The sequence below is a fragment of the Pongo pygmaeus genome, chromosome 23 (genome assembly GCF_028885625.2).
Source record: "Pongo pygmaeus isolate AG05252 chromosome 23, NHGRI_mPonPyg2-v2.0_pri, whole genome shotgun sequence".
Lineage (NCBI taxonomy): Eukaryota > Metazoa > Chordata > Mammalia > Primates > Hominidae > Pongo > Pongo pygmaeus.
Window position 1 is genome coordinate 51878184 of NC_085931.1, and position 53942 is coordinate 51932125.

At 47.4% G+C, this 53942-nt stretch overlaps 1 protein-coding gene across 2 annotated transcripts; it reads left to right on the forward strand.

Annotated features, from left to right (window-relative positions):
* The first annotated feature begins 1002 nt into the window (after positions 1 to 1002).
* On the forward strand, positions 1003 to 23498 carry RBX1 (ring-box 1). 2 transcript variants are annotated; one of them, XM_054469608.2, is made up of 5 exons: positions 1003 to 2568; positions 4666 to 4744; positions 14927 to 14997; positions 18672 to 18757; positions 23310 to 23498. In XM_054469608.2, the coding sequence occupies exons 1-5, from the start codon at positions 2491 to 2493 to the stop codon at positions 23320 to 23322; spliced, it is 327 nt and encodes a 108-aa protein (XP_054325583.1). In that variant the 5' UTR covers positions 1003 to 2490; the 3' UTR covers positions 23323 to 23498. The 2 variants fall into 2 exon arrangements, with proteins under 2 accessions (XP_054325583.1, XP_054325584.1); XM_054469609.1 differs by lacking the exon at positions 14927 to 14997 and having other exon boundaries at positions 2413 to 2568.
* Positions 23499 to 53942: the final 30444 nt, after the last annotated feature.

Genomic DNA, 53942 nt, shown 5'->3' on the forward strand with positions numbered 1-53942 from the left:
TGTTGCCCAGGCTGGAGTGCAGTGGCGTGATCTCGGCTCACTGCAACCTCCACCTCCCGGGTTCAGTCCATTCTCCTGCCTCAGCCTCCCGAGTAGCTGGGACTACAGGTGCCCGCCACCACGCCCGGCTAATTTTTTTGTATTTTTAGTAGAGATGGGGTTTCACCATGTTGGCCAGGCTGGTCTCTAACTCCTGACCTCAGGTGATCTGCCCACCTCGGCCTCCCAAAGTGCTGGGATTACAGGCTAGAGCCAGCTCCACTGGCCCTGAGACTTCTTGATGTATTTATTTCTTGACTTGTGTATTATTCCCTAACTAGGGGTTTATTTGACTCTGTTATTATGTCTCTTCTGTTTAAAATAGAACCTGGTAAATATCAATACTTTTATTGAATGATGGATAAATATGTCTTCAAGACCTTAATTTACAATGGGTTTCTAGTATTCCTGTCAGGGCCTGTAGGCACACAATAAATTAACAACAGAAATTTTAACATAAAGTCATTAAAACTTTGGCTAAGAAAAACTTTGTAGGGTTCTTGTAGCCCTTTGAGGTCTCATACAATATTTCTTTCCAAGTCTGGATAAAGCTGTGGTGGTGTTTTCCCGGATCTGTTGTTGCTGTTTATCACTAACAAACAAATCGCAATTCTTTCTCTTTTATTATTTTTTTTTTTTGGGAACAGAGTCTTGCTCTGTCACCCAGGCTGGAGTGCAGTGGCTAGATCTCGGCTCACCGCCACCTCCGCCTCCCGGGTTCAAGAGATTCTCCTGCCTCAGCCTCCCCAGTAGCTGGGACTACAGGCGCGTGCCACCACACCCAGCTAATTTTTGTATTTTTAGTAGAGACAGGGTTTCGTCATGTTGGCCAGGCTGGTCTCAAACTCCTGACCTCAGGTGATCCACCCGCCTCAGCCTCCCAAAGTGGCTCCCAGGCGTGAGCCACCGCGCCCAGCCTATTCTTTCTCTTTAGCAATAGAGTCAGCACACACCATTACTCGCCAGTTATCTTTTAAGAGAAAATACAAGGCTTCAAATACACCTGTACGAGATCTAAGAGTGCTCTGGCAGAGTCACACCTCTGCAAGTTTAGAGATGTCAAAGGGAGTCCTGGTCTAGCCAGAAATGGGAGAGTGACACAAAGTACAGGTGCTTGGGTTGGGCGCGATGGCTCACTCCTGTGATCCCAGCACTTTGGGAGGCCGAAGTGGGAGGATCGCTTGGGCCCAGGAGTTCGAGACCAGTCTAGGCAACATAGTGAGACCTTGTCTCTATTTAAAAAAAAAAAAAAAAAGCGGCTCTAGCACTTTGGGAGGCCGAGGCAGGCGGATCACCTGAGGTCAGGAGTTCGAGACCATCCTGGCTAACATGGTGAAACCCCGTTTCTACTAAAAATACAAAAAATTAGCCAGACGTGGTGGCAGGCTAATCCCAGCTACTCGGGAGGCTGAGGCAGGAGAATCGCTTAAACCAGGGAGGCGGAGGTTGCAGTGAGCCGAAATCGCGCCATTACACTCCAGCCTGGGCAACAAGAGTTAAACTCCGTCTCAAAAAAAAAAAAAAAAAAAAGAATGCCTCACAAAAATTCAAGAAATACAGCGACTGCAGATGGGTCGGTTTCACTACAGCACAAGCAGCGGAAAAAGGACCCAGATCGGGGAGAAATCACCCCACAAAGATGACAACTGAGGAATGAGGAGTGGGGACTGACACACGCTACGGTGAAACCTTGCACCACGACCAAAGGCGGTCCTAGGACTGCGACTATGCGGGCGCAGAGGCCACCCCCCAGGCTTGGCGGGTGGGTAAAGTCAGGGCTGGGGGCCTGCTCAGTGTGGCCTTAGGGAGGAACTTCGGGGGCCTCCTCTCTCCCCATCGAACCCCTGAGCAGTTCCCGAACAGAAATCAGAGACCAGACGGCGCCTGGGCCCCAGCCCTCCCACGGGGACTGCACCTTGGGCCTGGCTCGGAGGCGGGTCAGAGTCTGCGAAAGACCAGCGAGGACTCTCGGGTTTCGGGGCGGGCGGCGGGCGCCCACCCCCGCCAGCACCGGGAGCCGCGCGGCGACCGGCGAGCCCGGCAGGCAGGACAGGACTGCGGCGCAGGTCTGGCTCAGGCGGAGGAAGCAGCCGCCGCCCCAGCTGACGGAGTGCGGTCGGGGGCTTCCCAGAGGAGGCGGCAACATCGAGCCCTTTCGAACGTTTCCACCCGGCTAGCTCACGTAGCCTCGGCACGGCCCGGCCCCGCCCCACCCACTCCGGCCACCGCCCCACCCACTCCGGCCACCGCCCCCTCCCCGGCCTACACTTCGCGGGTGGGGCGACCTGCGACAGCCCCTTTAAGAGGCGTGGTCACGTGCTCCGCCCCCACCTCCCCCTCGCGCGCCAGTAAGGGGTGGGGTGCAGGAGGAGGTACCGGGGAGGTGGGGGGAGCGAAGTGTGCGCTGCTGCGCAGACGCGGTGGTCGGACGACAGACCGTGTGTTTCCAAAATGGCGGCAGCGATGGATGTGGATACCCCGAGCGGCACCAACAGCGGCGCGGGCAAGAAGCGCTTTGAAGTGAAAAAGGTTGGGTCTCGCCAGCGCCTTCCTCAGGGAAGCTAGAGAGGCGCGGATCTGGCTGGCAGGCCCGAGGATGGTCGAGGCGCGGAGTAAAGGATTTCATTTCAGGGCGTTCCTGGGACCGGGTACCACGAAAGGAAGCCGGGGGGCGGGTCTTAGAGTTGATCGGCGTGACGGCGGCCCACTGTTGGGGGAAGTGTTGGTTTCGCTCTGAGGCTAAGGGGCCAATCACAGAGCTGCTTATTGAGATACGCGGGGTTGTGACTTGGCGGCGGGAGCCAAGCGCTTGAGCTGTCACTGGAGTGGTTGAGAGGTGGGGGAAGGCCAGGGTGGGGTGGGGTGGGGTGGGGCGGGTGGAATGGGGAGTCCAAGCGAATGCCGCGGTGGAGGATGGGGCAGTGCGGCGAAAGCCTGGAACCTGAGGTCCTACCGCATTGGAGGCCTCTGAGGAGCCCCCTTGGTGATCTTGCTCCGCCCCTTTTTGAAGCTTGGGGTCCTCACTTGGAGGGATCCAGACTTGGTCCTCGCTGAACCGAGGCCTCCATTAACCCCATCTCTGGGCCTCACACCGCCTGGTTAGAGTCTGGAGTGTAATGCTTGGCTCTTCTGAGACGTCTGTTGGCTTTTCACACAACCACCCCACTCTTGGGTTCTCGGTCACGTCCAGAATCTCCCCCTTCCAAAATAATAATAAAAAGCATGGTGGAACCTATTAAGAAAATCCGAGCCCAAATCTTATGGCATTTAGGGAGGGTTGAGTACTAGTCGCGAATGACTTGGTAAGCGTGGGAAAGCAAAAATGGAACGTGTCTTTTTGCATGAAATGCCTTTTAGTGGTTTGCCACAGTTTGGGAGAACAGTGTGGATTCCCACCTAACATGAAAGCTGTTGAAAATGGAGATTCTGAAATAGGGAAGATATTCCTAGAAAATCTGGCTAAACCCTGACAATATCCCTCGTGCTTTTTGGTGTCTCATTGTGGCCACTGCTGCTCAGTTACGGCCAGCAGCCATATTGAGGAATAATAGAAGTAAGGGCTTTTCCTCCAAGTTGAAGCTGTGATGTGAAAAGTGGTGAAGAAGTTACTAGGCACTGAGAATGGGGTTTGAAAGCGATGAAGGTTTGGGAGTATTTGTAATTGAGGAAGCCAGAGTTGAATCAATGAAATGCCACTTTTAGTTAAACTCTTACTGGAATTATTATCTTAATAGAAGAGTCTAAACATATAAAAGTTGCGAATATCAGTTTATTTTATGGTAAGAATCAAAATTCTAGTGAATTGTAGAATTTTTTATGAAGTAATCTAAGATTTAAGTGATGACCTTGTTCTGTGTACTGACACAGGTAGTTAATTATCCAGCTTATCCCACGATTACCCATTTTATGATCCAGTCATTATCTTAGTTCATTCTGTTCCCTAGCTTTCACTTCATTGCTCATGCTTCCAGAGCTGCCTGGTAGAGCAGATACTTATTCAGATTTTGAGCTCTTCTGCAACTGCCACCAAAACCTGCACAGAAATTCAAGTTTGTGCTTTTTTTTTTTTTTTTTTTTTGAGATGGAGTCTTACTCCGTCGCCCAGGCTGGAGTGCAGTGGCACGATCTCGGCTCACTGCAACCTCCATCCCCCAGATTCAAGCGATTCTCCTGCCACAGCTTCCCAAATAGCTGGTATTATAGACACTCGCCACCAGGCCTGGCTAATTTTTGTATTTTTAGTAAAGATGGGGTTTCGCCATGTTGGCCAGGCTGGTCTCGAACTCCTGACCTCAGGTGATCCACCCGCCTCGGCCTCCCAAAATGCTAGGACTATAGGCGTGAGCCACTGCGCCGGCCAGACTAAATTATTTTAAACTATAAGAAACAAATTAAAAGATGACATTAATTTTTGTGTTCATATACTCAGCCTTTTGGAGGAATAGGAGAACATATGTGTAGTCTACTGTTGTCTTTGGTATAATAAGATTAACGTAATATCCAAAAACTTTTGTTTGGTGGTTCCCTGTGGCCAAAGAGATGATAACTGCAGCTGCAGCCTGAAGTCCTAAAGAGTGTGTGTGTGTTATAAGGAGAATGCATTGTTCCCTCTTTTTGTCTTTGCAGTGGAATGCAGTAGCCCTCTGGGCCTGGGATATTGTGGTTGATAACTGTGCCATCTGCAGGAACCACATTATGGATCTTTGTAAGTAATTGGAGGAGGATGGGAGGAAGTTGAGAAGGTTGCAGAGATTGTGGCTATCTTGATGTGACTGATTTTCTTCTTCACAAGGAGATAACAAGCCTACTCTGAGCACTCGGTCTTCTGTATCTAGTCTGTTGGTGTGTTTGAAATAGAGTAGTTTTTTTATGATGTCCTGGAGGCATACGCAGCTCTCAGAATAAATCTACTCAATCTAAAGATGGCAGGGACACATTTAGAATTAATTGTGGACAACAGGCACTGTTGATTTTTCCTGCGTATCTTCCATCTTGTATCTAGACTCAAAGGTAGAAATAGTGAAAGAAGGAAAATAAACTTTGAGCTAAAATATTCTGAGGCCAGGTACAATGGCTCATGCTTGTAATCCCAGCACTTTGGGAGGCCAAGGCGGGCGGATCACTTGAGGCCAGGAGTTGACCAACCTGGCCAACATGGTGAAACCCTGTCTCTACTAAAAATACAAAAATTAGCTGGGCGTACTGGTGCATGTCTGTAATCCCAGCTACTTGGCAGGCTGAGGCAGGAGAATTGCTTGAACCTGGGAGGCGGACGTGGCAGTGAGCCGAGATCACACCACTGCACTACAACCTGGGCAACACAGCAAGACTCAAAGTCTCAAAAAAAAAAAAAAAAAAAAGTCTATCTGAGCTAATTTTTGCTGGTCATTGTTTACGAAGGAAAGAAGCCTAAGGAGTGAGGATTTTGTATGTTAGGCCCAAACATAATAAAAAGGAAATCATTGCCAACATCTAAATAAATAACTAATTGCACTAAAGAAATTTCATTTAAATCTCCACATATTTTATTACATGTAGTGGTCAGCACAGTGATCCGATTATAGTCTTTGATGGACTGATTTCCTGTCCTTGTAGTAGAAGGGACAAGAATGTTGATCACACCAGGAACAGTTGAGGATACTTTTTCATCTGGGAACTAAAATGATTTGTTACTGAGGCCAGAAATGGAGGAAAGAAACTTCAAGTTTCTAGAATTGGAATTATAGGAACTTATTTTTTAGATCACCCACCTGCCTTTACAACTTCGTCTTGAATCACTCCTGCTCACTCTGTTAGTTTATCTGGATACTTTTTTTTTTTTAAACTGACCGCGGTGGCCAAAGCAGCCATGGCCCCTGGCCGGTTTTCCATTTTTTTTCCTTATTCTGAGATGGAGTCGCCCAGGTTGGAGTGCAGTGGCGTGATCTCAGCTCACTGCAACCTCCGCCTCCCGAGTTCAAGTGATTCTCCTGCCTCAGCCTCCTCAATAGCTGGGATTACAGGCGCCTGCCACCACACCCAGCTAATTTTTGTATTTTTAGTAGAGACATGGTTTCACCGTGTTGGCCAGGCTGGTCTCAAACTCCTGACCTCAGGTGATCTGCGCACCTCTGCCTCCCAAAGTGCTGGGATTACAAGCGTGAGCCACCACGCCCGGCCTGCTTTTCCATTCTTAAGTGTCCATGCTCTATTTTAGAGCCCTTACATGGCCTAGTCTTTTTTGCCTAGAATATTCTTCACCTCTTCTCTTCCTTGGTTTTGTCGCACTGTCCAATCTGAATGTAAGCCAATACAAACACATATATAATTTTAAATTTTCTTTTTCCTTTTTTTTTTTTTTGTTTTTTTCAGAGACGGGATCTCGCTTTGTTGCCCAGGCTGGTCTCGAACTGGCTTCAAGTGATCCTCCCACTTTGGCCTTCCAAAATGTTGCAATTATAGGCATGAGCCACTGTGGCTGGCCTGAAATTTTCTAGTACCCACATTCATAAAGTAAAAAGAAAATAAAAAGGTGAAATTAATCCATTTTATTTAACCTTTTATAGCCAAAATAGTTTTATTTCAACATGTAATTGATGTAAAAAAAATGAGATATTTTACATTCTGTCTTTGTACTATCTTTGAAATTCAGTGTGTATTTTAAACTTACAGCACATCTGGATTCAGACTAGCCACATTTCAAGTGCTCAGTAGTCACGTGCTTAATAACTACTTTATTGTGCAATGTAAGACTAACCCGTAGTTGAGCTTTAGATCTTATCTTAAACTTGCTCAGATGTTTTCAACTTGGAAAGCACGAATCAAATATTTTCTGTTGGAAAGCAGTCATGGCTTATACTGGTCATGTATTGCCCTTGGCTTCTTTGAGCTTTGATGCTGTTTATCTCTTTACACTACAGCCAAGGGAGATCAGCACCTACCATAATGTTTAATATAGATGACGTGAACCCATCACAGAAAAACATATGCATGGTTTCAAATGTGTTTGGGTGGGGTCTTTGATTACATGCTTGCCAGTTTCTCGGCCTTGCATTTTCACAAGGAGTTACACCCAGAGAAAATTTTACTTTCTTGGGGCTCTGTTTTGAAAATAGTTAATGATTTTTAATGATTTTATATAACCCTGATTTTTTTTCTCTGTATTTTAAGTCAGTGTATATGTGTCTCTGGATATGAGAGAATGTACTTCTTAAAAGGACCACAGAAGACAGAGGCGATCCATATTCTGTCTTCTCTTAGAGTGAAATGCTTGAGACATCATATTAGGCTTTCAGTGGGATACCTGTTTTGTTTCATAATATATTTTAAATGTCAGATGAAGTAGGATATTGAAATCCTATAACAAAAACTTATGAAAGTATTTTCTAAGTCCTGTCTTTTATTTATCCAATGAATATATCCTGAGCATCCTGGTAGGCACCAGGATAAAACAATGACTGAGATCGGGCAGATCTTTACCTTTTTTTTTTTTTTTTTTTAAGACAGAGTCTCTTGTTTGTCGCTCAGGCTGGAGTTCAAGTGATTCTCCTGCGTCAGCCTCCCGAGTAGCTGGGACTACAGGTGTGGGCCACCTTACCCGGCTAATTTTTTGTATTTTTATGAGAGACAGGGTTTCACCATGTTGGCCAGGCTGATCTCAAACTCCTGACCTCAGGTGATCCGTTCACCTTGGCCTCTCAAACCGCTGGGATTACAGACATGACCCATTCAAACCCCTGGCCTCAAAAAAACCACCCCCCTTGGCCTCCCAAAGTGCCGGGATTATAGGTGTGAGCCACCACGTCCGACCTCAAGTCTTTACCTTTAAGAAACACACTGTTAGGCCAGGCGCGGTGGCTCACGCCTGTAATCCCAGCACTTTGGGAGCCCAAGGCGGGCGGATCACGAGGTCAGGAGATTGAGACTATCCTGGCTAACAAGGTGAAACCCCGTCTCCACTAAAAATACAAAAAATTAGCTGGGTGCGATGGCAGGCGCCTGTAGTCCCAGCTACTTGGGAGGCTGAGGCAGGGGAATGGCGTGAACCCGGGAGGCAGAGGTTGCAGTGAGCCGAGATCGCGCCACTGCACTCCAGCCTGGGTGACAGAATGAGACTCCGTCTCAAAAAAAAAAAAAAAAAAAAAAAGACACTCTTAGGCCGGGCGCGGTGGCTCATGCCTGTAATCCCAGCACTTTGGGAGGCGGAGGCGGGGGGATCATGAGGTCAGGAGATCGAGACCATCCTGGCTAACACAGTGAAACCCCATCTCTACTAAAAATACAAAATTAGCCAGGAGTGGTAGCACGCACCTGTAATCCCAGCTACATGGGAGGCTGAGGCAGGAGAATCTCTTGAACCTGGGAGGCAGAGGTTGCAGTGAGCCGAGATCCTGCCATTGCACTCCATCCTGGACAAAAAGAGCAAAACTCTGTCTCAAAAAAAAAGACACTCTTGGCCAGGTGAGGTGGGTCACACCTGTAAACCCAAGAGTTTGGGTGGCTGAGGCAGACAGATCACTTGAGCCTAGAAGTTCAAGACCAGCCTGGGCAACATGGCGAAACCCTGTCTCTACAAAAAATTAGCCAGGCATGGTGGCTTACGCCTGTGGTCCCAGCTACTTGGGAGGCTGAGGTGGGAAGATCCCTTGAGCCCGGGAGGCAGAGGTGACAGTGAGTCAAGATTTCGCCACTGCACTCCAGCCGAGGTGAGAGAGTGAGACCCTATCTTAAAAAGAGAAACACTGTTTATTTTTTATTTTTATGTATTTTTTTGTTAGAGATAGGGTCTCACTCAAGTGCCCAGGCTGGTGTGCAGTGGCACAGTCATAGCTCACTACAGCCTTGACCTGGGATCAAGCAGTCCTCCTACCTCAGCCTCTAAGTAGCTGGGACCACAGATGTGCACTACCACACCTAGCTAATTTTTTTTTTTTTGGAGGCGGAGTCTCACACTGTCACCCAGCTGGAGTGCAATGGCACGATCTCGGCTCACTGCAGTCTCCACCTTCTGGGTTCAAACGATTCTCCTGCCTCAGCTTCCCAAGTAGCTGGGATTACAGGTACCCGCCACCACACCTGGCTAATTTTTTGTATTTTTAGTAGAAACGGGGTTTCACTATGTTGGCCAGGCTGGTCTTGAGCTCCTGACCTCGTGACCCACCCATCTCGGCCCCCAAAGTGCTGGAATTACAGGTGTGAGCCACCGCATCTGGCTGCTAATTTTTTAATTTTTTATAGAGATTGGGTGTTGCTGTGTTGTCCAGGCTTGTCTTGAACTCCTGGACTCAAGCAATCCTCCTGCCTTGCCCTCCCAAAACACTGAGCTTACAGGTATGAGCCACTGCCCCTGGCCACACACTTTTATTATAGACACTGAGGAGAAGTCTGAGTGTCATAACTTAAAAAAAAAAAAAAAGGATTTATATGGGAAAATAACTTAGCAAGTAAAGAAAAAAAAATGGATTTATCATATTTATAAAGACAATTTTTGTTAAAGATGAAAGTAGGAATCTAGATTTAGCAATGGCTGTATTTTAATAAATCTTGTCTGGCCTTAAATGAGTAATTATATACATAGCTCTAAGTAAATAAGAATGATTATGGCTGTGCCCCAGTCATTCTGAAGACTTCCTCTTTTAAGTCCATATTGATTCTGCATGCCCTCCTGTACCTTTGTATTTATTTTATTTTACATTGTCTCCTTTCTTGGTTGTATTAAGGAGTTGCTGAAAAATCAAATATGCTAGGTTTTATTTTCTCTATTACCTCTGGTAATCTTATTCCTGATGACGGGGAATCTTCATCATCTTAGACCCAGCCTTGGCCTGGAAGATGTTAGTATCTACCTAAAACTACAGATCCATCAGTATTTGGTTTAGTTTGGTTTGGTTTGGTTTGGTTTAGTTTGGTTTGTTTGAGACAGAGTCTTGCTCTGTTGCCTAGGCTGGAGTGCAGTGGCATGATCTCGGCGCACTGCAACCTCTGCCTCCCAGGTTCAAGCTATTCTCCTGCCTCAGCCTCCTGAGCAGCTGGGACTGCAGGTATGCACCAGCATGCCCAGCTAATTTTTGTATTTTTAGTAGAAATGGGGTTTCACCGTGTTGTCCAGTCTGGTCTCTAACTCCTGACCTCGAGTGATCCACCCGGCTCTGCCTCCCAAAGTGCTGGGATTACAGGCGTGAGCCACCACACCCGGCCCCGTCAGTGTTTTGAAAGTGTAATCTGTCTACTCTTGAGATGAAGCCATTGCTTCCTTAACAGTTCTTTGGTGGTACAGCGTTTTTATCAAAGCTTAAAGGTCCCCAAGCTTTATAAATCATGTGATAGGCTTCTGCCTTGGCAGGGGTGTGACATGAACCCGGTATGTGCCACTGTCTACCTGTTCTGGGTTGACAGTGAACAGTTCTTGCCCCTGTTTAAACTAACTGGACTCAACCCCTGTACTTACTCTCTGCAGCAAAAGCTGGAAAACGTTTGTATTGAACACATTTTACACTAATATTTAATCATTTTCCCTGCTATATTCCCTTCTTATTTGGCACTCTAGATTGCAGTAATATCCCTCCTATATATTTTTGTTCTTTCTTAGGAATTTTGTAGTAAAGAATGAATCTGGCCGGGCGTGGTGGCTCACGCCTATAATCCCAGCACTTTGGGAGGGCCAGGGCGCGTGGATTGCGTGAGCTCAAGAGTTCAAGACCAGCCTGGGCAACGTGGGGAAACCCCATCTCTACTAAAAATACAAAAAATTAGCCAGGCATGGTGGTGCATGCCTGTAGTCCCAGCTACTTGGGAGGCTGAGGCGGGAGAATCACTTGAACCCGGGAGACAGAGGTTGCAGTGAGCCAAGATTGCACCAGTGCCCTCCGGCCTGGGGGGACAAAGCTAGACTCTGTCTAAAAAAAAAAAAATGAATCTTGGTCAGATGCAGTGGCTCACGCCTGTAATCTCAGCACCTTGGGAGGCCGAGGCAGGCAGATCACTTGAGGTCAGGAGTTAAAGACCGGCCTGGCCAACATGGTGAAACCCCATCTCTACTAAAAATACAAAAAAATTAGCTTGGTATGGTGGTGCACACCTGTAATCCCTGCTACTTGGGAGGCTGAGGTGGGAGAATAGCTGGAACCCGGGAGGTGGAGTTTGCAGTGTGGAGATTGTGCCACTGCCCTTCAGCCTGGGCAACAGAGCGAGACTCTGTCTAAAAAAAAAAAAAAAAGAATGAATCTGTATTTGTCCCGTATTTCTTCTATTTATAAAAATAGTTTTTGTTTGCTTGTTCAAGTACCAAGAGCCTAATTTGCACTTGGCATAGAAAGACCAGGTCCCTGCTCTGTGGGAGCTTTGAGTTGAGGGGGAAGGAGGGAGGTCAGGTATGTAAAGAGATACTCATAATTGATGTGTTAAGAGTGCCTGAAGGAGAGGAAAATGACTCAGGGTGGAAGAGTCAGGAAAAGCTTCAGTCAAGAAGTAGGGATTTAAGCTGGGTCTTGAAGGGTGGGGAGGACTTGAGAGTGATAGGAGGAGGAGCATGTTCCAGGTATGGCAGGGAGGAAGGAAAGGACTATACCATGAAGGGAGCCTGAAGGATTCTTTAGGTTAGTAGTGCCATGGCCACAGTCAAAAGAAAGACGCAGATCAAATTTAAACGTGATAATGTACCTTCAAACAGTTTTGATTTTCACTTTAATAATTGTGGCTCTTATTTAGCTAATTTTATAATACGCAGTCTTCCTCTAAGTTAGAGGATCCAACTTAAAGGACATCATATTTACTTTTCTCTGCCATTCTTTTAATTATAGTAGTGTATTCCAGTTTCAATAAGTTCTTAAATACACTGCATAGACCCTAGATCCTTTTTTTGTTTGTTTTTAAATGGAGTCTCGCTCTTTCACCCAGGGTAGAGTGCAGTGGCGCGATCTCAGCTCACTGCAACCTCTGCCTCCCAGGTTCCAGCGATTCTCCTGCCTCAGCCTCTCTAGTAGCTGGGATTATAGGCATGCGCCACCCACCACACCCGGCTAATTGTTTGTATTTTTAGAAGAGACAGAGTTTCGCCATGTTGGCCAGGCTGGTCTCGAACTCCTGACCTCAGATGATCCGCCTGCCTCGGCTTCCTAAAGGGCTGGGATTACAGACATGAGCCACCACGCCCGGCTGAGCCACCGTACCTGGCCTTTTTTTTTTTTTTTTTTTGATACAAGGTTTTGCTCTGTCACCTAGGCTGGAGTGCAGTGGTGCGATGATGGTGCACTGCAGCCTCAACTGCCTGTGCTCAAGCCATTCTCCTGCCTCAGCCTCCTTAGTAGCTGGGACCACAGTCATGTGCTACCACACCTGGCTAATTTTTTTATTTCTAGAGATGAGATGTTGCTGTGTTGCCCAGCCTGGTCTTGAACTCGTGGGCTAAAGTGATCCTGCTGCCTTGGCCTCCCAAAGTGCTGGGATTACAGGTGTGAGCGACTGTGCCTGGCCCAATTTTTTATTTTTATTTTATTTTATTATTTTTATTTTTATTTTTTGAGACAGAGTCTCTCTCTGTTACCCAGGCTGGAGCGCAGTGGTGCGATCTCGGCTCACTGCAAGCTCTGCCTCCCGGGTTCACGCCATTCTCCTGCCTCAGCCTCCCGAGTAGCTGGGACTACAGGTGCCCGCCACCACTCCTGGCTAATTTTTTAATATTTTTAGTAGAGACCATGTTAGCCAGGATGGTCTCGATCTCCTGACCTCATGATCCACCCGCCTCAGCCTCCCAAAACGCTGGGATTACAGGCGTGAGCCACTGGGCCTGACCCCAATTCTTTATTTTCATCAGTTGACAAACCAAGTTACTCTGTAGTGTGAATCTGGCTAGCAAAAGTAAGTGCTTTGCTTTCCACGTGTGTGTGTGTGTGTGTGTGTGTGTCTGCCTCCTGGGTTCAAGTGATTCTCCTGCCTCAGCCTCCTGAGTAGCTGGGATTACAGATATCCATCACCATGCCTGGCTAATTTTTGCATTTTTAGTAGAGAGGGGGTTTTGCCATGTTCGCCAGGCTGGTCTCGAACCCTGACATCAAGTGATCCGCCAGCCTCGTCCTTCCAAAGCGTTGGGATTGCAGGCGTGAGCCACTACTCCCAGCCTTTTTTGGTTTGTTTGTTTGTTTGTTTTTTGTTTGTTTGTTTGTTTTTTGAGACAGAGTCTTGCTCTTTTGCCCAGGCTGGAGTACAGTGGTGTGCAACCTCTGCTCACTGCAACCTCTGCCCCTTGGGTTCAAGCAATTCTCCTACCTCAGCTTCCCAAGTAACTGGGATTGCAGACATGTACCACCGTGCCCCGCTAACTTTTGTATTTTTAGTAGAGATTGGGTTTTGCCATGTTGGTCAGGCTGGTCTCAAATTCCTGACTTCAGCCTCTCATAGTGCTGGCATTACAGGTGTGAGCCAACACGCCCAGCCCACTTTCCACATTTTCGAAGAGTGAAAAGAAAAAAGTATTATCATGGTATCTCTTCCCCTAAAACCACACATGCCCATTAACATCAAGTTTTGTTTTTTTTTTAATAGTTTTATTTTTTTATTTTTTATTTTTTTGAGACAGAGTCTCACTGTGTCACCCAGGCTAGAGTGCAGTGGCGCAGTCTTAGCTCACTGCAACCTCGGCCTCCCAGATTCAAGCAATTCTTCTGCCTCAGCCTCCTGAGTAGCTGAGACTACAGGCGCCCACCACCACACACGCCTGGCTAATTTTTTTTTTTTTTTTTTAAGTAGAGACGGGGTTTCGCCATGTTGGCCAGGATGGTCTCAAAGTCCTGACCTCATGATCTGCCTGCCTCGGCCTCCCAAAGTGCTGCGATTACAGGAGTGAGCCATTGCACCTGGCCTACTCCTGGCTAGTTTTTCGTATTTTTAGTAGAGACAGGTTTCACCATGTTGGGTGGGCTAGTCTTGAACCCCTGACCTCGTGATCCGCTTGCCTCAGCCTCCCAAAGTGCTGGGATTACAGGTGTGAGCCACCACGCCCAGCCATAGTTTTACTGTTTTTCATCTGTAGTAGTTTGAAGTAATTCTCCCCTATTAAATAGTTTCTCCTGAAGCTTTTTATTCTTCAGAAGGGAGACTCCATTTAGTTACTATGATCAGAGAAAGCAAATTATGCATTAGTAATTCTTGTTCTTTGAATATTTATCCCCAGTTGTGCTTTACCCATCAGATCTTGATCTCAGTCAAGAACTCATCGCAGGCCGGGTGCGGTGGCTCGCGCCTGTATTCCCAGCACTTTGGGAGGCTGAGGTGGGCAGATCACCTAAGGTCAGGAGTTTGAGACCAGCCTGGCCAACACGGAGAAACCCCATCTCTACTAAAAATACAAAATTAGCCAGGCATGGTGGTGTGCGCCTGTTAATTCCAGCTACTTGGGAGTCTGAGACACGAGAATCACTTGAACTTGGGGGGCGGAGGTTGCAGTGAGCCAAGATTGCACTATTGCACTCCAGCCTGGGCAACAAGAGGGAAACTCCATCTCAAAAGGAAAAAAACTCAGTCTAGGCAACATGGTGAAACCCCATCTCTACAAAAAATACAAACAATTAGCTGGGTGTGGTGGCGCGCACCTGTAGTCCCAGCTACTCAGGAGGCTGAGGGAGAATCACCTAAGCCCAGGAAGTCAAGGCTGCTGTGAGCCATCCTCATGCCACTGCACTGTAGCCTGGGCAACGGGAGTGAGATGTGCATTTCCCATTTGTTACTCTTTTTAAACAAGGATAGGAAATTGTCAGAAAGCATACTGTTATCTCTGTCTTCTCTGTTCTTCCTTTCCCATATTCATTAAAAAACAATTATGGCTAATTAACCACTTGCGAATTGTTTTGGCTGCTATAGAGTGAAACGTTGCTGCCCCCAAGGTCCAGTGATCCTGTTGCTCCTGTTTCCACAGGCATAGAATGTCAAGCTAACCAGGCGTCCGCTACTTCAGAAGAGTGTACTGTCGCGTGGGGAGTCTGTAACGTAAGGAAGCATCTTTCCCTGTCAGCATGGCTTGTAAACATATTTCTACTTTTCCTGCTTTGCTAGTCTTGAAAATAACTAGGGAAAAAAATGACTAGTCCACCTTTCTCCCAAAAGGTATACAAATAGTAAAAAAGATTTTAAATCATAATACTATTCACCTGTTACAGGGTAAAAATTACAGTTACTGCAAAGAGGCACTTATTTGTCTTAATTATAAAGTGGACCCAGTTTTGTTAACAGTATTTTGGGGCTTCCTCTGTGGGAATTGCCTTCAAAACCTACGTGCACCCTTTGGAATATTCTCTTGGTAGAACTTTGTACCTTTGAAACAGACTTTCTTAAAGACCAGGTGTCTAATGGAACTAAGTTTGATGAGTAAATTGAGCGTTCAAGTCTCTGTGTATGTGTGTTTTAAGTGTGGCATATGTACTGAGATAGGATTTTTGTTTAACATGGCTTATGCCGGAAATGTTTTATGTAGCTTTATTGGACTGAATGGCCTTCCAAGAGTGTGACAGCTGTGAAGGATAACAAAGATCAAATATGTTATTTCTAGCATGTGTTAAAAATTCATTCTTTAAGCGGTAAAGTCCCAGTCACATGAGCTAAAATTGTCTTGTCAGGGCCTCCTGTGTCATGGGGACAGAATACCCACAGTTCCCAGCATGACACAGGGATAAGAGATTCTAGAGTCAGACCACCATTGCCTGTCTTTGTGACTTACTTGCTAAGTGATGTTAGGCAAGGCGTTTAACATCTCTAATCCTGGGTTCCCTCATGTAAAATGCGGCTGATAGCGGACCACATAAAATTGTAATCAGGATTAGATGATTTACGTTAAAATGTGATTAAACAACTCCCGGCACATAGTAAGCACAAGTGCTTGTTAAAAAAAATCTAAATAGGCCAGGTGCGGTGGCTCACACCTGTAATCCCAGCACTTTGGGAGGTTGAGGCGGGTGAATCATGAGGTCAGGCGATCGAGACCATCCTGGCTAACACGGTGAAACCCCGTCTCTACTAAAAATACAAAAAATTAACCAGGTGTGGTGGCAGGCACCTGTAGTCCCAGCTACTCGGGAGGCTGAGGCAGGAGAATGGTGTGAACCTGGGAGGCGGAGTTTGTAGTGAGCCGAGACCACACCACTGCACTCCAGCCTGGGCGACGAAGTGAGACTCCATCTCAAAAAAAAAAAAAAAACTAAATAAATACAAATTTGAGGTAGAGGTGTTACTGTGTAGATGGTGTTCGCAGTAGTTTTTCCTGTTGGCTTGCAACTCTTTTTCCTACCTACACTGGGTTTTTGTTGTTGTTGTTGTTGTTGTTGTTGTTGTTTTTGACATGGAGTCTCACTATGTGGCCCAGGCTGGAGCGCAGTGACACGATCCCGGCTTACTGCAACCTTTACCTCCTGGGTTCAAGTGATTCTCCTGCTTCAGCCTTCTGAGTAGCTGGGATTACAGGTGTGTACCACCACATCCTGCTAATTTTTGTATTTTTAGTAGAGATGGGGTTTCGCCATGTTGGCCAGGCTGGTCTTGAACTCCTGACCTTGGGGCGATCTGCCAGCCTCGGCCTCCCAAAGTGCTGGGATTACAGGCATGAGCCACCGTGCCCAGCCCCTACCCACACTTTCTGGTACACCTTCTTCCATCTCTGTTGGGACCCTTGGCCAGGCTTATAGTAGACCACGTTGGCCATGGGGGAGCTTTAATCGTTTATGGGGATAAAGGAAGTATATTGGGCTCTTTGCCCTCTCTGGCGTACAGACATATACTAAGAACCATGTTCCTTTATGTGGAAAGAAAAGAGAGTGAACATCCCCTTAAATTTGGCTAAGGAGAGATTCTCTCAGAGAGCCTGCCGTAGAAGAGAGCCAGCATGGTGTGGCAGAAGCCTCTGGATTAGTCCTGGGTTCTAGTTCTGGGTCTTCTACAAACCAGCTCCATGAATTAGGCAAGTCACTTGTCTGGGTTTCGGTTTCCTGTCTGTAAAATGAAGATAAAAATATCTGTCATGCTTGCCTGCCAGGGTTGATGTGAGGCCTCAAATGAGGTAATACATGTCAACATCTTCTGTAAACTGTCAAGTACTATAAATTTATCTTCTGTAAATTGTACTTTGACCACTAAATATATCCATTAATACATCTTAGTAAATGTTCAGGGGTGCTGTCACCTCCCTGACACCTCATTTACAGCCCCCTTTTCCCCAGCGCTTGGTATTCTCTGACTTAGTTGGGCTATACCAGGACACTGTACTGCTGCAAAGTGCTCAGTGTGTGAGGTGGGAGAGGGAGAAGCTGTTGAATACCCTTCGGTGAGCCCGACCCCAACACCTGGTGGTTAAGAAAAATGTCTCTGTTTCTGCCTTTTGGAAATTTTGCTTTTTCTCTTTTTCACAGTGAGTTATACAAGAGTCAGCAGAAAAGGGATCTTCCAAAAGGCTGTCACTCTAGGAGAATATTTGTCCTCTTGGGTATCCCTAGTGTACTAGCTGTGGATTCCGCTCTTAATTACTGAATTATATTTTTGTCTTTGTCAAAAGACATTTCACAAGATAATAATCCATATTATATAATCCCTTAAGTTCCATACATACTTTGGGAGACGTACTGACCAGATTTCAGTTGTTATTAAATGAAGCTTGTAAAGCTTTTGTTGTTTTGTTAGGGTGAGTATTTCTCTCCGTGCCCCACCACAGTGCACCAATCACAGATGAAATGAAGGAAGCACTTGCTGCGTCTGTCCTAATACGCACATGAGCAGGGGGAGAAGTGCTCATTGCAGAGGCATTGTGATTAGCATCTGCGTGTCATGAGCCCACACCAAAAAACTGCACGCAGATTGTCCTTTTCCCAAATCTAAGCAGACTTCTAGCTCCCTGTCAGTTACCAGTGTTCTTGGTACTCTTGTCTTTTTACTTCTTGTCTTGATTACGAAATAAGCCTTTTGATGCTCTTTAGGCTGCTTGTGTGCCGTTTGTCCCTCATAAGAATACTTCCTTTTACCCCAATTTTCTTTTATCTCATTCCCTAAGACAAAGTCCCTCACCCATTAAAGGCACGTGAAGTACTGAGCTCTTGTAATACCAATATGTCTGTGAATAAATCTAGAAATGAAGTTTCTTTGACCAGAGCTGAGCTGGGTGTGGGGAGGTTGGGGAAGTGCCCGTCTCAGTTCTGGGTGAATGGCAGTGACCATGCACTTCTCTACCAAGGGCTGAGGAGAAGGCTCTGCTCCTACAGGTCGCATTCTCCAGGGGCAGGAGGGTGGGAGGGAAGCTAGAGACCAGGAATGGGGATATTTGAAATCTGCATCGATCAGGGGCCTCCTTTCCCAAAGAAAGTGGAAGTATCCCCTTAGAGGCTGAATGGGACCAAGGAGCCACATTCCATGTTCTCTTAAATAGAAGAGAGCTCAGTGCTAGCACATACTCCTGTGCTTCCTGAATGATTTCCTTTAGTAGTAATGACATTTCTAACAAATGCTTTGTTGGAAATATCCTTGCATCTAACCAATAATCAGTTGTTGAACTTTGCCTCTCGTTGTCTCCTTTTCTTTTCTTGCCCACTATATGTCACCCATGCCACTACCCTGTGGGACCTGTTGTCGCTCGATGTCTGAGCCTGCACAGAGTTATTTTTAATAAAATATATGTTTTCTTTCAGCATGCTTTTCACTTCCACTGCATCTCTCGCTGGCTCAAAACACGACAGGTGTGTCCATTGGACAACAGAGAGTGGGAATTCCAAAAGTAGGTATCTTTGGTTGTTTTGACGGGGCTTTTTGACTTGCCTCAGGCTGAAAGGAGCGTGGTCTTGGGGGATGCAGACATGATACATGCCTTGTTTTTTTTAAAACTAGTTTTTGGTTACTTAAGCTAGGACTTATCTTTATGGAAAATGCAAAAAGGATTAGCCAACATTAGACATTTGCAGCCTAGGGTTTCCCAACCTTTTTTTTTTTTTTTGAGACAGAGTCTCGCTCTGTTGCCCAGGCTGGAGTGCAGTGGTACTATCTTGGCTCACTGCAACCTCCACCTCCCAGATTCAAGCGATCCTCCCACCTCAGCCTAGCAAGTAGCTGGGATTACAAGTGTGTGCCACCATGCACAGCTAATTTTTGTATTTTTTGTAGAGATTGGGTTTCACCGGTGTTGGCCAGGCTGGTCTTGAACTCCTGATCTCAAGTGATCTGCCTGCCTCGGTCTCCCAAAGTGCTGGGATTACAGGTGTGAGCCACCATGCCCGGCAGGTTTCCCAACCTTTTAAGGTCTGTGAAAGTAGAAAATGTGATAATCTATGAACTCTTAAATATTTCCAGAATTACATCCTAATGAGGCTCCATGGACTACCTAATGTCAGGTAGCTTTGGGCTAGACTTGTATCCACTTACCATATTTCACTGGTTTATCTCACACTGATTAATTCTGATACAGCATTTATGGCTATCCTGATCAGATTTTATTGTTATATAAATAAAACATGAGCTGGTAAATTTTTAAAAATTTAAATGGTTGAAAGGGTATACCACAAAATATGAATTTCCCACTGTAGGCCCCTGCTCTGGCTTGCTGGAGCTAGCCATCAGCGACAGGACAGCTTCTTAGGAGATTTTCTGACTATCTCTTATATGTCCCAGTATTTACATGGTTGTGTGTATATATATATTTTTGTTAACACAAATGTGAGTATCATATACAGTAATTCACTTTTTTTTTTCATTTTGTACATTTTGGAGATTTTCCCTTTCCACAAATAACAAACTACCTCATTTCTAATGGTTGCAGAGTATTTCTTTATGTAAATGTACCTTAACTTTTTTCTTTTTTTATTTGTTTGCATGTTTTTAACATTTTTTATATTTTTTAAAAAGTCAGTCCCTGGCCAGGTACGGTGCCTCACGCCCGTAATCCCAGCACTTTGGGAGGCTGAGGCGGGTGGATCACCTGAGCTTGGGTGTTCAAGACCAGCCTGGCCAACATGGAGAAACCCCGTCTCTACTAAAAATACAAAATTAGCTGCGCATGGGGGCACATACCTGTAAACCCAGCTACTTGAGAGGCTGAGACAGGAGAATCGCTTGAACCCAGGAGGCGGAGGTTGCGGTGGGCTGAGATCGCACCATCGCACTCCAACAGGAGCGAAACTCCATCTCAAAAAACAAAAAAGTCAGTCCCTATTGGTGGACATTTGCGTTTCCAGTTTTTCACTGATGCAAGCAATGTGAAGGGAGAAACATCCTTATACATAAAGCTTTGTGTAAATGTGTAGCTGTATCTGGAGCAGTAATTCCTAGAAGAGGAATTTATGGGTAAAGAGTATGGCTGGGCTTGGTGGCTCACATCTGTAATCCCAACACTTTAGGAGGCCAAGGTGGGCAGATTGCTTGAGTCCACTAGTTCGAGACCAGCCTGGCAACATGTTGAAACCCCATCTCTACCAAAAAATAGTAAATTAGGCGGTGCCTGATGGCTCATGCCTGTAATCCCAGCACTTTGGCAGGTCGAGGCAGGTGGATCATTTGAGGTCAGGAGTTTGAGACCAGCCTGGCCCACGTGGTGAAACCCCGTCTCTACTTTAAAAAATACAAAAATTAGCTGGGCGGTAGTGGTGCATGCCTGGAATCCCAGTTACTCGGGAGGCTGAGGCAGGAGAATCACTTGAGCCTGGGAGACAGAGGTTGCAGTGAGCAGAGATCATGCCACTGCACTCCAGTCTAAATGACAGAGTGAGACCCTGTCAAAAAAAAAAAAAGAAAATTAGCTGAATGTGGTGCCATGCACTTGTAGTCCCAGCTACTCTGGAGGCTGAGGTGGGAGGATGGCTTGAGCCCAGGAGGCGGAGGTTGCAGTGAGCTGAGATCATGCCACTGCACTCCAGCCTAGGTAATAGAGCCAATTAAAAAAAAAAGGCCAGGCGCAGTTGCCCGTAATCCTAGCACTTTAGGAGGCTGAGGCGGGTGGATCACCTGAGGTCAGGAGTTCAAGACCAGCCTGGCCAACATGGTGAAACCCCCTCTCTAGTAAAAATACAAAAATTAGCCGGGCATGGTGGTGCCTATAATCCCAGCTACTCAGGAGGCTGAGGCAGGAGAATCATCGCTTGAACCCGGGGGCCCAGAGGTTGCAGTGAGCTGAGATCGCGCCACTTCAGCCGGGGCAAAAGAGCAAAACTTCGTCTCAAAAAAAAAAAAAAAAAAAGAATGTATATTTTTGTTTTTGATAAATAGTGTCAGGTTTTCCATTCCTAAGAATACACACTAATTTATACTCCCTCCAAACAGTGAAGCAGAACTCCCCTTTCTTCATTTCCTGCCAGTGCTTGATTATACAGTTTTTCCATCTTAGCCACTCTGATAGGTGGCAATCAGTATTGGATTTTCATTTTTGAATTTTCAGTAAGGTTGGGCAATTGTTCATGTTTTTATATCTCTTACGCTTTTCTGTGAACCGCTGTGTTCTTCCTGCACGGTGCTTTCTTTTGAATTATTGGTCATTTTCTTTACTGAATTTTTTTATGGGAAAGGAGTTTTTTAAGTATGTCTTTATTAGGCTATTCTTGGTTTAAAAAACAAAAAAATAGGATTCTTTTGTTTGTGAAATGTTTAGAAATCCATTATTGGTGCAGTGATTTTGCCTTTGAAGTCAATAATTTATTTTGGTAAAACATTTGGAAGTCTTATCAATGCGTATTCAGTTTTTAAGAAACCTGCCAAATACTCAGGATCTGAGTGGTACTGTTGGGCTCCCTTCAGCAAAATGTATGCTAAGTACCGTGTAAAATATAAAAACGTTTGAGATGGTCCTCCTTGCCCTTGGAGCTTGCATTCTACAGGGAACCATAACAGGAATACATGTCAGGGCAGAGGACGTTTCTAAGTTTTCAGGGGGCCTTTGTAATTGGCTCTGCCCTACAGCAGGCTCAAGGTTCCATTTTAGACCAGAATGGTCTCGTTTTGCTGGTACATGTGCCCAGGGCTAAATCTAAGAATTGCGGGGGTATGACGAATTCCTTTCCTGGGGCTTTGACTCTGCCACTCTAACTGGTGACTTTCCCAGGTGGTAGTTATCAGTGCATTGGGAAAACAAATTCTTCAGCTTTCTTTAATCTGATAGGATTGTTCTACAGCCCATCTCACATGCTAGAGCCTAACCTATGTGGAATTTGGCACAACAGCCTTTTTAAAGACAATATTCAAGTAGATTTCTTATGAGAAGCTGTGATCCAGAGTTCAGTGCCCTAGTTTCTATCCATATAACAAATTATTTTAATCAGGTTAACTGCCTAAAAAGATCCAGGACAAAAGATAATAATGAGGGATCTTGTGTTCAAGAAATCTGTTTATATGGGGAAGAAATTCCTTGGCCTTGTTTATTTATTTTTATTTATACATATATTTTTTGAGACAGAGTCTCACTGTGTCGCCTAGGCTGGAGTGCAGTAGTGTGATCTCGCTTCACTGCAACCTCCAACTCCCGGGTTGAAGCAGTTCTCCTGCCTCAGTCTCCTGAGTAGCTGGGATTACAGGCACCTGCCACCATGCCCTGCTAATTTTTGTATTTTTAGTAGAGACGGGGTTTCACCATGTTGGCCAGGCTGGTTTTGAACTCCTGACCTCAGGTGATCTGCCCACCTCAGCCTCCCAAAGTGCCGGGATTACAGGGGTGAGCCACTGCACCCGGCCCCTTGTTAATTTTTATAATCTTCTTAGAGCCAAATTTTGGTTTCTGGGGAAAACATAAACCTCCAAAATCCACGCCTAGCTTCTCTTCTCTTTGTATAGAGCTGAATGTAATCAGAGTTGTAATTGGAGCTGATGACAGATTTTGAAATTGAAGGCTGATCAATTGCTATTCTCATTATTAGCTTTACCCTAAACATGCCTGAGTACTGGAGTTCAGGTGAAAATAGGCCGCCATGATCAGGGCAGCCCGAAAATTCAAACTGTCTGAGCCCCTGCTGGGAGTGAGCAGGTGGAGCTCCCTTTCACAACCACCAATGACTTTTCCCTCTCACCTCCCTAATACCACCAGGCAGCTACTGGCACCTGTCAGGTGGGCATGGTTGAGTCAGAGGGAGAGCCTGTCCCTAAGAGGGGGCAGTAGGCAAGAAGTCCTTTAGGATGGGGAGGGGAAAGGGGAATCACAGTGACAGCCAAGCTAGTGTCAGTGTCGTCACCCAATCCTGGAGCACACTGTGATCACTTAGGTTCTCACTAAAGTTGCTCATGTGTTTAAGCAGGTTTTATGTCTCAAACAGGAAATTACCATGGAATTAATCAGAGTAATTTGCTTTGTCTTTCAGGTATGGGCACTAGGAAAAGACTTCTTCCATCAAGCTTAATTGTTTTGTTATTCATTTAATGACTTTCCCTGCTGTTACCTAATTACAAATTGGATGGAACTGTGTTTTTTTCTGCTTTGTTTTTTCAGTTTGCTGTTTCTGTAGCCATATTGTATTCTGTGTCAAATAAAGTCCATTTGGATTCTAGAACGGATGCTCTCTCTTGTGTATGTGAACAAAGTGAACATAAATGAAGAGTCTCCCCTTCCAAGGCTGAAAACTCAGCTTTCGAAAGTGAAATGTTTGTTCATCGGGGCCAGAGCAGGGTTGTCCTCTGAGCGCATCACTTAGTCACAAGGAACCCGACAGCTCAAGGCAGAGTGTGGATCACCGGCACCCGAAAACAGCAGTCAGCCCTTCTTTCTCCTGTGTGACAGCAGTGGGCAGCCGAAAGAGGGAAGAATGTGGGATTCAGTCGTCAAACCCAGTTCTGAGTCCTGGTTCCACAGCTTGGTTACTGATGGCAATCTTGGCAAAGTTGCCTCTCTACTCCGAACTTTCCTCCTCTGTACTGTGACAGGCTTCTGAGGACTAAGTGGCATCATGTGGGCACAGAGAGAAGCTTTGTAAAATGTAAAACCACTATACAAATGTGACCTTTGGTTGTGTATGACAGCAGTCCCCAACCTTTTGGCCACCAGGGATTGGTTTCATGGAAAACAATTTTTCCATGGACCGGGGGTGGGGCAGGGGTGTGCTTGGGGATGGTTTTGGAAATGTTCCTCCTGAGTTCATGAGGCATTAGATGGACTGCACAACCTAGATCCCTCACATGCACAGTTCACCAATAGGGTTGAAGCTCCTATGAGAATCTAATGCTGCCACTGATCTGACAGGCAGAGCTCAGGCGGTAATGCTCGGTCACCACCCTGCTCACCTCTTGCTGTACAGCTGGGTTCCTAGCAGGCCATGGACTGGCATCTACTCCACAGCCCAAGGGTTAGGGACCCCTGGTGTATGACATGTTGCTTTCTCTTCTTAGCTTAGAAAAATAAAGATATATATAATCTTGGCTGGCAACGGGGCAATTTATGAACTCAAAAATTGATATTGGCTGGGTGTGGTGGCTCACGCCTATAATCAGGCGATCACGAGGTCAGGAGTTCGAGATCAGCCTGACCAACATGGTGAAACCCCGTCACTACTAAAAATACAAAAATTAGCTAGGCGTGGTGGTGCACGCCTGTAATCCCAGCTACTCAGGAGGCTGAGGCAGGAGAATCCCTTGAACCTGGGAGGCGGAGGTTGCAGTGAGCTGAGATTGCACCACTGCACTCCAGCCTGGGCAACAAGAGCGAAACTCCGTCTCAAAAAAAAAAAATCTTGGGAGGTGGAAGAAATTGTCAGTTCTAATACTAATTCAATGGTTAGTAATACAGACTTTTTAACTGAGAAGCAATATAGTTTGTTGCAGTGGTTCTCAAAGTATCATCTGAGGATTCCTGACAAGGGGGTACCTGAAACCTTTTTAGGGGGTTCATGAACTGCAAGTCTATGTGAAAGCAGTTTTTCTTTATATTCAACCAAAGCAGCATATCTAATGAAGAAACTGACTTAAGAATCCAGTGTCTTCTATTAAATCAGATGTAAAAGAGATTAGCAAAAATACAAAAGCAATGCTAGTCTCACATTTTTTGTTTTAAAAAATAATTTTAATAAAAGTATGCTCATAAGTGATGGGTTTTTATTCTTTTCAGTCATTTTTTTTAAATTTCTGGGCTTTTTTTTGTGGGGGGTGGGATTTGAGACATGGTCTTGCTCTATCCCCAAGGCTGGAGTGCAGTGGTGAGATGACAGCTCACTGCAGCCCCAACCTGCTGGGTTCAAGTGATCCTCCCACCTCAGCCTCCTAAGTAGCTGAGATTACATGTGTGCACCACCATACCCGGCTAATTTTTTTTTTTTTTTTTTTTTTTAAAGTCTCGCTCTTGTTGCCCAGGCTGGAGTGCAGTGGCGCCATCTCAGCTCACTGCAACCTCCTTCTCTCAGGTTCAAGCGATTCTCCTGCCTCAGCCTCCCGAGGAGCTGGGATTACAGGTACATGCCACCACCCCTGGCTAATTTTTGTATTTTTATTAGCGACGAGGTTTCACCATGTTGGCCAGGCTAGTCTCGAACTCCTGACCTCAATCCATTCGCCTCGGCCTCCCAAAGTGCTGGGATTACAGGTGTGAGCCACCCCGCCAGGCCCCACACTGAGCTAATTTTTAAATTTTGTGTAGAATCTTGGCCGGGCATGGTAGCTCATGCCTGTAATCCCAACACTTTGGAAGGTCAAGGATTGCTTGACTCCAAGAGTTCGAGACCAGCCTGCACAACATGGTGAAACCCCATCTCCAAAAAATAGAAAAATTAGCTGTGCGTGGGGGCACGTACCTGTAGTCCCAGCTGCTGGGGAGGCTGAGGCAGGAAGGTTGCTTGTGCCCAGAAGGTGGAGGTTGCAGTGAGCCGAGATCCTGTCACTACACTCCAGCCTGGGCAACAGAGGGAGACCCTGTCTCAAAGAGAGTCTCACTATGTTCCCCAGGCTGATTTCTCAGTTCCGGTTTCCATTATGGTAAATATTTATAGATAAAACCCACATAAAACTCTTTGGAGTCCTCAGTTTTTAATATCATAGAAGGGTCCTGATACTAAAAAGTTTGAAAACCTTTATTTAGCTTAGTCATTAAGAACTTCAGCCGGGCACAGTGGCTCACGCCTGTAATCCCAGCACTTTGGGAGGCCAAGGCGGGTGGATCACAAGGTCAGGAGATCGAGACCATCCTGTCCAACATGGTGAAACCCTGTCTCTACTAAAATACAAAAAATTAGCTGCGCATAGTGGCAGTCCCAGCTACTTGGGGGGCTGAGGCAGGGGAATCGCTTGAACCCCGGAGGTGGAGACTGCAGTGAGCCGAGATCGCGCCACTGCACTCCAGCCTAGAGACAGAGCCTAGAGACAGAGTCTCTGTCTCAAAAAAAAAAAAAAGAACTTCAAAGTCTAACCTGGAACAAAACTGGCTCCCCCACTGAACTACCACAGTACCTATTATGTAGCAAGCACTCAAATGGAGGCAGCTGCTACTGTTCCTGTTTGTATCATTTTGGGACTACCATCCTCAGCAGAAATTCCTTCTTTTAAATCCTTTCCAGGCAGCATTCAGACTGCATAAATACTTTCATTAATGAAGAACACATTGCTTTTTGCACAGATGACACATTACATATTTGCAGAATTCTGCTTGGGTTTTGATCAGAATTCTTTGTGTAAAGTACAGAAATCCAGCTTCTGCTTGGGCAAAAGGGAAATTTCTTGGAGGGCTATAGAGGTCTGCAATGCAACAGAAGAAAGGGCTGGAGACGCAGCTGGATCTAAGACTGAAGAGAACCAGGGAATCCATGCGGCTGGGATTCTCACTGCTTCTCTTTTTTATTTTTTTATTTTTATTTTTGGAGACAGAGTTTTGCTCTGTCACCCAGGCTGGAGTCCAGTGGCGTGATCTCAGCTCACTGCAACCTCCACCTCCCACGTTCAAGTGATTCTCCTGCCTCAGCCTCCGTGTGCCACCACGCCCGGCTAATTTTTGTATTTTTAGTAGAGGCGGGGTTTCACCATGTTAGCCAGGCTGTTCTCGAACTCCTGACCTCAGGTGATCTGCCCACCTCGGCCTCACAGAGTGCTGGGATTACAGACATGAGCCACCGCACCCGGCCCTCACTGCTTCTCTTTCACAGAGACCAGCTTCAGACATGACAGGAAAACTCTGGATGCCAAAGACTCTGCCACCTTTCCCGCAGCTTCTGCCACAGGCAAGGGACCAACTCCAAGTTCTTTCTTTAAGAAATGAATTGGCTGGGCGTGGTGGCTCACGCCTGTAATCCTAGCACTTTGGGAGGCCAAGGCGAGAGGATCACTTGAGCCCAGGAGTTTGAGACCAGCCTGGCAAATATGGCAAAACCTCGTCTCTACTAAAAAGTATAAAAATTAGCTGGACATGGTGGTGCTCACCTATAGGTTGCAGTGAGCCAAGATCATGCCACTGCACTCCAGCCTGGGCGACAGAGCAAGTCTCTGTCTCAGAAAAAAAAAAAAAGAAAAGAAAGAAAAAGAAAAAAAAGGCAGGGCATGGTGGCTCACACCTGTAATCCCAGCACTTTGAGAGGCCGAGACGGGTGGATCACTTGAGGTCAGGGGCTCGAGACCAGCCTGGCCAACATGGTGAAATCGTGTCTCTTCTAAAAATACAAAAAAAATCAGCCGGGCATGGTGGTGAGCACCTATAGTTCCAGCTACTCGGGAGGCTGAGGCATGAGAATCGCTTGAGCCCAGGAAGTGGAGGTTGCAGTGAGCCGAGATTGCACCACTGCACTCCAGCCTGGGTGACAGAGCGAGGCTCTGTCTCAAAAAAAAAAAAAAAAGAATTAAGGAAAAAAAAAAGTCAATGAATAATAGAACATGACAATAATAACAATACCAATAATTATCAAGCTCCTAGACTCATATATATTAAAAAAAACACACACACAAATTATTTCAAAGTAAACCATAACTATTACAGAGGTCAGGACAAATACTTAGGTCTATACCATCAGTTTAATACTGTCTCCCAGTGGAAATTGGCTTGGCAGACACGAATGAAGTCAAAGTCAGGGCCACTCATTTGTTCATTCCTTCATTCATTTATTCAGCCAGTATTTATTAGGGCACCGTGTTGGGTGCTGGAGATTCACGGGTAAACAGGACAGACAAGGCTTTTGCTCTGCGGGAGCCTCAGAACCAGGAGGGTAGACAGGCTGTAAAGAAGTAATCATATATGTGGCCAGTGTTTTAGATAGTGCTAAGTGTCATGTAGAAGAGAGTTGAGGTGTCATAGAGTAAAACTGGGTGACCACTTTCTAACAGAGTGGCAGGGAAGTCCTCTTTGGGGATATGACAGGCAAGTTCTGAGACTTCATGAAGCCAGTCATCTGAGATAGGTGGAGAGTCCCAGACCAAGTCCCCAGGGCAGACGATGACTTGCTCCAGTGTGGTTGGAGCTCTGTGAACACAGGAGGGAGCGTCATTTTCGCAGAGGAAGGCCGGGGCCAGTTCAGCTGGAGACATGTTGGGCTGGGTAAGAAGTTTCTGCTGTTGTTGTTGTTGAGGCAAAGTCTGGCTCTGTCGCCAAGGAGGCTGAAGTGCAGTGGCACGATCTCGGCTCACTGCAACCTCCACCCCAGGTTCAAGTGATTCTCCTGCCTCAGCCTCCCTAGTAGCTGGAATTACAGGCGTGAGCAACCATGCCTGGCTGATTTTTGTATTTTTAGTAGAGAGAGGGTTTTGCTATGTTGGTCAGGCTGGTCTCGAACTCCTGACCTCAGGTGATCCACCTGCCTCAGCCTCCCAAAGTGCCAGGATTACAGGTGTGTGCCACCATGCCCGGCCTATTCATTGACTTTCAATGATAGGCCAGGCACAAGGGGAAACTGCACCATCCACTTATTCATCACAAAAATAGAGCCTGTGGGCCAGGCACAGTGGTTCACACCTGTAATCCCAGCACTTTGGGAGGCCAAGGCGGGTGGATCACTGCAGGTCAGGAGTTTGAGACCAGCCTGGCCAACATGGTGAAACCCTGTCTCTACTAAAAATACAAAAATTAGCCAGGCATGGTGGCGGGTGCCTGTAATTCCAGCTACTCAGGAGGCTGAGGCAGAAGAATCGCTTGAACCCAGGAGGCAGAGGTTGCAGTGAGCCGAGATGGTGCCACTGCACTCTGGCCTGGGCAAGAGAGCAAGACTGCATCTCAAAAAACAAAAAACAACAAAAATAGAGCCTGTGAAATTAGTTCTGTTATTTCCCCAATGCTGCACATCAGGAAACTGATACCCAGAGAGCTAAGTGACTCGTTTAAGTTCCCATCATAGGAAATGGCAGAGGCAGAATTTTTTTTTTCTTTTTTTTTTTTTTTTTTTGAGACCGAGTCTTGCTCTGTCACCCAGGCTGGAGTGCAGTGGCACAGTCTCAGCTCACTGCAAGCTCTGCCTCCTGGGTTCACACCATTCTCCTGCCTCAGCCTCCCGGGTAGCTGGGACTACAGGCGCCTGACACCATGCCCGGCTAATTTAATTTTTTGTATTTTTAGTAGAGACGGGGTTTCACTGTGTTAGCCAGGATGGTCTCGATCTCCTGACCTCGTGATCCACTCACCTCGGCCTCTCAAAGTGCTGGGATTACAGGCGTGAGACACTGAGCCCGGCCGGCAGAGGCAGAATTTGAATCGGGGTCTGCCTGACTCCAAGGCTGGTGTCCTCATCCTTGGCCCACAGTTGATACCAAGCCCTGTCCCCTTACCCACCCAGAGGGTTTGCTTACCCTCTCTTGGTCTTTGGTGATGATGGTTTTACCTCACCCTACCCTTTGCAGAGGGCTGCCCACCCTGCAGTATCATCATTCATGATTCAGAGTAGACAAGCTTTTTATTTTTTATGCAATATATATATTTATTTATTTGAGACAGAGTCTCGCTCTCTTGTCCAGGCTGGAGTGCAGTGATCTCGGCTCACTGCAACCTCTGCCTCCTGGGTTCAAGCAATTCTCCTGTCTCAGTCTCCCTGTAGCTGGGATTACAGGCATGCGCCATGACGCCCAACTAATTTTTGTATTTTTAGTAGAGATGGGGTTTCATAATGTTGGTCAGGCTGGTTTCGAACTCCTGACCTCAGGTGATCCTCCCACCTCGGCCTCCCAAAGTGCTGGGGTTACAGGCATGAGGCATCAGGCCCGGCCTAATTTTTGTATTTTTTAGTAGAGATGGGGTTTCGCAATGTTGGCCAGGCTGGTCTTGAACTCCTGACCTCAGGTGATCTGCCTGCCTCGGCCTCCCAAATTGCTGGGATTACAGGCGTGAGCCACCGCGCCTGGCTGCTTGTTTGTTTTGTTTTTTTTTTTTACCTTTTGACTGTCACAAATAATGTCACAATAAACACAATGTATACAAATGTCTCTAGGAGACCCTGCTTTCAGTTCTTTTGGGTATATATCAAGAGGTAGAATTGTTGGGTCATACAGTAAATTCTATGTTTAGCTTTTTTAGTAATTGTCAAATTTTTCCACAGGTATACTATTTTACATTCCCACCAGCAATGCACTTCAATTTTTCCAAATTTGTATTAGTCTACTAAGGCTGTTCTAACAAAATACCATAGATTGGGCAGCTTCAACAACAGAAATTTATTTTCTATTCTGTTCTGGAGGCTGGAAGTTCAAGATCAAGGTGCCAGTAAATTCAGTTTCTGATGAGGGCTCTCTTCCGGGCTTGTAGACGGCTGCCTTCCTGCTGCATCCTCACATGGCCTTTGGAGAGAGAGAGAGCTCTGGGTGATAGCCCAGGGCTCATCTGGTTGTCCCTGCAGAAGTGTTCGCTGCTTCTCAGCACCCACAGCAGATTTTTGTTGCTGCTTCTCTTTTCTTCTAGTGCCACTGTCTAAATTTAGATTCCCCTAAAGAAGAGCCTAAGACGAGAACTTGGTAGCTTATTTTGGAGTTGATTCCAGGAAGCACAGCGCGGGAGAGAGAATGAGAGACAGGGGAGTGAGGAAAGACACTGAGCAGATCACCTCTGCGGGCAACTGGGCTCAGTCCCCAGCCAGGCCCGCTGAGGGGTTGTGCAGAGCACAGCACAGCACTGCGCGCCCAGGGATGGGAAGCCCAGCCTCTTCTTTCTCTTCTTCTAAGACACCAGTCCTATTGGATTAGGTCCCCAACTTTTACCTCAGTTAACCTTAATTATCTCCAAAAGACGTTATCTTCAAATACAGTCATACTAGGAGTTAGGGCTTCAACATATGAATTTGCAGGGAGGGGTACAATTCAGTCCACAGCGACATCCTTGCCAACACTTGTCATTTTACAAATTTTGATAATAGCCATTCTGGGGAATGAGAACTAGTTGTGGTTTTGATGCTGTTGAGCATCTTTTCATGGCTTCTTTCTTAGCCATTTTTGGTTTTTCTTTTGTTTTGTTTTTTGAGACAGTCTTTTTTTTTTTTTTTTTTTTGAGTCGGTGTCTCACTCTGTCGCCAGGCTGGAGTGCAGTGCCGCGATCTCAGCTCACTGCAACCTCCACCTCCCGGGTTCAAGCAGTTCTCCTGCTTCAGCCTCCTGAATAGCTGGGACTACAGGCACGCACCACCACACCCAGCTAATTTTTGTATTTTTAGTAGAGACGGGGTTTCACCATGTTGGCCAGGATGGTCTCGATCTCTTGACCTTGTGATTCACCCATTCAGCCTCCCAAAGTGCTGGGATTATAGGTGCGAACCACCGCACCTGACCAAGACAGAGTCTTATTCTGTTGCTCAAGCTGGAGTGCAGTGGTGAGATCTGGGCTCACTGTCACCTCTGCCTCCCAGGTTCAAGCGATTCTTCTACCTCAGCCTCCTAAGTAGCTAGGATTACAGGCGTCCGCCACCATGCCTAGCTAAATTTTGTAATTTTAGTAGAGACAGGGTTTCACCATGTTGGCCAGACTGGTCTCGAACTCCTGACCTCAAGTGAGCTGCCCCCCCTCAGCCTCCCAAAGTGCTGGAATTACAGGCATGAGCCACCATGCCTGGCCCCTTTGCCATTTTTTACTTGGGTTGGTTTTGGGGGTTTTTGTTTTTTGGGGGGTTTTTTGGTGGTGGTGAGTTGTTGGAACTTTTTATATAATGTGGATATTAAATCGTTACCAGATATATGATTTGCAAAAATGTGCTTCCATTTTGTGGGTTACCTTTTCACTCTCTTGATAGTATCCCAGCTGGATGTGGTGGCTTGCACTTGTAATCCCAGCACTTTAGGAGGCCAAGACAGGAGATTCGCTTGAGCCCAGGAGTTTGAGACCAGTCTGAGCAAGGTGGTAAAACCCTGTCTCTACAAAAAAATTCAAAAATTAGCCAGGCATGGTGCCACATGCCTGTAGTCCCAGCTACCCAGGAGGCTGAGGTGGGAGGATAGCTTGCTTGAGCCTGGGAGGTGAAGGCTGCAGTGAGCCGAGATCACACCACTGTGCTCCAGCCTAGGCAACAGAGGGAAACTCTGTCTCAAATAAACAAACAACAACAACAAAACCCATAATATTCTTTGATACTTTTTAACTTTGATCAATTGCAATCTATTTGTTTTTTCTTTTGGTGTCACATTTAATAAATTGTTGTCAAATCCAACATCATGAATATTTGCCCCTATATTTTCATCTAAGAGTTTTTGTGGTTTTAGTTCTTAGATGTAGGTCTTTCATCCTGTTTTTTTTTTTTTTTTTTGATGGAGTCTCACTCTGCCACCCTAGGCTGGAGTGCAGTGGCACGATCTTGGCTCACTGCAACCTCCGCCTCCCAGGTTCAAGTGATTCTCCTGCCTCAGCCTCCTGAATAGCTGGGGCTACAGGCATGCGTCACCATGCCCAGCTAGTTATTGTATTTTTAGTAGAGACGGGGTTTTGTCATGTTGGTCAGGATGGTCTCAAATTCCTGACGTCCCAAATTACTGGGATTACAAGCATGAGCCACCATGCCTGGCCTACTTCCTACTTTGTTTTTTGTTGTTGCTGTTGTTTTTTATTTGTTTTGTTTTTGTTTTTGTTTTTGAGACAGAGTCTCCCTCTCTGCCCCAGGCTGGAGTGCAGTGGCGCGATTTCAGCTCACTGCAACCTCCACCTCCTGGGTTGAAGCGATTCTTCTGCCTCTGCCTCCTGAGTAGCTGGGACTGCAGGCATGTGCCACCAATCCTGGCTTTTTTTTTTTTTTTTTTTTTTGAGGTGGAGTTTCGCTCTTGTTTCCCAGGCTGGAGAGCAATGGCACGACCTCGGTTCAGTGCAACCTCTGCCTCCCGGGTTCAGGCGATTCTCCCGCCTCAGCCTCCTGAGTAGCTGGGATTACAGGCATGTGCCATCACACCCGGCTAATTTTGTATTTTTAGTAGAGACAGGGTTTTACCATGTTGGTCAGGCTGGTCTCGAACTCCTGACCTCAGGTGATCTGCCCACCTCGGCCTCCCAAAGTGCTGGGATTACAGGCGTGAGCCACTGCACCCAGCCAATCCTGGCTAATTTTTGTATTTTTAGTAGAGATGGGGTTTCATTACATTGGCCAGGCTGGTCTCAAACTCCTGGCCTTGTGTGATCCGCCCACCTCGGCCTCCCAAAGTGCTGGGATTACAGGTGTGAGCCACCGCGCCCAGCCTACTTTGTTTTTTAAGATATTACCTCCCTTGCAAGTTGTCAAGAGAATGAGAGATGAAAGTGAAGTGCCTGCCACAGAGCTGGACACATAGTAGGTGCCTAACAAACAGCAGCTCTCCTTAGGAGAAGGCTGGTTCAGTCCCTTCAGGTTGAAAGGACCAGAGACTTCCTCGGGTTCCCTCAGGCACACTGGTAGCACAGCAGGCTGACAGGAAATCCTCCCTGTCTGCAACAATCTGGCCTGGGAGACTGGAATGTCGCTCAGTAGGCCACAGGCCTCCATCTGGTTGTCCCTGCAGAAGTGTCCGCTGCTTCTCAGCACCCACAGCAGATTTTTGTTGCTGCTTCTCTTTTCTTCTAGTGCCACTGTCTAAATTTAGATTCCCCTAAAGAAGAGCCTGAGACGAGAACTTGGTAGCTTATTTTGGAGTTGATTCCAGGAAGCACAGCGCGGGAGAGGGAATGAGAGACAGGGGAGTGGGGAAAGGCACTGAGCGGGTCACCTCTGCTGGCAACTGGGCTCAGTCCCCCGCCAGGCCTGCTGCGGGGTGGTGCAGAGCACAGCACAGCACAGCACTGCACGCGCAGGGATGGGAAGCCCAGATACTGAGCCAGGCCCTGGAGGTTTTAAATCCGTGGCCCTTCTGGGTTACCCTGCACAAAAGGCTGAGCAAGTGTTCACTGCTCCAGAAAAAAAACCCTCAGGCTGAGAAGCAGAGAGATGGGGGTACTGAAGTGAAGCTTGTGTGTGCAGGGAACCACCGCCTACACCTGCAGGTGGACTAAGAAGCCCCAAGGGGATACAGCGCAGGGGACCAACAGCTCCCGCAACCACCACGGCTTCTCCGCCGCCTTACTCCTGCGTACTCCTGCATGTTTAAAGTTTCTACTGCCTCAACTTCTACTTTTAGCTGTCATCTCTGTGGATCTCTGGGTTTCTGTGTCTCTGCTGCACAAATCTCCACGTAAGCCTTGCGTTTCATCTGTCCACGAGAAACAGGTGATCGGGCAAGACTGTTCACGCTAGCCCAGCTCACAGGGCACTGACCTCCAGAGATGGCTGCCCTTGCCACAGCCACCTGATCCTCTTCCAGTCCATGTGTCTGAAGTCCGAGGAACAGAGCATAGCAACTTGTTCATAAAAACAATTTGTGGGCCGGGAGCAGTGGCTCACGCCTGTAATCCCAGCACTTTGGGAGGCCAAGGTGGGTGGATCATTTGAGGTCAGGAGTTTGAGACCAGCCTGGCCAACATGGTGAAACCCTGTCTCTACTGAAAATACAAAAAATAGCTGGGTGTGGTGACAGGCGCCTGTAGTCCCAGGTACTCAGGAGGCTGGGGTAGGAGAATCTCTTGAACCTGGGAGATGGAAGTTGCAGTGAGCCAAGATCATGCCATTGCACTCCAGCCTGGGCGACAGAGCGAGACTCTGTCTCAAAAAGAAAAAGAAAAAGAAAAAGAAAAAAAATTTCTGACACCTTCTCTAGTCAGGGCTGTGGAGTGGCAGCACCCAGGGTCTCCTGGATGGCTGATCCATAGTAAGTACTGTTACCCCCTTTACAAATGAGAGTATGGGGCTCAGAGTGTTGGAGAGACTGTGCCCGGAGGCCGATTTGGACCTGAGCGCAGTCTCCTGACTCCAAATCTCATGTTCTTTCCACTGAATGACTTTACCTCTTGTGCAGGGAACAAACTCTCCAAGTGTTGAGTATTATGAAATCTTCCTATTTGGAGCCGGGCACGGTAGCTCACGCCTGTAATCCCAGCACTTTGGGAGGCTGAGGCGGGCGGATCACCTGAGGTCGAGAGTTCGAGACCAGCCTGACCAACATGGTGAAACCCCGTCTCTACTAAAAATACAAAAATTAGCCATGCGTGGTGGCCGGCGCCTGTAATCCCAACTATACCGGAGGCTGAGGCGGGAGAATTGCTTGAACCTGGGAGGTGGAGGTTTCAGTGAGCCGAGATCGCGCCACTGCACTCCAGCCTGGGCAATAGATGAAGACTCCATCTAAAAAAAAAAAAAAAAAAAAAAAGAAGAAATCTTCCTATTTGGGGTGTGGGTGTGGGAGTCATCTCCCGACAGAAAGGGATCTGCCCAGGGAACCTCAGGCTTTCCAGGGCTCTGGGTTCCTGGGTGGCAGAGCACCTGTGTGGATGTGTACTAAAGCCAGAATAAATAAACCTATACCTCTTGAGTCAGATTAAATACAGCCTTTTCCTGCTGGGTGCAGTGGCTCATGCTTGTAATCCCAGCACTTTGGGAGGCCGAGGTGGGCGGATCACGAGGTCAGGAGATCGAGACCATCCTGGCTAACATGGTGAAACCCCGTCTCTAGTAAAAATACAAAAAATTAGCTGGCGCCTGTAGTCCCAGCTACTCGGGAGGCTGAGGCAGGAGAATGGCGTGAACCCGGGAGGCGGAGCTTGCAGTGAGCCGAGATGGTGCTGTTGCACTCCAGCCTGAGTAACAGAGCGAGACTCCATCTCAAAAAAATAATAATAATAATAAATAAATAAATAAATACAACTTTTATGAAATTCTAGTGGAGGCGAGTCGTAGTAGACATCAAAGGTTTCAGAAAAATTTGCAAGAGAAAAGCATTAGACTGAAAAGAATTCTATGTATTCCCTTAAATATTTCTGGGAACTGGGGTGAGCTACTGGTACCAGTCAGGTTCCTGGTGGCAAACAGAAGAGACCAACTGGCTAGCTTGTGCAGGAAGGGGATTTATTGGGAGACCATCAGACAGCTCAGCAAATGGCAGGAAGGGCTGGGCAAAGGATTACACACCTGTGATCCCATCTCTTTGGGAGGCGAAGGTAGGAGGATTGCTTCAGCACAGGTGTTTGAGACCAGCCTGGGAAACATGAAGAAACCCCATCTCTACAAAAAATACAAAGATTAGCCAGGTGTGGTGGCGCATGCCTGTAGTTCCAGCTACTTGGGAGACCGAGGTGGGAGGATCACCTGAGCCCGAGGAGGGCAAGGTTGCAGTGAGCCATGATCACGTCACTGCACTCCAGCCTAGGTGACAGAGCAAGATCCTGTCTCAAAAACAAACAAAATGAACAAATGGCAGGAAGGCTACAGAAGAAACTTAGAAAAAAAAAAAGGCCAAACCAAGAGAGACAATAAGGCAGCTGAGACCAAACCACAGGAACTGTCAGCCGACACCGCCACTCCTGGACACTCATCATGGCCTGCAAGCAGGTGGCCCCTGTGACACTCACTGCCCATCACTGGCCCCTAATCCCACCCTTTATATAGGAGCCTCTCAGATTGACCCAGTCTGTGTCACATGCCCATGCCGGCTGCCCAGGGTGAGTGGCAGGAGGTGATGCCTGATCGGTTTCTCAACTTGTCACTTCCAACCCTCTGCAGGAACTCAGAGGCTCCGCTCGGTGAAACCCTCTATTCTCTAGCCACTGGCCCTATTTCTTTTCTTTTTCTTTTCTTTTCTTTTCTTTTTTTTTTGAGATGGAGTCTTACTCTGTCACCCAGGCTGGAGTGCAATGGCGTGATCTCGGCTCACTGCAACCTCCGCCACCCGGATTCAAGCAATTCTTCCACTTCAGCCTCCCAAGTATCTGGGATTACAAGCAAGCACCACCACGCCCGGCTAAATTTTGTATTTTTAGTAGAGATGGGGTTTCACCATGTTGGCCAAGCTGGTCTCCAACTCCTGACCTCAAATGATCCGCCTGCCTTGGCCTCCCGAAGTGCTGGGATTACAGGCGTGAGCCACCATGTCTGGCCCACTGGCCTTATTTCTTTGTTAATTGTCATCATCTATTATAGAGTATGACAGGAGCAGGCTCAAATGTTATGGAGCCTGGAGCTTATGCATTCAGGAGGAGACTCTTTAAAAAGTAATACAAAGTTGCACATAGAAATTGCTAGAGCCCCTCTCTGGGCCTTGGAAGGCGGTGGTGCAAATGAGAGGCCTGCAGCTTAAGCCTTAGCGACTTCATCATGAATCCCCCTTGAGGAGGGACAAACCAGTTCATGAGCCATTTCCTTTCCGCAGATGTCATAGATTTGTCAGGTTTTCTGCTGTTACAAAAATGCAGCAAAGAACATTCTAATATGCAACTCTTTTGTGAACATGTGTAAGTATTTCTCCAGGTTAGACAGAAAGAGCTGGAATTGCCAAGCTGTAGAACATGAGTCTTTTCATTTTTATCTGATGGTGTCCTGCCAAATTACCTCCCAAGGGGTGTCACTAAATCCCACTCCCATCAGAGTTGCAGTGAGAGTTTTCTCACATCTTTGCCAGCACTGGATATAATAATATTTTTCATTTTTTTGCCAACTGATGGAAAAAATGAAAGGCATCTCAATGTTGTTTTAATTTGCTGTGTTGGTTTTCTAGGGGTGGTATAACAAACGACCACACACTAGGTGGTTTAAAAACAGAAATGTGGCCAGGGGTGGTGGCTAACGCCTGTCATCCCAGCACTTTGGGAGACCGAGGTTGGCGGATCACTTGAGGCCAGGAGTTGGAGACCAGCCTGGCCAACATGGTGAAACACCGATTGTACTAAAAATACGAAAATGAGCCAGGCGTGCTGATGCATGCCTGTGATCCCAGCTACTTGTGTGGCTGAGGCACGAGAATCACTTAAACCTGGAAGGCGGAGGTTGCAGTGAGCCGAGATTGTGCCACTGCACACCAGCCTGGGCAACAGAGTGAGACTCCATCTCAAAAAATCAATGAATGAATAAATAAATAAATGGAAATGTATTGTCTTACAGTTTTGGAGGCTCGAAGTCCAAAATCAAAGTGCTGGCTGGGCGAGTGGCTCACGCCTGTAATCCCAGCACTTTGGGAGGCCAAGGCAGGTGGATCACTTGAGGTCAGGAATTCAAGACCAGCCTGACCAACATGGTGAAAACTTGTTGTATAAAAAATTTACCGGGTATGGTAGCACATTCCTGTAATCCCAGCTACTTGGGAGGCAGAGGCAGGAGAATTGCTCGAACCCAGGAGGCAGAGGTTGCAGTGAGCTGAGATCACACCACTGCACTCCAGCTTGGGTAATACAGCAAGACTCCATCTCAAAAAAAAAACAAACAAATAAACAAACAACAAAAAAAATCAAAGTGTGGACAAGACCATGCTTATGCTGAGACCTGTAGCGTAGAATCCTTCCTTGCCCCAGCCAGGCGTGGTGGCTCACGCCTATAATCCCAGCACTTTGGGAGGCAGAGGTGGGCAGATCACCTGAGGTCAGGAGTTCGAGACCAGCCTGGACAACATGAAGAAACCCTGTCTCTACTACAAATACAAAAAAAAAAAAAAAAAATTAGCCGGGCGTGATAGCATATGCCTGTAATCCCAGCTACTCGGGAAGCTGAGGCAGGAGAATTGCTTGAACCTGGGAGGCGGAGGTTGCAGTGAGCCAAGATCACGTTATTGCACTCCAGCATGGGCAACAGAACAAAACTCCGTCTCAAAGAAAAAAAAAAAAATCCTTCCTTGCCCCAGCAACATGAAGAAAACACCAGCCTCTGGTGGTTTGCTGGCAATCTTTAGCATTCCTTGGTCTGGAGATGCCTCCCTCCAATCTTCCTGCCTGTGTGTCTCCGTCTTCGCTGGCCAGCTCCTTCTAAGGACGCCATGTTGGATGGGAGCCCACTCTACTCCAGTATGACCCCGTCTTGACCAACTACCTCTGCAATTACCCTGTTTCCACAAAGATCACATTCTGAGGTGGCTGGAGGTTAGGACTAAAACATAGTTTTTTGGGATGGACACACTTCAGCCCGTAACATTTACCTTCCTCTAATTTCCAGGGACACTGAACATCTTTTCCTAGGTTTACTGGGAATTTGATCCTTTCTTCTTCAAATCACCCTTTCGTATGAGTTGCCTAGTTTCCTATTGGGTTTTCTTGTTTGTTTTGTTTTGCTGTCATTTTCTTATTTCTTTCAAGATTCTCTCTATTTTTCATTATGAAGCTGTTACACTGTGGCAGGCAAAGGTTTCTCCCAGCGCATCACATGTGTGTTGACTTTAGTTTTTGTTCGTTTTGTTTGTTTGAGACGGAGTTTCACTCTTGTCGCCCAGGCTGGAGTGCAATGGCACAATCTTGGCTCACTGCAACCTCCGCCTCCCAGGTTCAAGCGATTCTCCTGCCTCGGCCTCCTGAGTAGCTGGGATTACAGGCACACGCCACCACGCCCGGCTAATTTTTGTATTTTTAGTAGAGATGGGATTTCACCATGTTGGTCAGGTTGGTCTCAATCTCTTGACCTGGTGATCCACCCGCCTCAGCCTCCCAAAGTGCTGGGATTACAGGCATGAGCCACCACGCCTGGCCCGTTTTTTTTTTTTTTTTTTTTTTTTTAAGACAGAGTCTCACTCTGTCACCCAGGCTGGAGTGCACTGGCTCGATCTCAGCTCACTGCAACCTCCACTTCCTTGTTCATGTGATCCTCCCACCTCAGTCTCCCGAGTAGCCGGGACTACAGGCGTGCACCACCACACTCGGCTAATTTTTTTTTTTTTTTTTTTTTTTTGTATTTTTAGTAGAGACAGGGTTTCACCGTGTTGGCCAGGCTGGTGTCGATCCAAATCTCAAGTGATCCTCCTACCTCGGCCTCCCAAAGTGCTGGGATTACAGGCATGAGCCACCCCGCCCAGCCCCTGCAGGCCTTTTCACTTCAGAGTCCTTCTCCCTTGAAAGCATCCGTCTCACTCATTTCCTTCAGGTATTACATTTCATTTTCTCAGTGACCTTTCTTCTTCCCTAAGCTCAAATTCAGGTAGAGCTCCCCACTCCTACGGGTGTTTAACCCAGTGAGCAGTAATGTGCACCCAGCCCCTGAACTCCAAAACGTACGCAGCCCATGAGTGAGAGGGAAGGTGGGTGCCCCAAGCCTGCTCCATTCCACTTTTCAGAGACAACAGAGACTCAGGTCATGGAAGACAGAAAGATGTCCCGCTCTTCAGGGTAAGAACTTGTCTGTTACTGTGCTGAGAGATGCGTACTCTTTACCTGCCCTGCCCAAGACCTGGTACCAACCAAGAAAGAAAATATTCCTTGACGTGCTCTTGGCTGCTGCTTCTCCTTAACTACGTGCCTAACACCAGGGATGAATTGCCTTGGGGAGAATTAGAATTGCTAAAGCAGGAATCATAAATTCAGCTTTTGACTTTTCAGAACGGGCTCTTGAGGCCCAAATAAAATAAAATAGGCTTCTTTAGTTATCCATTTATTCAACAAATATTTATTACACCCCTGCTATCAGCTGAGCAGGTTCAAGGCGTGGGATACAGCAGTGGAAAAGGTGATGCTTCAAAGGAGGGCCTTGAAAACAAACAGGAAAGACCAGGAGTGGTGGCTCACTCCTGTAATCCCAGCATTCTGGGAGGCCAAGGAGGGTGGATCACCTGAAGTCAGGAGTTCAAGACCAGCCGGGCCAACATGGTGAAACCCTGTCTCTACTAAAAATACAAAAAATTAGCTGGGTGTGGTGGCTCACGCCTTTAGTCCCAGCTACTCAGGAGGCTGAGATGGGAGAATCGCTTGAACCTGGGAGGCGGAGGTTGCAGTGAGCCGAGATGGTGCCACTGCATGCACCAGCCTGGGAGACAAAAGGAAACTCTGTCTCAAAAGAAAAGAAAAGAAAAAGATGGTGTTTTGCCCACATCCTCCATGGAGCTTGTTCTAGTGGAGAGAGGAAAATCATCAAATCAACCAGGAAACATCAGTATGTCAGGTGCTATGGACTGATCTAGAGAATAACAGAGCAGAGCAACAGGAGAGAGTGGAGGAGGGATTGTTCTGTGGCAGGACCTTCAGGGTGGGGGTGGGCCTCTGGGAGGAGGTGGCATTAGAGCAGATGTGAGTGTTTTGAGAAGAGACAGTAAGGAGGGACAGTGAGGTGGGGGATGGGAGGGCAAAGGTGACCATGGCGGGGAGTGAGGTGGGAAGGAGCCCTCCCTGCGGGACCCAGCCAAAGACTTGGGAATCTATCCCAAGCACTTTAGGAAGCCAAAGGAGGGGAGGAGCTGGCTCTGATGTGGGTCTGGGGAGGTTCACTCTGGCTGCACCTGTGGGTGGGTGGAAGCTGTGCCTGGGCCGGGTGAGCAGTGGTGGAAGCAGGGACCCAGCAGCAGCCATGGGGCCACGAGTGCACAGGGCCCTGGTGGCTTCCAAAGCAGGAGCCACTGGCACCTGGTGTTGGGTTGGGAAAGGGAGAAAAGGAAACAGAGGTCTCTAAGGTGACTTCTGGGTTTTTGTCCTAAGTGACAGAGTGAACAGTGGTGCTGTTTCCTGGGGGAAAAGCGGGTTTGAGGGACCACGCCTTGCACTTTGGAAGGTGTTTAAAACATCCACGTGGCAGTGCCCAGCAGGTAATCCCACGTGCAGGCTGGAGCACTGCGGAGAGGCTAGAGGTGGAGATAAATGTGGGACTCACTCATTGGCAAAGTGTACTCCAGTGGGAGTGGGTTAGATCCCCTACGGAGTGAGCTTCAATAGAGAGGAGGAGGAGTCTGAGGAACATTCAGGGGACAAGAGCCCAAGAGGCTCCATGCTGCCCAAAGCCCTTGTCTCCCAGCTCACGCGTCGTCACCTGAATGCCTGGCCCCAAGTGGCTATCAACATCCCCCTACCTGACCAGTCTCACGCCCCTCCTCATCTGCCAAGTGCCTCACCTGTCCTCAGGCCCCAGCACCTGCCCACAGCAAAGCCCTCTATGTCCCCACCCTCTTCGCTGCTCGCCTGACTCGTCCCTGAGTGAGGACACGGCTTCCTTTCAACCCTTCAAGGTGGCTGCTTTTTCCTTCTAGGCTCCCTGTCCCAAAAGGCTGGAGATGGGGTCGGGCTCTCCCAAGCTCCTCGTTGCCTCTTCCCGATCATTGTCCCTCTCTCCTTCCTCAAACCTCGCAGCACCTTTGGTGCACAGGCCCTGGGGTGATCTCCCTGGTTCCAGCCGCATGCCTTCCTCCCAGGCATTCCACGTCAGCCAGGATTACACACGCAGTGGCTCCCCGTCTGTCTCTCAGCTGCTGTTCCCTCCACCTCCCTTCGCCATGATTTCAGCATCATGTATGTAGACAGCCCATCCAACCCAGGACCTAGGGCCTAGACCTCCCTGCTGCCAAGGATCTGTTCTTTGGCCACCTGCTGACCTGGTCATATTATCATTGGCAAGAACAGTAGCAGCTGCAGAACTGCTACTTTTAACCCCCCATCTCAGACCTCCACCTCCAAACGATATTCTGTCTTCTTCCTCTTAGTCTCCTGATGTGACAACTTCCTTACATTTGGGACTCCTAAGCCACCAATGCTCCATCTTTTAACTGGTCACCATCCCCTTTCCTATTCTTTTTTTTTTTGAGACAGAGTTTTGCTGTGTCGCCCATGCTGGAGTGCAGTGGTACAATCTCAGCTCACTGCAACCTCTGCCTCTCGGGTTCAAGCGATTCTCCTATCTCAGCCTCCTGAGTAGCTGGGATTACAGGCGCCCACCACCATGCCCAGCTAATTTTTGTATTTTTAGTAGAGATGGGGTTTCACCTTGTTAGCCAGGCTGGTCTCAAACTCCTGACCTCAGGTGGTCCACCCACCTCAGCCTCCCAAAGTGTTGGGATTACAGGCGTGAGCCACCGCAATGGGCCCCCTTTCCTATTCTTATGTCCTAACCCAGATTTGATCCATGCGCCATCATGTTAACTCTTTCCTTGCTGAACAGCTGAAAGTGGCTGGAGAACACTCAGCCATGCTGAACGTCCTCACTTTGACTTTATGACACAAAGCTGAATAGAACCTCAGTTCTGGTCAGCAACCCAATCACCCTTCTCTGGTCCATTTTCTCTCCCACCTCTCTGAGAGGCAGAGAAGTAATCAGTATGAAACATGGCCTCCTCCTTAGCACTCATTGTTTAGGCAGTTTGTTTGGATGAAGTGGGGTGGCCTTGTTGGGAGGGCACGACTGTCTCACTACAGATCTGAGGGTGCCCACCGTCCCGCTGCAGGAAGAGCTGAGGCAGAGCCAGAGCTATATGTATATATATATATTTTTTTTGAGACAGAGTCTCACTCTGTTGCCAAGCTGCAGTGCAGTGGCACGATCTCGGCTCACTGCAACCTTCACCTCCCGGGTTCAAGCGATTCTCCTGCCTCAGCCTCCCAAGTAGCTGGGACTACAGGCATGCGCCACCATGCCTGGTTAATTTTTGTATTTTTAGTAGAGACAGGGTTTCACTATGTTGGCCAGGCTGGTCTTGAACTCCTGACCTCGTGATCTGCCCACCTCAGCTTCCCAGAGTGCTGGGATTACAGGCATGAGCCACCATGCCCAGTTGAGCCAGAGTTTTTGATGTCACGTACTTGGCTTTGAGCCCCTGAATGGGGAAGGACATGGTATTTATCCACTGACAGTACATTGGAAGAGAAGAGATTCACCAGAGAGAGTGGGAGGAAATTACACCTAGGGGCTTGCAGGGAGTTTGTTGGGGCCTTCTTGACCCGGGAGAAGAGCAGGAGTCGCAATCCTCTTCCAGTGCCAAGCACTCTACAGGTGACTGAACCAGCTGCTGGGACCAGGAGACACCTGCCACTTGAATGAACTCTGCTATGCATTTCACCTGTGCCCTGCGTCCAGGAGGGCTGAGCCGTGCGTCTGCCCTCAGGCGAAGGCTCCCAGGACCAGCTGCTCGCACATCACCCGTGGGCCATCCAGCTGGGATGCTCTTCAGCCCAAATCGGTTTGATTCAGCAATAAGGAGGCTGTTGGTGACCTGCAATAAAAGTTTCGGTGGAATTTGGGAGAAGCCAGGTGGCTCCGGGGAGTATGTGGTATGTGAGGAAACTGAGGCAGCCAATGTAAACAACTCTTTGAAAAAGTGTTTTGGGGCCGGTTGCAGTGGCTCATGCCTGTAATCCCAGCACTATGGGAGATTGAGGCAGGAGGATCGCTGGAGCTCAGGAGTTTAAGACCAACCTGGACAACATAGGAAGACCCTGTCTGTACAAAAAAAAAATAATAATAAAAAAAAAATTAGCCAGGTGTAGTGGCATGCACCTGTAGTTCCAGCTACTTGGGAAGCTGAGGTGGGAGGATCGCTTGAGCCCAGGAGGTCGAGGCTGCAGTGAGCTGTGGTTGCACCACTGCACTCCAGTCTGGGCGACAGAAGAAGACCCTGTCTCAACAACAACAACAACAAAAAGTGCTTTGGCTTCAGAGCTAGGTTACTTGTTAGAAAAAGACACAAGGTGGAGAGAGGGAGGTAGACATGGAAGGGTTCTTGTTTGTTCTTGGCTAGGAGTTAGTAGAGAAAGAGAGATGGAAGAAGCCCACGAGCATCCAGGAGCCAGAGGTGGAATTTAGGGAATCAGACGGTGCACAGAGGGGAGGACTGGCCTTCAGTGGGAAAAGGACGCATCTCCCCTCCGGGAGGTGATAGATGGGGCAGTCAGGTAGGCACCTTGGTGGCAGGATAATGGGAGAGTTCCTGTCTGAGGCTTCCAGTTTCTGAGTATAAGAGAAAATGAGGTTTTCAATAGCCACAATGGGAGATTTTGGGGGCAAGCTGATGAGGAGAGTCAAGCTGCTGGCAGGTAGTATTGGAGGACACAGTTATGGTTGATGTCTGTAGATTGATGGCACCAGATTCTGCAGTGATGTGATTTTCCCCAGCACAGCTTAGGACCCAGGTGTAGCCAAGAAGGATGAGCAGACTGGCTCTGAGTCAGGGCTTCCGGGTTAGTGCATCAGTGAGACAGGTCAAGAAAAGTCAGGATTTCAGGCGAGGTGGCTCATGCCTGTAATCCCAGCACTTTAAGAGGCCAAGGCGAGTGGACCACCTGAGGTCAGGAGTTCAAGACCAGTCTGACCAACATGGGGAAACCCCATCTCTACTAAAAATATAAAAATTAGCCAGGCGTGGTGGCACATGCCTGTAATCCCAGCTACTCAGGAGGCTGAGGCAGGAGAATCGCTTGAATCCGGGAGGCGGAGGTTGTGGTGAGCCAAGATTGCGCCATTGCACTCCAGCCTGGGCAATAAGAGCAAAACTCCATCTCAAAAAAAAAAAGAGAGAGAAGCCAGGATATTGTCAAGAGATTGGCCAAGGTGGGTAACTGTGGAATCCATGCTGGGGAAAGAAGCAAAGACTGGAGGAGAGGCCAGACAGGAGGATTGGGGTCAAAGATTGTCTTGCAGTAGAATGGATGGAAGTGAGAGCAGCCAACAGCAGGAGAGTAGATGACCACGGACAGAGAAAGGACCACCCAGAACGTAGTAACTCAGGGGTGGCACACTCGGCTACCAATTCTGGCCTTGCAAAGGGGGCAGAGCTCGAGGGAAGGTGAAAATGACTAGGGGAGAAGGAAGCCAGGGAACTGACAGAGAGGTTGGTTGGTGTATGGGTAACATAAGCGAACATGAGACATACCCAGAACAGAGGCAGGGACTGCGAGAAAGAGGAAAATAGAAAGTATGTATGGGGTCAGGTGTGGTGGCTCAAGCCTATAATACCAGCAGTTTGGGAGGCTGAGACAGGTGGATCATTTGAGGTCAGGAGCTCAAGACCAGCCTAGTCAAAAAGATGAAACTCTGTCTCTACTAAAAATACAAAAATTAGCCAGGCGGTAGTGGCACAGGCCTGTAATCTCAGCTACTTGGGAGGCTGAGGCAGAAGAATCTCTTAAGTCTGGGAGGTGGAGGTTGCGGTGAGCCAAGATCATGCCACTGTACTCCAGTCTGGTTGATAGAATGAGACCCCGTCTCAAAAAAAAAAAAAAAAAGAAAAAGAAAAAGAAAAGAAAGTACATCTGGGTCTAATGTTGTCGTGAATTAGTATAACTGAGAGGCAAGGACTTTGAAGGTGACAAGGTCTTTAAAAGACAATATCAGCTTGTCTTTAGTGTGCACGTGTATTCCCAGCTACTCAGGAGGCTGAGGCAGGAGGATCTCTTAAGCCTAGGAATTCGAGGCTGCAGTGAGCTGAGATCGTGCCACTGCACTCCAGCCAGGGCAATAGAGCAAGACCCTGTTTCTAAAAATAAATAAATAGATAAACAAAATAAAAGATAGTGAATGATGATGGTTGGAAGAAGCCTCAGGGCTGGCTCCAGAGGGTCAAGGGGTGAGGAAGAAGGAGCAGCCTCCCTGGGGAAGGGGTGCTGGGAAGTGGGAACCCCAGATGAGCACATGATTTCTTTTAAAACATAGGCTCCAAACTGGTAGCCAATAAGCCAAACATTAGTTTGCTTTGCCTGCTGAAAAATTAAGCCAATAAAGGCCGGACCTGGTGGCTCCCACCTGTAATCCCAGCACTTTAAGAGGCTGAGGCCGGTGGATCACTTGAGGTCAGGAGTACAAGAGCAGCCTGGCCAATATGGAGAAGCTCTGTCTCTATTAAAAATACAAAAATTGGCCCGATGCAGTGGCTCACGCCTGTAATCCCAGCACTTTGGGAGGATGAGGCGGGCAGATGACCTGAGGTCAGGAGTTCAAGACCAGTTTGGTCAACATGGTGAAACCCCATCTCTACTAAAAATACAAAATTAGCTGGGCGTGATGGCAGGCCCCTGTAATCCCAGCTACTCAGGAGGCTGAGGCAGGAGAATCGCTTGAACGCGGGCAGCAGAGGTTGCAGTGAGCCGAGATTGCGCCACTGCATTCCAGCCTGGGCAAGAAGAATGAAACTCCGTCTCAAAAAAAAACAAAACAAAAAAACCACGTCTGGCCTCAGTGGCTCACGCCTGTAATCCCAGCACTTTGGGAGGCCAAGGTGGGTGGATCACTAGGTCAGGAGTTCAAGAGCAGCCTGGCCAACATAGTGAAGCCCCGTCTCTACTAAAGACACAAAAATTAGCCAGGCATGGTGGCGCGCGCCTGTAGTCCCAGCTACTCAGGAGGCCGAGGCAGGAGAATCGCTTGAACCCAGGAGGTGGAGGCTGCAGTGAGCCGAGATCGTGCCAGTGCACTCCAGCCTGGGTGACAGAGTGAGACTCCATCTCAAAAAATAAAAATTAAAACATTAAAATAAATAGCACTGCTATAAACATTCGTGTGTAAGTTGGCATGTGGACATATGTTTTCAGTTCTGTTGGGTAGATACCTAGCTAGGAGTGGAATTACTGGATCATGTGGTAACTCTATGTTTAACTTTTTGAGGAATTACCAAACTGTTTTCCATAGTGCCGCACTATTTTACATCCCTACCAGCAGTGTATGAGGGTTTCTTGCCTCTTTTAAATTATCTGAAGATCTGGCCATGCTGGGTCCACATTCCCACATGCCAGCACTCAGCCTGGAGCTGGATCAGGAAATGTGGGCTCTCACCCTCCCGGGTTCTCACTACTCACAGTCCAGGCACAGACATTACTCACTGCCTTTGGCCCTTCATGCTCCATACATTTTCTTTCTTTCTTTCTTTCTTTTTTTTTTTTTGAGACGGAGTTTTGCTCTTGTTGCCCAGGCTGGGGAGCAATGGTGGTATCTTGGCTCACTGCAGCCTCCGCCTCTCAGGTTCAAGCAATTCTCCTGCCTCAGCCTCCTGAGTAGCTGGGATTACAGGTGCCCACTACCATGCCCGGCTAATTTTGTATTTTTAGTACAGACAGGGTTTCATCACGTTGGCCAGGCTGGTCTCAAACTCCTGACCTCAGGTGATCTGCTCACCTTGGCCTCCCAAAGTGTTGGGATTACAGGCGCGAGCCACCCTGCCTGGCCTCCATGCATTTTCCTTACCTGCTGGGCCCCCGAGCAAACCCCAGGCAGGGGAAGACTGTGGTGTGAAGGGTGGGGTTGAGGGCAAGTTTGTTGACCAAGAGCCAGCTTTTGAAGGGCCAAGTAAAAAGGTCTTAGAAGGTGGGGAACAGGGAGTTGTCAAGATGAGAGGAATTAACAGTGCGGAAATGACAGCAGAAGAGAAGAGATGATCAGAGGAGCTGACATTTTGAGCAGTGACTGAGTATAACAGAGACACGAGGTGTGGTGGGAGGAGCATCCTAGCTGGGCTCTGCAGGCTGAGGCCAGGCAGCTCCCACAGTGGTCCTGGTGGCGGCAGAAGGCCAGTCCTCCAGGCCCTGAAGCTCATTAATTTAGGTGCTCAAGGAAGGATTCGTCTTTTTGTTTTGTTATGTTTTGTTGAGAGATGGAGTCTTGCTCTGTCACCCAGGCTGGAGTGCAGTGGCATGATCTCAGCTTGCTGCAACCTCTGCCTCCCGGGTTCAAGTGATTCTTCTGCCTCAGCCTCCCTAGTAGCTGGGATTACAGGCATGCGCCACCACACCCAGCTAATTTTTTTATATTTTTAGTAGAGACACTGTTTCACCATGCCAGGCAGGTCTCGAACTCCTCACCTCAGTTGATCCATCCGCCTCGGCCTCCCAGAGTGCTGGGATTACAAGCGTGAGCCACCGCCCCCGGCCAGATTTGTTTTTATCTAGATCAGAACTGTCCAATAAAAATAGAATATAAGCCATCTACATTATGAAACCATTTTTATCTTTGCCAATCATTAAGTGTAAATGGAATCTCATTGTGGATTTAAGTGAAATTGAGCATCCCTTTATTTAAGAGCCATAATAATTTTATTTTCTGGGAATTCTCTTTTTTTTTTTTTTTTTTTTTGAGACGGAGTCTTACTCTGTCACCCAGGCTGGTGTGCAGTCAGGCGATCTCAGCTCACTGCAACCTCTGCCTCCCAGGTTCAAGTGACTCTCCCGCCTCAGCCTCCCAAATAGCTGCGAGTACAGAAATTTGCCACCACACCTGGATAATTTTTTTGTATTTTTAGTAGAGACCGGTTTTCACCACGTTGGCCGGGCTGGTCTCGAACTCCAGACCTCAGATGATCCACCCACCTCGGCCTTTCCGAGTGCTGGGATTACAGGTGTGAGTCATCACGCCCACCCTCTTTTCTGTGAATTCTTTCTTCATATCCCATGACTGTTTTTCTATAGGATTTTACTCTTTTGCACTTCAGTTTACGGGACTTTGTTTTGTTTTGTTTTGTTTTGAGACAGAGTTTCACTCTGTTGCCCAGGCTGGAGTGCAGTGGCGTGATCTTGGCTCGCTGCAACCCTCACCTCCCAGGTTCAAGCAATTCTCATGCTTCAGCCTCCAAAGTAGCTGAGATTACAGGCACCTGCCACTATGCTCAGCTAATTTGTGTAGTTTTAGTAGAGATGGGGTTTCACCATGTTGGCCAGGCTGGTCTCGAACTCCCAACCTCAGGTGATCCACCTGTCTTGGCCTCCGAAAGTACTGGGATTACAGGCATGAGCCACCGCACTCAACATTTTTTATTTTATTTTATTTTATTTTATTTTTGAAATAGAGTCTTGCTCTGTCACCCAAGCTGGAGTGCAGTGATGCGATCTTGGCTCACTGCAACCTCCACCTCCTGGGTTCAAGCGATTCTCGTGCCTCAGTCTCCCAAGTAGCTGGGACTACAGGCACGTACCACCATGCCTGCCTGATTTTTGTATTTTTTTTTTGTAGAGACGGCATCTCGCCATGTTGCCCAGGCTAGTCTTGAACTTCTGGGCTCAAGCGATATATCTGCCTCAGCCTCCCAAAAGTGCAGGAATTACAGATGTGAGCCACCACCCCCAGCTATGAATTCTTTGTCCTTAAAACCAGCTTTTCTGTTTCTTGGCGGGGGGGGGGGGTCTCACAATTAATTTATAAATTAATTGAGAAATAATTGGCCTCTTTATAATATTTATTTCCCTCCTTTTTTTTTTACACAAAGTTAGCATACCATATAATCTATTCTGCTCCTTGCTTTTTTTCACTAAACAATATATTCCAGAGATCTTCCTTTCACACTTCATAGATTTTCCTTATTCTTTTGTATAGCTGCATAGTATTCCATTGGTAGATGTACCATACCCTGTTTAATTGGTCTCTTACAGATCAATACTTAGACTTTGAATCCTTTGCTGTTACCACCATTACTGTAATGAAATCGTGGCATGACTCCTTTTGTGTGTACACACCAGGCTCTATCCTACCACAGGGACTTTGTCCTTTCCTCCCCACCACCGGTATTCACATGGTTCACTCCCTCACTGCCTTCCTTCTCCAAGAGGCTCACCCAGCCTTCTCAATCTCCCTATCCTGTTCCATTTTTTTCGTATAGCAATCATCACCTTCAGCCAGAGTATATATAATTTACTCTTTGATTATGTTTATTGTCTGTTTCCTACCACCAGATTGCAAGGGGTTTTGTTGCTGTTTTGTTTTGGTTTTGTCCAATTTGTTCACTGATTTGTATTCCTGGCACCAGAAAGGTATCTGATACTAAAATAATAATTGCTGAAGGGCCAGGTTTGGTGGCTCATGCCTGTAATCCCAGGACTTTTGGAGGCCAAGCCCAGGAGTTCAAGACTAGCCTAGACAACATAGCGAGACTCCATCTCTATTAAAAAAAAAAAGAGAGAGAGAGAGAAAGAAAATTTTTAAAAAGAAGCACATATAAGCATAGCATTTAGCAGAACACAGACTAAAAAAAAACTGTTGAATTAATATACAAATATGTTTGTAAGATAAATTCCTAGAACGGGATTGCTGGGTCAAAATGTAGGTCTTCCATTTTATTTCAAATTAATCTTTTTTTTTTTTTTTTGAGATAGGTTTTCTCTGTGTCCCCCAGGCTGGAGTGCAGTGGCACAATCACAGCTCACTGCAGCCTCGACCTCCTGGGCTCAAGCAATCCTCCCACCTCGGCTTCCTGGGTAGCTGGGTAGGTGGCATGTGCCACCACACCCGACTAATATTTTGTATTTTTTTGTAGAGGCGGGCTTTCGCCATGTTGCCCAGGCTGATCTCCAACTCCTGAGCTCAAGCAATCTGCCTGCCTTGGCCTCCCAAAGTGCTGGAATTACGGGTGTGAGCCACTGCGCCTGGCCAGGCTTTCTCATTTATTTGTGTAATAATCACAGTCCTTTTAGGGTTCTTTGTGGGTATGGTTATTTTCTCATTTCATTTCTAATTTTGTTAGAAATGGTCTTAAGAAGGTATTTTCAATATTTCAAGAAGTCCAAATTCTACAGGCTTGCACTAACTAGCAAAATAAAATGGTCCAAGTTTTCCTGCTTTGAGCTAAAATGCTATCAGCTCAATGGGGTAATGGTGGTGATCTCCTGCTGATATGAAGCTCTGACAGTAGCTTGAAAATTGTTGATGTGTAAAGAGTGGAGTTACAGCTTAGTTACCACTTAAAGGCAGATATTCTCAATAGACAAGTTTTCTAAAACATGGATCTGTGGTGAAGGTGGTGGTGTTGAGGCAAACAAAGGGGTCCTTGGTCAATAACAATGGCCAATAACCGTAAAGCTGTGTTAGGAAATCTCTTCTAGCCTTTGCTGCTTTGTGTTAACCCTTGTCAGCTTGGACAGAAGAGCCTTAACCTGTTTAGCAAGAAACAGGTCCACTGTTTTTGTCCTGGATTGCCTGCAGCTGTTATTTCTAAAAGTTCTAAAAGTTCAGTTACCATGACAACTATGTGAAAGCCCCAGAACATCTATCAACTTTGAACAGAGTTAATCTGGATGGAGGTGCGGCAGAGTGGGAAGAGCAAGGTGTGACTCATTCATTCATTCTTTCATTAAATGCCTCTTTTTTTTTTTTTCTTCTGAGATAGGGCTTTGCTTTGTAGCCCAGGCTAGAGTGCAGTGGTATAATCAAGGCTCACTGCAGCCTCGACCTCCGGGGCTCAAGCCATCCTCCCACCTCAAATTCCCAATACTTTTTTTTTTTTTTTTGAGACGGAGTCTCGCTCTGTCACCCAGGCTGGAGTGCAGTGGCGCGATCTCGGCTCACTGCAACCTCCGCCCCCCGGGATCAAGCGATTCTCCTGCCTCAGCCTCCCGAGTAGCTGGGATTACAGGCGCGCTGTAGTTTTTGTATTTTTAGTAGAGACGGGGTTTCACCATCTTGGCCAGGCTGGTCTTGAACTCCTGACCTCATGATCCACCCGCCTCGGCCTCCCAAAGTGCTGGGATTACAGGCGTGAGCCACTGCATCTGGCCAATCTCCCGATATTAAATGAGTTTTGAACACTCCTCAGTATCAGGCATTGGGGATATATAGATGAGCATGGCAGATAAGGGCTCAGGAAGAACTGTAGATTGTTGAAGAGTCAAGTTTTGTTTTGTTTTGTTTTGTTTGTTTGTTTTTTGAGATGGAGTCTCGCTTTGTCGCCTAGGCTAGAGTGCAGTGGCGCAATCTCGGCTCACTGCAACCTCTGCCCCCAGGGTTCAAGCTATTCTCCTGCCTCAGCCTCCTGAGTAGCTGGGATTACAGGCACACGCCACCACATCAGGCTGATTTTTGTATATTTAGTAGTGACAGATTTTCACCATGTTGGCCAGGCTGGTCTCGAATAGCTGACCTCGTGATCCACCTGCCTCAGCCTCCCAAAGTGCTGGGATTACAGGTATGAGCCACCACGCCCAGCTGTAGGCCTATATTTTAATAGTATCTCTGCCTCTTAGTAGCTCGGTGATATCGGCCACTCACTAAGCCTCTCTGAATCTCATGAGCAGAATGGGGTTACTAACACCTCCTTTGCAGGGTGAGGCTCTGGATACAGGGCACGTGCTATATAAATGTTAGTTTCCTTCCTCCTAACCCCGGCTCAGCCATTTACTGGCTCTGTGGCCTGGGAGAAGGTCTTTACCTCCTTGGAGCTTCCATTTCCTCATAGGTATCTCTAAAGTTGCTTCTACACCTGGGAGCCTTGGGCCCTGATGGGTTAAATATGGAAGCTCTGCGAAGCCAGGTTGGCTGCTCGGGCTCCTTGCTTCCCAACCAAAACAAACCCGGAAGTACAGGTTCTTTCTGATGACAGCAACCCCCAGTCACAGGTTTTCCAGGGCAGGGCTAATTTCAGACGAGAATCCCGTGCTTGTCAGACCAGATTTCCTGCTTTGGGACTTGGGAAATCCAGTTGCCTTAAACTGACCTTTCTCTGGGCCACACTTCTTGTACCAGGTGGAGAACCTGTAGGAAAAAAAAAAAAAAAGCTGGTCACAGTCCACAGACCCACGGCCTCGAGTGGGAGTCATGACGTCGTGCTGGGTCCCAGGGGCCTGGTATTAAGTTCTCCATGGAGCTTTCTGTTTTTCTTTCTTTCTTTTTATAATTGAGGTGAAATTCACATAACATAAAGTTAATCATTTTTAAGTGTACAGTGGCCAGGTATGGTAGCTCAAACCTGTAATACCAGCACTTTGGGAGGCTGAGCTGGGAGGATCGCTTGAGCTCAGGGTGAGACCCCATCACTATCGTTTTTTTTTGTTTTTTTTTTGAGATGGAGTCTCGCTCTGTTGCCCAGGCTGGAGTGCAATGGCGCAATCTCGGCTCACTGCAGCCTCCACCTCCTGGGTTCAAGTGATTCTCCTACCTCAGCCTCCCAAGTAGCTAGGACTG

Coding starts and splice junctions, on each gene's coding strand:
- RBX1 (XM_054469608.2), top strand. CDS start 2,491: ATGGCGGCAGCGATGGATGTGGATACCCCGAGCGGCACCAACAGCGGC. Junction 4,745..14,926: donor GAACCACATTATGGATCTTT/GTAAGTAATTGG, acceptor CTGTTTCCACAG/GCATAGAATGTCAAGCTAAC. Junction 14,998..18,671: donor TCGCGTGGGGAGTCTGTAAC/GTAAGGAAGCAT, acceptor GTTTTCTTTCAG/CATGCTTTTCACTTCCACTG.